Source organism: Dermacentor variabilis, chromosome 7 (genome assembly GCF_050947875.1).
Source record: "Dermacentor variabilis isolate Ectoservices chromosome 7, ASM5094787v1, whole genome shotgun sequence".
In the NCBI taxonomy this organism is placed as follows: domain Eukaryota; kingdom Metazoa; phylum Arthropoda; class Arachnida; order Ixodida; family Ixodidae; genus Dermacentor; species Dermacentor variabilis.
Genome location: NC_134574.1, coordinates 22,543,336 through 22,615,424, shown reverse-complemented (window position 1 = coordinate 22,615,424; position 72,089 = coordinate 22,543,336). Strand labels below are relative to the sequence as shown.

Here is a 72,089-nt window from a genome sequence, read left to right as displayed (position 1 = left end):
TGTTCCTGGGGCGCGAAACGAGCAGTGGGTGCATGCAACATAGCACAATAACATTGTTGACACGTTTGTTTTTCTCTTGGCGAATTGAGCAAAAGAAGGAGGGAGGCGGGTTGAACATCAGCCTACGTTGCAGTCAGAAATGCCAAAAAGAAACATCATAAAAAAAAGTAAACTCCGCGATTGTGTTGCGCAGCCACATGTCGTGAACTCAGTGCGTGGCCTAAGCAGGGCTCAGTGCTGCCACCCGCGACTCACTCGCGAAGAGAGGCCGCGCTGCCCGTGAGCCAATCGGCGCGCGTTTCACCTCCTCGCCCTTCGGCGCGGCTTCCTCGCTCAGTCGCGGCGCAAGGACGCGGCATTCGCTTTCCTGACTCGCTTCGAAGCAGCAGCAACAGCCGAGATGTCTGGACGTGGCAAGGGCGGCAAGGGGCTCGGCAAGGGTGGCGCGAAGCGTCATCGTAAGGTGTTGCGTGACAACATCCAAGGCATCACCAAGCCAGCCATCCGTCGCCTCGCTCGCCGTGGTGGTGTCAAGCGTATGTCTGGCCTGATCTACGAGGAAACACGCAGTGTGCTCAAGGTGTTCCTCGAGAACGTGATCCGGGACGCCGTCACCTACACTGAGCACGCCAAGCGCAAGACCGTGACCGCCTCAGCCTGGTTGCTGCTCGCTTCGCAGTTTCGGCCAAAGGTCGGTTTTCCCTCCTTCGCCGCCCTCTCTCTTGTTGGTGGACCTTTATAAGTGTCTCGTGCACCCGGCCGAGGTCGTTTGCTGTGCTGCAAGGCCTTACTTTTGACGGGATCGACGTGTGCTGGTGTGTCATCGGACGGCGGCTGGGCTGATGGCTCATACCCACTAGTGGGATATGGCTGCTGTTCAGCCTACCGCAGCTGGACTTTCCACCGGGGGCGACCCCACTTCAGCGGGTTCTTCTCCGCGATCGGGCGGCTCTGTCTTTTCGGTGGTCGGGGATAATGCGCTTCGTCAGCTGAGCCTGGAATCTCGCGAAGGAGACCCCCCTGCTGCTGACTCTGTTCATGGTGGCGAGGTCGACCTGCCTTCTACTGCCCAAAGCCGTGTGGATGGCGCGCTGACGGAGTCTTTTCATCGCGCCGTCTCGCTCCAGAAGGACATTATGGACATCCTATTTGATTCTCAGTGTAAAGTGACGAACGCCCAACGCTCCCTAATCCTTGGACATCTGCGGCAAATTCTCCAGGAGTGCGCCGATATGAGAGCGGTGGCGGCACGGCAGTGCGGGCGTGCTGACGAACTTCGTGAGCAGTTGGCCCAGACACGGTTGGGTGCTGCGGTGTGTCCCGCGGCGGACGTCCGGACCGGGGCTCTGGCGTCCTATGCTACCGTAGTCCGCGAGGGTGCCCCTACAGTCCTCAGTGCACCTGCTGGACTCGCTGCTGCTGCGCTGTCCTCGGCGTCCACCCTGACCGAGGGCGCCACCGACACCCACTTCAGGCGAGACCATGAACACATTATGTTCTTATCACCTCTCGTTCCCACATCCTCTGCCGCTCAGGACATTCATTCTGTACTTAAAGCAAACATTGACCCAGTCAAAGAACAAATAGGAGCCGTTACTATTTGAAAGACTTCACATGGGCTGGCAATCCTTTCAAATGACAAGACATCAATGGACCGGCTTAAGGCTGCCCTTGAACGAAATCATGTGACGAACACCACCATGTCAATTCGCTTACCGCTAAAACGTAAGCCCCACATTAAGTTAACGGGGGTTGATCCTGACATCCCTGCCGCTACTTTAGTTGCGCAACTCAACGCCCGCAATCCTGGCTTGGACTTAGATATCTCATTATGCTCGGTACGTGTATCCATTAAAGAACGCTCGGGTAACTTTTCCCACGTGTTAGAAGTTACTCCTTCGGCGTTCCGCTCCCTCCTGAGCCGCGGGCGAGTTATGGTGGGCTGGACTTCGGCAGCGGTGGTCGAAGACCTCCATGTCCCCACTTGTACGTTTTGTGCGACTTATGGTCACCCTCGCCGTGCCGGCCCCGTGCGACAGCAGGAGGATATGGCCGTCTGCACGCGCTGCGCGGGCCCATATCTTTACCCACAGTGTACTGTTCGCTTGGGTGACGCGGCCGTGTGGTGTAACGAGTGACGCAAGGCCGGTTTAGCAAGCACGCACCCTACTGGGGACCGTCTCTGCCCTCTCTTAGCCAGCCGGGTGGCCCGCTTAAGGGCTAGAACCGATTATGGCTGACGCCTCCCACGATGCTCCTGGGTCGCCGTGCGACGGCTTCAGTGTAGCGGATGGTTGGTCCCGCACTTGCACGCAGTGGTGGACATGTCCTCTGAGCTCGCGTGCGAGCCTGGGGCTGCCGTGTGGCGTCCTCTTTGTTATGCGACTTCATTTGTTCTTTATCTACGAATCTTTACTTCCGGCCTCCTGCGTTGCTCGTTGTCTCCCCACTAGCTTTTGCTCATTTCTGATCCCTTTTTCTCCCCTGCCTCTCACCCTGATCAGTGCCTCTCTATGCCTCCTGTCCGATCTTCTCCCTTTTGCAATCTCTCGACACTTGTCTATCCTCCTCTCCGGGGTGCGTGCGTGCGAGGACGCACGCGCATGGTTATTTAACGTGCTTCCCTCTTCGCCCCGGCATCAGTGGCTTTTAGTTGGTTTTAGCCAAGATGCATACCTATAAGTTCTTGCAGGCTAACATTGATCACACGAGGGACGCGATGAAGGTGTTGGTCGACCACATGGACCGGGGCGGGTTCACTTTTGCCATTGTCTCGGAGCCGCACATCCGAGATGGCAAAATTGCCAATGTGCCCCCTTCTTTAACAGCTTTTCATGCACTGGAGAACCCGCGTGTACTGCTCCTGGCACGAGCTCCCGGTTTTGACTTATTCCCGACGTATATCTCGCAGTACGTAGTTGCGGTCAGCTGTGCTTGCCCGGGGCAGGATTTTATCATCGTAGCGACGTACGCCCCACCGCATCGTCCTATAGACCCCATCCTCGATGAGCTCTGGCAATGCTTTTCACGGCATCCTTCTCAGAACTTTGTTTTGGCAGGCGATTTTAATGCCAAGCACGAGCTTTGGGGCCCTGTAGGTGGTGATATACGGGGCGTCCAGCTGGCCAGTTTTGCTAGTGGCAATGGTCAAGTCCTGAATGACCCCGCCTCTGCCCCTACCTTCGACACACCCTATGCCAGTTCGTGGATCGAAGTTACGATGCTGTCCATACCTTTAGCCAGCAAGGGGTACATCTGGACAGTATCGGACGCGGACACGCTTTCGGGCCACAGGTATATTGAATTTTCCCTTTGCGCGACTTCCGGTTTTCCCATCAAGCGTCTAACCACTTATGCGCAATGCGAGATGCTGCGCGTCTTGCAGTGCTCCGACTGGTTCGCACGCGTGGTTCGTTGTGCCTTTTCTACAACCCTCTCGTTGGAATGGGTGTTAACGAAATTCTATTGTATGTATGATGCGCTTTGTCGCGAGCACATGCGAGTAATTCGACAAAGGGGTGAGCGGGCCAATGCTTGGTGGACCCCACAATTAGGGGAGGAGCGGGCAAAAGTGCGCGCGATGCGCCGCCGGGCTCAGCGGACAAGGGACCCTGCGCTCCGTACAATTTTCTGGCAGCAATATGCCAACGCTTTCGCGGTGTACAAACACCACATCCGGATTGCGAAGGAGAGCTTCGAAAAAACTGTCTGTCGTGATCTCACGGCAAAAAATCTATTTGGCAAACCGTTTAAACTGGCATTTGGGAACCACGTCGCACAGTTGCCCCTTCCCCCACTCGCTCTATCTCCGAAACGTTCTACGGTCTCCATTCTCGACTCTGCCGCGTTGCTCTTGCGGGAGCATGTGGCGACTGACGATCCGGCCTCTGACGGCGAGTTCCACCAACGCCTTCGGCGGCTCACCACTTCCCCCTATCCATGGCACCACAAGGACTGCCCGTTCAGCATGGCAGAGGTTGAACATGCCATCTTGCTAGGCAACCCTCGTGCGGCGCCGGGGCTCGATGGCCTTACAAGCATGTTTGTCCGGCAACTTTTTCAGCAGCATCCCCACTTCTTTCTGGCTGTCTTTAACAGTGCTCTTAAACTGGGCCACTTCCCCTCTTGTTGGAAGGTCGGCAGAATCATTTTTACATTAAAGCCTGGTCGTCCTTCGCACCTTCCATCTGCATATAGGCCCCTTGTTATGAACTCGTTATTCTGTAAGATCCTCGAACGCTTACTAAATTCCCGCCTTTACCATTTCCTGCACTCGAACCATCTCCTTCACCCCCGCCAGTTCGGCTTTACTCATGCTCGTGGTGCCCTTCAGGCTCTCTATGCCTTGCGTCAGAGGCTGTGCGCCCTGAAATACTCCAAGACTCCAGCCGTCCTGATTTCCTTAGACTTTACTGGGGCCTTTGACAGCGTGTGGCACGACGCGGTTCTTTTCTTCTTCCGCAAACACCGCTGCCCGATCAACCTCTACAACCTGCTCCAGTCCTTCTTGACGGGGCGATCGGTTGTCTTTCGCTCGAACGCGGGAGAGGTGAAAGCGCGCTCGTCGATTGGCACCCCTCAGGGATCGCCGGTCAGCCCTCTCTTATGGAATATAATTAGCTATTCCCTTTTAGACCTTGACCTTCCTGCGGGAGTACATATACAGGCCTATGCGGACGACACCGTTCTCCTCGTTACTGGGACGTCGCGATTGCAACTGCAGGCCTTGGTGGAATCTGTCCTTACCTTGGTCTGTAATTGGTCTCGACAGAACAAGGTTCAAATTAGTCATCCCAAATCATTCTTTGTATTCTTTAACAATGGTCACATTGGCACATCAAAGCGCCGACCGTCTATCCGCTTGGATGGAGCTTTTCTGCAGTGCAAAGATCGCATCAAGCTCCTTGGTGTGGTCTTTGCCGACAAACTTAATTTCTTTGCCCACGTCGATTATATTAAATCTAAATCAGAGGTCTTGGCTTTCCGATTACTCAATTTTATCCGTTTACATCGCGCGCTTCCTCCGGCACTTATTTGTCGGCTCTACCGACAGGTCCGGCTGCCTGCAGTTGCATACGCGTCCCCAGTTTGGTGGCCTCCCTTTCCTTCCACCCACCTTACTACGCGGGTGCTGTCTGCCCAGCGGTCCCTTCTGGTGGCCATGACGGGCGCGTACCATACGACGCGCACGTCGGTCCTTCATGTTCTCGCTAACTGTCCCCCCCTTACTGTGGAGCTCGATCGATTGGCGGCGGAGTTTTCCCTGTTTACGCGTCGACAGGTGACTTATTATGGGGTTGAATCCTTTCATCCCTGCTTACTTGACTTCCCCTGCGACCCGTGGCGGGAACACCCTAGTGAGCGCGTTCGGTTCCCTTTCACGCGCCTCACTCCCGAGCAGGCGCATAAGCTTTCACAGGCCCCGGTCTACCATGTTTACACGGACGGTGCCTTCACCACTACGGCGGCAGGCGCCGCGTTTGTAGCTTTCGATTGCAGTGGTCATGTCGTCCGTGTGGGCAAGTACCGGGTAGTGGGCGCTTCTAGTGCATTCGGCACGGAGCTTTGTGCGTTTGAAGAGGCGCTGATTTATGTCGCAAACTTGCACCACACCGTGTACTTGTATTCTGACAGTCTCTCACTTTTAGTGGCCCTGTCACGATGGCGCTGTGAGGGGGAGCAGTTACGACGCGTTAGAGCTGTGCTGCATCTCCTGGCTCACACCAGACCTGGTGTCCGGTTATTTCACGTACCAGGACACCGGGGCGTACTGGGGAATGAACTTGCAGACACTGCCGCATCGTCTGCATGCACTACAGGTGCAGTGCGTACGAGCGCCCTCTCTATACTCTCGATCAGAAAGCGCTTCTTTCAGATCGCAGCGAACCAGTGGCACGACTACTGGCAACGGGAAGGACTGGGCACCAGCCTCTATGCTTGGGTGCCCAGTGTCCACTCGATTCCTCATTGGTTCCCTCCTCACCGCCTCCTCGTTCACCTATTCACGGGACATGGGCACTTTCCCTATTACCTACATCGATTTCACCTCAGTGCCACTAATTTCTGTACCTGTGGAGCGGAGTGCGCGGGAGTGGAACATTATTTCTCCGAGTGCGCGTGTACTGCGTCGATCGTGGCACAACTGTGCGCTCACTCGCGGTTGGAACAGGTGACGCCAGCAGTATACTCGGTGTTGCTTCATACTAAACGACACCGTGCATTATTACTACAGTTTACTCTTGCCATCGTGCGCTCTGTGCCGGCACATCCTGCCACAATACCTTTTCCGGATGCCACATGACTTCCCTTCCTCCCTCGCTCTGGCACGCCTTCATGTTACTTTTGCATGTCTGTTTGTGCCCTTAGCACTGTACATGCCTACCGTGGTGGGGTCTTTACCCCGTTGCCAATGGTACTAACTGCATGCTTCATCTCCATTTCCTCCCTTCCTTTCTTTCCTATCCTTCTCCTGCCGAGTACTATTCTATCTTCTCAACATACCCGCACGCCTTATGTATCTTTGCCTCCTTCTTGCCCAATCCGGGCATGTCTGATGTAGCTCCGCCAGGTCACCACCAGTTCTTGCTGCTCTGAGCCTACTCCGGACCCAGCCTTCTGTCACGGCGAGCGGCGATGTACCGGGCTCCGCTTTCTGTCCCTTGGCACAAGCGGCGGGAGACACACTACCACCGGAGCCGACTGACCTCTTTTCCCATTGACCTGCAATAAAGATGCAGCATCGCAATGATCGCGCATCACTGCCGGAGCCTTAGGCTCATTAGACCCTAAAGGAGCCTGCCCCTGGTAGATATGTGCTGCTAATTCTGGTGACCTACTTCGTCTTCCACTACTTCCTCAATGATATCATTGGCTTCAGCTCCGAATTTGTTTTTTTTAAATATTGGCTTTTTTATCCAAATTTCCTATGGATCATCTCTCGTGATGATCCCTCATTTTTATCTTTTAATTGGCGTTAAGCCCGTTATACCGCAAGGTGGTGCGGGCCTCCCCCTTTTTTTTCTGTTCTTTTAGCTCTGGGGGAAACACTTAAGCCATGGACGTGGTGTATGCCCTCAAGCGTCAGGGCCGCACCCTCTACGGTTTCGGAGGCTAAGCAGCACGCGTGCGCGGCGTCGTCTGCAAGCAGCATATCAGCTCCTCTGAAGAACCCAACAGCCCTCTTCAGGGCTACCCACTTGGTGCTTCGGTAGTGATGCGCAGGATTTGCGATCTCCTGCTCCGTTGACCCTCCTTTGCATGCCATTATCTCGCGTTCGGCCGTACGAGACACGCGAGGTAAACTTGGGTCAGGTGAGCGAGCGCAACCGCATGTATTCATGAGGCGTGGTAGCATTGTTTTTCGCCCTCGCAAGGCGAGCTTTGCTCGATTGCATTTGCGCTCGCCACTGTGTGTTGTGTTGCTCCCATTTCACCCGCCCTCAGTCTGTCCGAGTTGCGACGTAGCGGTCGTTCGTGCAGCTCAGTTGTCGCCTTTGGTTGGACCCTGATTGAGGCAACCAGAGTGGACTGATGATTAAAAGAAAGAGGTAATCATAAGCTCGTCTGTCCTTTTAGCATTGCCGAGTTGAGAGCTGCCTTGAGCGCATGCAAAAGCTCTGCACCGGGCTCTGATAGAATCATGTACGAAATCCTCAAAAACACGCACAATGACACGCAAGTAACACTACTTACACTTTTCAACACCATCTGGGACGCAGGGTACCTTCCAACGGCATGGAAAGAAGCCATTGTGGTCCCTGTTTTGAAACAAGGGAAAGACCCTTCTTCAGTGGCAAGTTACCGCCCGATAGCCCTCACAAGCTGCATGTGCAAGGTATTTGAAAAAATGATAAATAGGCGTCTCATCCATTTCCTTGAGCAAAACAAAATGCTTGATCCCTATCAGTGTGGCTTCCGAGAAGGGCGCTGCACAACCGACCATCTTGTACGTATTGAAGGAGATATTCGTGACGCGTTTGTACACAAACAGTTCTTCTTATCGATATTCCTCGATGTGGAGAAGGCGTACGATACGACCTGGCGCTACGTAATCTTGAGAGATTTGTCAGAAATGGGCATTCGTGGTAATATGCTAAACGTAATAAAAAGCCACTTGTCCAATCGCACCTTCCGGGTGAAAGTTGGCAATGTGCTGTCACGTCCTTTTACACAAGAAACTGGTGTACCCCAAGGAGGCGTGCTCAGTTGCACACTTTTTATTGTTAAAATGACAACGCTTCGAGCGTCCTTACCACCAGCCATTTTGTATTCCGTCTATGTGGACGACATTCAAATAGGTTTCAAGTCCTGTAACCTCGCAGTCTGTGAGAGACAGGTACAGCATAGTTTGAACAAGGTGTCAGGGTGGGCAGAGAAAAATGGATTTAAAATCAATCCTCACAAGAGTTCTTGTGTGTTGTTTACAAGAAAGAGAGGCCTGGTTCCGGACCCTTCCTTAGAACTGTGTGGACAACAGATACCTGTAAACAAAGAGCACAAATTTCTAGGTGTTATACTTGAAAATAGACTCACTTTCGTCCCACACATTAAACATCTGAAAGAAAAGTGTCTGAAAACAATGAACCTAATGAAACTTCTATCCCAGACTACGTGGGGTAGTGACAGGAAGTGCCTAATGAATCTCTATAAGAGCCTAATCCGGTCACGATTAATCCGGTGCCGTGATATATAACTCTGCCGCCCCAAGCACGCTAAAGATGCTAGACCCTGTTCACCATCTAGGTATCCGTTTAGCCACAGGCGCTTTCAGAACAAGCCCGATCGAAAGCCTATATGCCGAATCCAATGAATGGTCTCTCTACCTACAGAGGTCATACATCAGCTTTACATATCTCCTTAAAGTACGCTCTAATCCTGAACATCCATGTTTTGATACCGTTACCGATATGAGGTGCGCTACACTTTTCAGCAATCGCCCCTCCATAAGACAGCCTTTCTCGCTGCGTGTGAAGCAGCTTAGCGATGAAATCCATGTCCCACTCCTCGAGCATCGCTTAATGCACCTAACCAATCTCTTACCTCCTTGGGAGTGGCAGGTTATACAATGTGACATATCCTTTATAAAAATTACAAAGCACGCTCCTGAGGCTGAAATCAGAATGCATTTCCTAGAGCTGCAGTACAAACACTCCTGCACAGAGTACTACACAGACGCTTCGAAGACAAATGCCGGGGTATCCTATGCAGCCGTCGGCCCATCCTTCTCGGAATCCGATGTACTGCATCCAGAAACCAGCATTTTTACGGCCGAGGCCTACGCATTACTCTCTGCTTTGAAGCATATTAGAAGATCAAAACTTCCAAAAGCAGCGATCTATACAGACTCTCTAAGATTCGTGAAGGCCCTAATGTCACTCTACAAACATAAAAATCCCGTATTCAATGAACTGTATTCGGTATTGTGTAAAGCGTACACATCTAACCAGAACGTTATAATATGCTGGGTACCTGGCCACAGAGGTATCGAAGGCAATGTACTGGCTGATCAAATGGCCACATCACTCATATCACTAAACACTTCTTCTGCAGTTGCTGTCCCGGTCACAGATCTGAAGCCTTTCGTGCGTAAGAAACTGCGACAACACTGGCAACGCATGTGGAACGCATAAATAAACAATAAACTGCACGTTATAAAGCCACAGCTAGGTTTTTGGCCCTTCCCATCAAAATCACGGCGAACAGATGTCCTATTTTGCCGCCTCAGAATAGGGCACACATTTGGTACACACAATTTTCTTCTTACTGGAAACAAACCGCCAACCTGTGGTCGATGTGGTGAGAGGCTGACCGTCCTCCACGTCCTCTTGGAGTGTCGCGAAGCCGAACGTGAAAGAAAGAAGCATTTTCCTCTTGCATATCGTCATTGCATACCTCTTCACCCAGCTATGTTTCTTGGTAAGGAACCGCTTTTTAACACCAAGGCAGTCCTCGACTTCTTAAAGGATGTAGTTCTACACGTTATAAGCCCAATAAATTCGTAGAGCATCCTCGCTCCAGAGGATGCTGCTGCGATAATTGTTCTGAATAGCACATGCCTCCAGGCCCTTGTGTTTTCAAGGGCCATATGGAGGCAGTAGTGCTCTAGCATTTCTTATAATCTGCTATATTTTACCTATCGTACCATTCTTTTTAAATGCATCTAAATGTTCATAGTACAAGTCATACGTCATCGCCATAATATTATTATACAGATTTTCCGCACTTTATTGCGTATATTTTAAGGCCCCTTTACAGCCACGTCACACCAACCTCATAGTAATCATAAGTACATTGCAAACCCATTAGCACAGACATGGCGCTCTTTGGCCATACCTGGCCCTTGCGCCAAAAAACCCCATACATCATCATCATCATAAGCTCGTCAATGCGCATTTTGTCGCTTTGAAGTGGCTCGCTTCTTCTACTCCCTTAGAGAAGAGTATAAGCCGGGCAGTAGCACTCGGTTACATACATACGCCGAGCGTGACTGTCAGCGGGCGCATTTAAGTTAAGTAAGGTTTATATGTTAAGCCCCATATTTCACAACAATAGCTCATGTGGGTACGCAACGAAGCAAAGCGCGAGGAAAATATTGCCGGGCACGGGCCTGTGTGTAACAGCTGAAAGTGATTTTTCTACAGACGGCGGTTATTTCTTCTTTCCAGTGCAAGCGTTAAATGATTGAGCCTACGCGCGACGCTGTGTCTGAGCGGCATTCGCATGGCTTCGTTGGTTTGCGTGCGTCGGAGAAACAATAACGAGCCAGCCCTCTTGCCCTATGAGCTGGGCGGCCGTAAACTACCACCGTGCGATTCACAATTGTGTAACTCTTTTGAGCGACGCAAATGAATGCAAAGGTGAGATTAGCTAGGTAGCTGTCGCTAGAACCGGGCTCACTGCGTTGTATTCAAATGGACGAGGGTGCGCGATGTAGACACCGAGGCGCGTGCTGTTTTCATACTTGTGTACAGGGTCACAGTGGCATTTCTTGTCAGCGCGCTATAGGTGATAAGCAGTTGGTTCGAGGCCAACGTGGCTCTTCTTGCAAGACTATGCACCGCTGAGTTGCCCAAAACAAGAGGAAAATAAAATAAAGGAGCAGAGCGGTGAAGTGTGCTTACTGAGACAGAAATATGCTTGCACAGTGCAGCCTCACTTTCTCTCGTTATTTCTGTACGACTGGCCCTTTCGTCATGCGTTCGTGTAGGCGATTTGAACATTTTCTTTTACTCGCAATTAGGCGCACCAAATTCGGTGCATTAGTTGGCGAGCAAATAGATTTCTCCCGGCGGCTGCCGAGCTGGAGCTTCGCTATAACATGACATCGATGCCGTCGATCCTGTGGCGAAGTTGCGTGCGGGAATGCAATCGAAAAAGCTAGCTGACGAAATGTACGCACTGTATGGAGCAAAGTGTTGCGTTTGATGATTGTTTGTCAAAACATGGTGTCCCTTGCAAGTGCGAAAACTGCGCACCGAATACGTGGCACGGGGAAGCCGCGCTTGGGATCGCGCCTGCGAAGCATTGGTTGATGCTACCTTGACATATTGTTTAAGGACCCTTCATACATATGGAAGTACCGCTTGCCTATCCACAATTTTGAGGCCCCAATTAGTTGTCCAGGTCTCCTAACGCGCATTGAACACCTGTCAATATTGTATTCCAAATTCGCTCTTAGAGCGGAAGTGCATCGTTTTCTCTGTAACTCTGAAGTGGTGCTGGTAGTCCATACGTGAGTTTGTCGTTAATCTTGCGAGGCGCATGCGGGCCTCGCGTTCATCTGTGCGTGGACGGGAAAGTGCGGTACTGGCATGTGTGCACATGCGAGACGGTTTGCTGCCGAGTGCGGCCAAAACACGAGGTAGTTGCCCCTCGAGAAGGCACCGTGCCGCGCACTTGTAGTTCGTGAAACGAGCATCAGCATGATCAAAGCAAGGCAGTGGACAAGCAATAATGTAGCCTTAACATGCCACCCATCTGCGTCGCGCGGAGATCGCGATAACAGCTCCGATGGCGTTGGGCGTGGAGCGCTAACCACTGTCGAGATTAGTGGTGTGGTCTCACACTCGGCACTTGCAATTGGCGACGCGCGGCGGTATAAACGAGATTGTGGTGTTGGCTGAAACGAAAGAGAACAGCGCGGCATGCTGTCATGTTTAAACTCAATTAAACCGCCAACGAATGTGCTTTCCTTAGCCGCGAACAAGGCGCCCGCGCGAAAACGTGCCTCCTCCAGCATCCTGGCGAACGGCGGCGGCACACCGCCTGAGACGGCTGCGCCGGCGCTGGCCAATGGGCGAGTGAGTTGGAGAGGAGAAGAGTAGTGCGGCGAAGCACGACGCGCGCGGCGCAGGGGTCATTTTCACTCCGGCAGTCGACGACTTCGGACGCTCGCTCCGTTCGCCATGGCCAGGACCAAGCAAACCGCCCATAAGAGCACCGGTGGGAAGGCTACGCGTAAGCAGCTTGCTACCAAGGCTGCTCGCAAGAGTGCACCTGCCACAGGAGGGGTTAAGAAACCGCATTGCTACAGGCCTGTGACCGTGGCCCTTCGTGAAATTCGCCGCTACCAGAAGTCGACCGAACTTCTCATCCGCAAGCTGCCGTTCCAGCGCTTGGTGATGGAAATCGCTCAGGATTTCAAGACCGACCTCCGATTCCAGAGTTCGACTGTGATGGCCCTTCAGGAGGCCAGCGAGGCCTACTTGGTCGGTCTCTTCGAGGGCACCAACCTGTGCGCCATCCACGCCAAGCGCGTTAGCATCATGCCGAAGGACATCCAGCTGGCCCGGCGCATCCGTGGCGAGCGCGCCTAAGTTCGGCCGCTGTCTGCGCCGCAGCCTCGGTCAGGCAAGCAACACAAAACGGTCCTTCTCAGGACCACCTACATGTTTGCTTCGGCCACGGGAGCACGCGAGACCACGTACTCCAACCGTACCTTCTCGGTCTGTCTGTTTTGTTGTTATTTTTATTAATAATATTTTTTGTGTGTGCCTGTAGTGGGCTGCCGGTGCGAGGTGGTGCCTCGTTTGGTATGCATATGGTAAGTATTGCGCGCGTTCGAGCACGAACAAGGAGAGGGGAAAAAAATAAACAAAATGCGTGTTCGTTGCAAAACGGTGCGCGCATTCATGCGAAGAAACCGCGCCCGAAAACGACATTAATGCGACCGATGTTGCGTGCAAGCTTTTATGTATTGGTATGCCATGCATGCGTTTGTTCACGTGCCTCATGCATACCTGCCTGGCTCATAAGTGCATGCTGGTTGCGGATATCGCCCATTTTTTGTTTGTTTGTTTTTAAGGGCCCAATCGCCTATCACATTGCACTACGCGAATCGTACGCTAATTGCAGTGAGGCTCGTCCCTGTGCGCCCCCGGACACCCGGAAGCTCGCTTTCCATCTACATTCGTGCACTGAAATGCCAGCTAGCTAGCAGCAGCGTCAGTTCAAGAGGCACGGTTGCGCTAATTCAAACAGAGGGAAACGGGCGCAGAGAACGGGATTGCCAAGCAAAACCCTGCCGTCACACGCATTTCGGTGGTCCTGACGAGGACCGTTGGGTTGTGCGACGAGCGCGACTATAGTCCGGCGGCTGGGAGCTCGCTTACGCCTTCTTCTCGGTCTTCTTTGGGAGAAGCACTGCTTGGATGTTGGGCAAGACGCCGCCCTGCGCGATCGTCACGCCGGAGAGCAGCTTGTTCAGCTCCTCGTCGTTGCGGATGGCGAGCTGCAGGTGGCGGGGGATGATCCTGGTCTTCTTGTTGTCACGAGCCGCGTTGCCAGCGAGCTCGAGCACTTCGGCAGCCAGGTACTCGAGGACGGCCGCGAGGTAGACGGGAGCGCCCGCTCCGACGCGCTCGGCGTAGTTTCCCTTGCGCAGGAGACGGTGGATACGGCCCACGGGGAACTGGAGACCCGCGCGGCTGGAACGCGTCTTGCTCTTGCCCTTCGCCTTGCCGCCTTTGCCGCGTCCGGACATGCTGGTGCTGTTGATGCGTAGACTGAGTAGCAACGACTTGCACAGTGGCAATCTGTGAGCGATTTGAGCCGTGCTCGTAGCGCCTTCACCGCTCTCGCCGCCGCCGGTCCCAAAGGAAAGCGCGAGGGAAAGGGAGAGAAGCCGCGCGGACCAATGGCGAGCGCGGCTTTCCGAGGTCGCGTGAACACCACCCTGCCGCGATAAAAACGCGGCGCGCGCGACCGGTCGCGCCTATTCCGATCTCGTTTGCTCGGCTACTGACAACAACACTGCGATGCCTCCCCAGGTGCTGTGGATAGGTGCTGTGGTGGCGTGATTCGTACGTTCGAGCTTCGGTGCTACGGATCCCTTCCACGTGGGCCCCTCTCGGATGGTTGGATAGGATTACGGTGCGGATTCTTCTAGACTCCAACCCACTGTCTTCGATTCGGTGAGGTGTTCCGGTGGCTCTTTTTTGTCCTTGGTTTTTTCCAGTGTTTTGCTGAGGGTTTCTAGCTTCCTACCTTGTGTAGTGTTAGCTTAAACTTTGGCTAGGTGCGGGCGCCACGTGGTTTTTACCGCGATGGTGGCCCCTTCGCGGCTTCGGCCGCTTACGTTTTTCGGGCGAGTTCCGAAAGGCGCGTCCAATGTAGATGTTTGCAAGGCGCTCGTAAAGCGCTTTTCCTTGAACGACCTCAAGGCAGTGCAGGACTTTGGTGCAGGACGGTTTGAGATAACGTTTAAGAATAAGGCCGCGGTTGATCGCTTCTCAGCTGATCCCGCTTTCAAGGTTCGGGATGTGGAAGTTCGTTTTGAGTATAGAGGTATGCGTGTGAAGTTGGTTAGGGTGTTTGGCTACCCCGCGGATCTTCCGGACCAGGCTCTCGTCTCCGAGCTAGAGGTCTTCGGAAAGGTTCACGGGATCTCCGAAGAATGCGTGGCCGGTTTCCCTGCCGTTGGCACCGGAAACCGGCACATTCGGATAGAGATGGCGCGGCTCGTTCCTAACCTTCTTCGTGTAGGTGAGCGTGTCGTTCACTGTGAGTACGAGGGTGTAGTTAGATTGTGCCGTAGGTGTAACATGGCAGGACACCACGCCGCCGCGTGCGACATGCCTCAGTGCGCGCGCTGCGGGCAGTTTGGCCACGCGTCCTGCGACGCGGCGTCCGTACGTTGCGGTTTCGGCGTGTAGTGTCCGCACCTACTCGTCAGTGACCGCGAGGCCAGAACAGCAGAAACCTGCCGTCGTGGAAGCGGTTACTTCGCCGGTAGCTGATACGGTTGCTGCCTTAGAGGAAGGAGAAAGCCAGGGCTCCTTGAGCGTGGTCGATGCCGCCGAGCGCGGCAGCGATTCCGTGGACGCTACCGAGGTCGTTTCCCCTTCCGTCACGGCAACGTGCGAGGAAGGCTGAAGCGGCGGTCGCTGTCGCCTCCGTGGCGGGTACGCCTCTCGCTACGCCGGTCGCTGTCTCTGGCGCGTCCGAACCGCTGACTGGCGCGACTGACACTGCTCGTCGGTCGAACCATAAGCGTAAGAGCCGGCGTGCACACCGCGCTGGCTCCGCTGTCAGGGCGGCGGCCGCGGGGCGTGAGTCGAGCTCGGACGAAGGTGGCTCCCAGGGCTCGGAGACTGGCCCTCCAGAATTTAGGCGCAGTGCTGTTGAAACGTCCGATTCTGATACTCAGGTCCCATCGGACGCGGAGGGTTCTCCTCCTTGTCCCAATTGCGGATGGGGACGTTGCGAATGCTCGTTGCTCTCAGACAGAACCTATGAGTCTACTGATGAGGGGTCCCCAACTTTGGAGACCCTCTCATAAGTAGTCTTTGCTTATTTGTCACTAGCGGCTAGTATTACCTAATACTAGCCTGCTCTTTCTTTATTTTCCTAGCTCTTTTTGTCTTCCTTTGTTTCTACTAGCTCTTAGCTAATCTCTTTCTCCCTTAAAATGGCTTCTTTTCTCACCATAGCTACCTTTAACTGTCGTGGTTTGTCGCGTGCTTCTAAGCAGTTAGAGGTTATTAATTTGGCTAAATCCAAAAAGGTAGACATTCTTGTGCTTCAGGAAACTTATATTCATAGGCTAGGCCAGATCAGCCACTTCGACCGGATTTTTCGCACTCGGTCTTTCTGGAGTTATGGCGCCATGGGCAGTCGAGGTACGGCCATCGTTTTGATGCCGAATTTCGACGGCCTTGTCACTCGCCATGCCAGGGATTCCGAGGGCCGCGTCTTGTCGGTGGACCTTGATTGTGGCATTCGAATTGTTAATGTTTATGCTCCAACCCGGTCTAAAGATCAGAGAGAGTTTTTCGCTACATTAGAACCCTACTTGGTAGGTCCCTCTCGGCTAATCCTTGTAGGCGACTTCAACTGTGTGTTAGAACAGGTTGATCGCATCCCGCATAGAGGGACTCCAAACCATAAAGATAGGCGTGCAAATGTACTACGAGAGCTCGTCGACGGGCTGGGACTTGTCGATGCTTGGCGTGTGCTTCGCCCTGGTCAGTCAGGAATGACTTGGATAGGAAGAGGCATGCAGAGCCGCATCGATCGTTTTTACATCTCGTCGTCACTGGCTCCTAGTATGCATTCTTCTTGGTTAACTCCTTCTGCTCTTAGCGACCACAGCTTCCTAATTCTGCGGTTCGCCGATTCTAGCATAGTCCCGCAAGGGAAGAGACCGTGGCGTCTGAATCCACGTCTTCTAAAAGACAGGCAGGCAACCGCAGAGGTATCATCCATTCTTTTTCGATCGCTGCACAATAGAGCGAATCTAAGTGGTACAGAATGGGATGACGTGAAGGTCAGAGTGCGTGAGTGCTTCAGGTCTTGGGGCAAGCGTCGAGCGCGCGAGGAGCGTGAGGAGATTAAAATCGTGTCCAACGCGATCCTCCTGCTCTCGAGGCCACTGTCCGGTGGTCCTGGAGTTGCTTCGGCGCTGGCCTCACTCCGAAAGGAACTTCGGATTCTCCTGCAGCGACGCTGGGATGGCTTGAGGGCCACAACCCGAGCAGAGCTGTGGGAAATGGAAGCGTGGTGCAGCAGAAACGTCCTAGGTAAACATCCCTCAAGGAAGAGCACAACTCTCTCTTCCCTAATAGATCCAAGCGATGGTAGCATAGTCGATTCACCAGATTGAGTTCTTGCACTGGCGAGGCAGTTTTACATGACCTTGTATGCCGAACCAGCTGCCACTCCAACTGCGTTTCCTTTTGCTTCGCCAGCTGAGCCGCCGCAAGTGTGCGACTCAGCCATAGATGAGGACGAGCTTTTGTCGGCATTGAAGTCTGTGAAGCGTAATCGCAGTCTGGGATCCGATGGTCTGACAGTCGAATTTTATGTTCACTTTTGGACACTGTTAGGGAAGCCATTCACATCACTGGTGAACCGGCTACTCAGTGAAGGGACTTTGTCAGCGTCTCAACGAGAGGGGTTAATCACTCTCCTTTGTAAGGACGAGTCGAGGAGCTCCGATCTGAGAGCATGGCGTCCAATCGCACTTCTGAACTGCGATTATAAGCCCATAGCAAAGTGCCTGTGTATGCGACTCACGCCAGTGCTCAGCACTGTTTTGGGTCCATACCAGGCATGTTGTGTCCAGGGGCGCTCTACTCAGCTTCACGGTATAGCACTAAGGGACCTTCTCCTGTGGGCAAATACCAGGAAACTTCCAGGTATTCTTTGCTCCTTCGATCAGGAGAAGGCTTTCGATATCATTAGCCATAGGTACCTTTTCCGTGTTTTGTAAGAGGCTGTTTTTAGTGTGGGTTTTAGAGAGATGATCCAAGCTTTGTATTCTCGACCGACTTCTGCTGTTCTCATACGAGACCGCCTCTCGGAGGCGTTCATTGTGGGACGTGGTGTGCGACAGGGGGACCCGCTCTCACCTGCCCTCTACGTACTCGCTTTTGAACCGCTTCTGCAGAGGTTGTCTTGTGACAGCAGAATTGGCAGGTTCCTACTTCCACCAGGTTCCCCCCGGTGGCACTCTTTGCCTATGCAGACGACTTGTCCATTGTCGTCCCGGATGGAGCATCAGCTTGCGGTGTCCTGGAGGTCATGGACAGTTACTGCGGGGCGAGCGGTGCAAGGTTGAATAGGTCGAAAAGTGCAGCAATGTACTTGAACTCCACTCCTTCCAGTCCGCAGCCCGTTCATGGTCTCCCCGTGAAAACGCGGCTGCGGATTCTAGGCTTCCAGTTCGAACCAGATGGTTTCTCTCCCGAAAACTGGCAACAGGCTAAGGAGAAGCTTGAAGCCAGGGTTCAGGAATTCAGCGCGTTGTCATGCCCTTTGACTGCTCGAGCGACAATCCTTCGCTCACTTCTGTTTTCCTTTCTGACGTATGTGGCGTGTGTGTCTCCTATTCCAACCCAAACCAAGCTTATCTTAGAGAGGGTCCTGTTTCGCTTCCTCTGGAAGGGTACAACTGGTTGTGTAGCTAGGCGGGTGCTCAAGTTGCCCAGGGACAAGGGAGGACTCGGAATTCCCGACCTGGGCATCGTGGCTACTGCACTACACGTCAGGCGGACCCAGGTCGCTCTTAACTCGGTTATGCTCCTAACTCGAAGCTCAACTTCCTTCTTTCTTAGCACCCGACTCCGCTTGTTCTCGCAGAGCACATTTTCCCACTGTGTTCCTCGTTCAGGTACCCCGTCCACCATTTATGCGGCGGCTGCCAACTCTTTGGTAAGACTCCGCAAGGTTCACCCAGGCATCGACGTAGTTTCAGCTCCACTCCAAGAGTTAATGGATATCCCCACCCCAGGACTCCCCCCACATTGCCAAAGGTACGACCTGTCGATTCACAGGCCAAACTGGAAGCTCATTACGGCCGGTTTCCTCGACGCCAGGCGAGCCACCTTTATGTACCGCCTGGCGCGAGGGTGCCTGCCGTTGAGCTACAGGCCCTTCACAGCCATCCCAGCTCGTGGAGTGTGTCCTTTCTGTGGCGCTCGTGAGGACTCAGTTCATACCTTTACGCAGTGTTTGCTTCCTGCAGCTCTTCTCCAAAGAGTTGCTAGTCTATTTAGGCTCCCAGGCGTTCCTTATGAGACAGTTCGATTTTTGCACCCTTCGCCCAATCAGGCGATCAACCAGCTCGTGCTTCTCCTCGCCGAGTGCTCATACCAAGTTTGGCTGGCACGCTGCGATGCAATTTTCGGGGGTCGGGCACCGGGCCTTCACGAAGTGCTTGCGAAAGCACGGAAGGAAGTCTGGTTCCACCTCACCCGGGAGCGGCACCGCTTGGGCGAGAAGAAGTTTCTCGAAGTGTGGGCTCGTCCTACCGTGATTTTTGACGAGTCAGGTGGAAAGCTATCCACTCAGTTATGATGCATGCTCCAAAGGTCGCACGACTCGGCCGTGTGTGCCAGTCGATCTACGGGGTTTTGTTTGGCTCAGTGGAACCCAGAGCTGGAACTGGTGGTGGCGCACCCTCAAGTGGTCGCGCTGCTCCGCGGACGGCTTTGGTGGTCTCCATTGTTGTATGCCTTGACCTCTTTTGCATCAGGGCAGTCCGAGGGTCAGTCAGGCTTGTGCCCGGCAAGACCGACATGGCTGTTTGTGTGTTGAGTGCAGTCCCTCAGTTGGGCTGTACCACAACAGCCCCCTTGTCCGGGAAGGACCGTTGGCCCGAACCAAGTCCCCCACCCAGTCAGCCCGGGTTGTGGGGGAGTACCGGGGTCAATGTATCGAATGATGCTGGGTTGATGAGTACATGAAAGCTCTGGGACGCGGCGCCTCTGGTTGCCAAGTCCTCTTCCCATCTGACAACGGTACACTGCGATGCCTCCCCAGGTGCTGTGGATAGGTGCTGTGGTGGCGTGATTTGTGCGTTCGAGCTTCGGTGCTACGGATCCCCTCAACGTGGGCCCCTCTCGAATGGTTGGATAGGATGACGGTGCGGATTCTTCTAGACTCCAACCCGCTGTCTTCGATTCGTTGAGGTGTTCCGGTGGCTCTTTTATTGTCCTTGGTCTTTTCCAGTGTTTAGCTGAGGGTTTCTAGCTTCCTACCTTGTGTAGTGTTAGCTTAAACTTCGGCTAGGCGCGGGGCCACGTGGTTATTACCGCGATGGTGGCCCCTTCCCGGCTTCGGCCGCTTACGTTTTTCGGGCGAGTTCCGAAAGGCGCGTCCAATGTAGATGTTTGCAAGGCGCTCGTAAAGCGCTTTTCCTTGAATGACCTTACAGCAGTGCAGGACTTTGGTGCAGGACGGTTTGAGATAACGTTTAAGAATAAGGCCGCGGTTGATCGCTTCTCAGCTGATCCCGCTTTGAAGGTTCGGGATGTGGAAGTTCGGTTTGAGTATAGAGGTGTGCGTGTGAAGTTGGTTAGGGTGTTTGGCTACCCCGCGGATCTTCCGGACCAGGCTCTCGTCTCCGAGCTAGAGGTCTTCGTAAAGGTTCACGGGATCTCCGAAGAATGCGTGCCCAGTTTCCCTGCCGTTGGCACCGGAAACCGGCGCATTCGGATAGAGATGGTGCGGCTCGTTCCTAACCTTCTTCGTGTAGGTGAGCGTGTCGTTCAGTGTGAGTACGAGGGTGTAGTTAGGTTGTGCCGTAGGTGTAACATGGCAGGACACCACGCCGCCGCGTGCGACACGCCTCAGTGCGCGCGCTGCGGGCAGTTTGGCCACGCGTCCTGCGACGCGGCGTGCGTACGTTGCGGCGGCGACCATGCGGTTTCGGCGTGTAGTGTCCGGACCTACTCGTCAGTGACCGCGAGGCCAGAACAGCAGAAACCTGCCGTCGTGGAAGCAGTTACTTCGCCGGTCGCTGATACGGTTGCTGCCTTAGAGGAAGGAGAAAGCCAGGGCTCCTTGAGCGTGGTCGATGCCGCCGAGCGCGGCAGCGATTCCGTGGACGCTACCGAGGTCGTTTCCCCTTCCGTCACGGCAACGTGCGAGGGGGCAGCGAGCGAGGAGGCTGAAGCGGCGGTCGCTGTCGCCTCCGTGGCGGGTACGCTTCTCGCTACGCCGGTCGCTGTCTCTGGCGCGTCCGAACCGCTGACTGGCTCGACTGACACTGCTCGTCGGTCGAGCCATAAGCGTAAGAGCCGGCGCGCACACCGCGCTGGCTCTGCTGCCAGGGCGGCGGCCGCGGGGCGTGAGTCGAGCTCGGACGAAGGTGGCTCCCAGGGCTCGGAGACTGGCCCTCCAGAATTTAAGCGCAGTGCTGTTGAAACGTCCGATTCTGATACTGAGGTTCCATCGGACGCGGAGGGTTCTCGTCCTTGTCCCAATTGCGGATGGGGACGTTGCGAATGCTCGTTGCTCTCAGACAGAACCTATGAGTCTACTGATGAGGGGTCCCCAACTTTGGAGACCCTCTCATAAGTAGTCTTTGCTTATTTCTCACTAGCGGCTAGTATTACCTAATACTAGCCTGCTCTTTATTTATTTTCCTAGCTCTTTTTGTCTTCCTTTGTTTCTACTAGCTCTTAGCTAATCTCTTTCTCCCTTAAAATGGCTTCTTCTCTCACCATAGCTACCTTTAACTGTCGTGGTTTGTCGCGTGCTTCTAAGCAGTTAGAGGTTATTAATTTGACTAAATCCAAAAAGGTAGATATTCTTGTGCTTCAGGAAACTTATATTCATAGGCTAGGCAAGATCAGCCACTTCGACCGGATTTTTCGCACTCTGTCTTTCTGGAGTTATGGCGCGATGGGCAGTCGAGGTATGGTCATCGTTTTGATGCCGAATTTCGACGGCCTTGTTACTCGCCATGCCAGGGATTCCGAGGGCCGCGTCTTGTCGGTGGACCTTGATTGTGGCATTCGAATTGTTAATGTTTATGCTCCAACCCGGTCTAAAGATCAGAGAGAGTTTTTCGCTACATTAGAACCCTACTTGGTAGGTCCCTCTCGTCTAATCCTTGTAGGCGACTTCAACTGTGTGTTAGAACAGGTTGATCGCATCCCGCATAGAGGGACTCCAAACCGTAAAGATAGGCGTGCAAATGTTGTACTACGAGAGCTCGTCGACGGGCTGGGACTTGTCGATGCTTGGCGTGTGCTTCGCCCTGGTCAGTCAGGAATGACTTGGACAGGAAGAGGCATTCTTCACGGCCTTACCGCTGGGCTGCCTCCCCCGCCCAGCGGTAAGGCCGTGAAGAAGGCCGGCAAGGTGCAGAAGAACGTGCGCGCCACCGACAAGAAGAAGAAGCGCCGCAGGAAGGAGAGCTTCTCCATCTATATCTACAAGGTGCTGAAGCAGGTGCACCCGGACACTGGAGTCTCCAGCAAGGCCATGTCTATCATGAACAGCTTCGTGAACGACATCTTCGAGCGTATCGCCGCGGAGTCGTCCCGTCTGGCTCACTACAACAAGCGCTCGACCATCACGAGCCGGGAGATCCAGACTGCCGTGCGTCTGCTGTTGCCCGGCGAGCTGGCCAAACACGCCGCTCCTGAGTTTTCTCGCAAAAGGTAAGGTTTTTTCGACCTTACCAACCTAACCTTGCTTTGAGGATCCCTTTAAATCTCTCAGGACTCGCTTCGTCGTACGATTGGGGCTTTTGGGCGCCCCCTTTCCTTATTTTGGCCATCTAATACCGTGAGCCGGCCGGGCGGTGGCCATGGCCGCTTGTGTACGCGGCCATGCCTAAGCCTGCGGTTCCTCAGGACGAGCAGACGACCGGGCGAGACTCCCCTAGCGGTGTCAAACCGCCTCGCTCGGACGGCTCAAATGAGTCAGTTTTTTCTGATGAAGGGGACGAGGTCCTTCGCGAGGCCGAGTTGCCAGGGGGAGAACGCGATCCACCCGCAAGGGTTGGCCCCGCTACCGGGTATTTACCCTCTGTTGTTGCTGCTCCCAGTTCCCCAGCTTCCGTTTGCGGCACCTCGGTTCCCACTGTTCCCCTGGATCCCGAGCAACGCATTACCGCCTCCATTCACCGCATCGTAGAGAGGCAAAAACTAATCACAGACTTGATCTTCCACGCCTCCTCCAAAGTGCCAAATGCTCAACGCTCGCAAATCGTATCCTGGCTTGCCGAGATTTTACAGGAATGCTCTGACGTTCGAGCGATTGCTGCACATGAGGCGGGTCGCGTTGCAGAGTTACGGGACCAGCTGCAACAGGCGAGTCGCCTTGCTGGCGATGCGCTGGCGGCTCCACCGCGTCCTCCTTGTCAGCCCAGGACATACGCTGCTGCGGCGCACCTTGGTATGTAGGCTGCTTCACCCACGACCCGTCCGCGACCCCTGCAGATGTTCAACAAACGGTCACGGACTTGCCGATCCTTCCTCCACGGCCCGATGCAATCAGGCGAGAATACGAATTTATCCTGTTCCTCACCCCTGTCGCTCCTTCCGCCTCGCCGGCGCGCGATGTCGTAGCCCTTCTCAAGGCGAACATAGACCCAATAACGGAGGGAATTGGTGACGTCTCGCTGCGCCGTACACGACACGGCATCGCCATATTCACTAATGAGCGTCACTCTTTTGACCATCTCAAGAATGCAATTGAAAGGAACCCAATAACGCGTACCGCGATTTCCATAAAGGTTGCCCAAAAACGACAACCCCATATTCGGATATCAGGTGTTGATCCCGACGTACCAGCTCATGCCCTCCTTGCTGCTATCAATGCACGCAACCCATCAATCCAACTCGATCCTGATACCTGTAAAATACGAGTCTCTTTCCGCGAACGCTCCGGAAACTTTACCCATGTCCTTGCCGTCGATGCAGCGTCCTTCCGCTCCCTTACTGCCCTCGGGCGTTTGATCATAGGCTGGACTTCGGTGACGGTGCGAGAAGACCTACATGTCCCCACCTGCACCTACTGCTCAACGTACGGACACTCCAAACGCGCCTGTCCCCATAAGTCAGACCCTTCACGGATGGTGTGCACTAAGTGTGCTGAGGCGCATTTAGCAGACACGTGCTCGGTGCGTATGGGGGACGCTGCGGTATCGTGCGCCGAGTGCCGGCGGGTGGCTAGGCCGTCGTCGCATCCCACGGGAGATGCGACTTACCCAGTGATGCTTGAACGCATAGCGCCTATGCGCATGCGCACAGACTATGGATAACATAGCATGCACCACCTACCCCTGTCCCCTGGGGGCTGCACGGTTGCTCTGGCCATTTATACTCCCTGCCATCAGATACACTTGTATCCTTTCTATACCTCGGCTTCTGGACTTGACGCTTCTGTCAGTTTGCCGCTGTGCAGCCCCTTTCTCTAGAGGGCGGGTGCATGCGCCCCTCTATTCTCCTCAATCCTTGTTCCCGTCTGGTTGCTCCCCTTGTCCCTCGCTTCGTTCTAGTGGTGTGCTTCTCTCTCTTTCCTTCCTTCCTATCTTCTATCTCTCTTTCCTCCCGCTTCCCCTCTTCTCTGTTACCTTCTGCCTCCCCTTAACTTCGCACATTCTGCCTTTCTTTATTTCTGTCTCCCGCGATACTCTACTCATCTTCACGTTCTCTTCCCCTTTCTTTTCTATACTGAACCATGGCCCATTCCATACCCATTAAATTTTTACAGGCTAATCTGGCACATTCCCGACAACCCACATTGTTGTTGTCGGACTTTATCCAGCAGCACCACATTGATTTTATCATCATTTCCGAACCTTATACACGAGGCAACTCTCTTCCGCACCTACCTCACACGCACATCACTTTCGCTTCACCAATCAGTCCCCGTCTTGCTCTTTTAGCTCCTAAACATACCTATGATCTCTTCCTAGTCCATTCCGACCCTCTATATGTCATCGTTTCCTGTGTTGCCCCTTCAGTTTCTTTCGTCATCCTCGCCGTTTACGCTCCCCCTCACGAACCCTTGGAACCCCTTTTTGATGCCCTCCAAGCTCACCTGTCCTCTCTTACTCAACCTTTTCTGGTGATGGCGGGTGATTTTAATGCGAAGCACTTACTGTGGGGCCCTGTGGAAGGCGATATCAGGGGAGCGCAGCTCACACAATTTGCTGCCGCCAACAACTTAAAAGCATTAAATGACCCTCGCTCGCCGCCTACCTTTCAATCCCACCTTGCTGAGAGTTGGATCGATGTTTCCTTTGCATCAGTTCCTCTCGCCGTATGTGGCTACAGCTGGTTCGTCGCCGAATCCGAAACGTTATCTGACCACAAATATATCCTATTTTCCTTTTTCGGCCATACCAGACCCCGCCATAAACGATTAACCAAATCGACTACCTCTCATCTTTTACAGTCACTCGTCACCTCTTCTTGGTTTTCGTTGGTCCAACAGACAACTTTACTATCTCCGAACGCAGTCGATTTGGTTTTGACGAAGTTTTACATTCTCTTCGACAAGCTTCGTCATCTCCATTCTCGCTGGATAACGCCGCGACCCTCTCCGACTAATTCATGGTGGACTCCCGACCTCACTATTGAACGCAAACGGATCCGTGCCTTCTGTCGGCGCTTCCAGCGCACCACTGACCCGCTCCTTCGACAGGCGTTTAAGGCTCAGTACAATGATGCCCATGCCGAATACAAAATGCACATCGACCAAGCCAAATCTGCAGCCTCCAAATCTATCTGTTCCGACCTTTCCAAACGCAATCTCTTCGGCCTTCCTTTCCGCATCTGCTTCGACAAACTTTCCCGTACCAACCAACTCCCCTCCCTTCTTTTACCCGATGGTCGTCCCACATGCAGCGTGCTTGAGTCGGCTCGCTTTCTCCTTAATGCTCATGTGACCCACGACTCTCCCTCCACAGATAATGACGACCACGTGCGCCTGCGTCAAATAACTGCCACGCCTTATTCATCCAAAACTAGTGATCTCCCTTTCACTATTCCAGAAATTGAACATGCTATCAATTCAGGCAACACCAACGCCGCCCCAGGTCCAGACGGACTGACTCTTCCCATGCTCAAGACGATTTTTTACTATCACCCGTCCTTTTTCCTCTTCATTTTTAATCATTGTCTCAATCTCTCCTACTTCCCCACTCATTGGCGCAAAGGACGTGTTATCTTTATTGCTAAACCCAACCGCCCACTCGACTCTCCTTCATCCTACCGCCCTATTGTTATACATTCTTTGTTTAGTAAAATTCTCGAACGTCTCCTAAATTCCCGGCTCTACTTTTTTCTCCACTCCAATCATTTACTTCATCCGCGTCAATTCGGTTTTACACATGGGAAGAGTGCGACCACCGCTTTGTACCGTCTCAGACAAACTCTAAACACCTACAAAGACCGGCAACAACACGCACTTCTCATCTGCTTAGACTTTAAAGGCGCTTTCGATAGCGTTTGGCACCCTGTCGTCCTTCATTTTTTACGCTCGCACAACTGCCCTTCCAATCTGTACCACCTTCTACAATCTTTCTTAGAAAACCGACAGATCATTTTCCGTTCGCAGACTGGTCAGGTGTCTGCTACGCCTACTTTGGGCAGCCCTCAAGGGTCACCACTCAGTCCACTGCTGTGGAACATTGTCATCTACGGATTGCTTGACCTCCCCTTTCCACCGGACGTGGTTGCGCACGCCTATGCAGATGACACTGTCATAGTGCTCTCTGCAGACAATCGTCGCGTTTTAGAACCCAAGGTAGCTCTTACTCTTAATCTTATCTCGACCTGGGCACAGCGTACGAAACTCACCATTAGTGCCGACAAATCTTCCTGTTTATACTTCCCCAATAGCCACTCTGCTTCGTCTTCCCGCACCCGTCTTCCCATAGTTCGTTTTAATGGCTTTCCCCTCAAATTTCAGTCGAACATTAAAATTCTTGGGGTCATCTTTGACACCCACCTAAACTTTAACGCTCATTTAACGAATCTCCGTACAAAAGCAGACCTTCTCTCTTCCCGTCTTCTCCTGTTCGTTCGCATGCATTTTTCGATGGCCCCTTCCACTCTCCGTCTCCTCTATAATCAGGTTTTACTTCCGTCCATCACTTATGCTTCTCCCGTCTGGTGGCCAACGTTTCCTACTTCACAGTCTACAATCAAAATATCCTCTATCCAACGTACCCTTCTGCTCCCAATCACCGGTGCCTTCCGCACGACGCGTACCTCGTCGCTTCAGGTCCTGGCTAACACACCACCGCTCCATATTGAATTAGACCGTCTAAACGCCTACTTCTCTTTATTTGCACCCAAAGCGCTCACATTTTATGGCCCTGACTCCTACCATCCGGCGCTTGTTAACTACCCTATGAACCCTTGGGACTTTCATCCAAGCATGAAATCTCGCTTTACCCATTACCGCCTTCGACTTCAAGATGTACCCTCTGTAACCACTATGCCGGCCTATCATCTGTATACAGACGGCTCCTACACTTCCCAGTCTGCAGGAGCCGCTTTCGTACTTTATAGTCCAACAGGCCACATCACCAAAGTTGGAAAATTTAAACTTTTTCGTGCCACTTCATCTTATGCTACCGAAACAGCTGCTTTACTGGAGGCATTAGCCTATATACAGACTTTGCCCCATTTCATCCCTCTACACATCTACACCGATTGCTTGTCCATGCTCACTACATTGAATACTTTCACGACAACAAATCCCTCTGTCAGGCAAATCAAGCAGCTCCTTCAGTTCATCTCTAACCGGCGACGGGTATCTCTTTTCCATGTACCGGCACACCAGGGCATAGAGGGAAACGAGATGGCGGACTTTCTCGCCAACTCCGCCGCCTCCCATGGTGTTTCTCGTACCCTCCTTGTCGCTCCCTCCTCTATCAAATCAAGGATGCGTGCCTATTCCTTCGCCCAGTGGAATGCTCACTGGGCGCGAGAGAATAGCGACACTGCACTCTTTCAATGGATGAAAAACGTCAATCGCATTCCCTCTTTCTTTCCTCCGAAACGACCCATTGTCCACCTCACCTCCGCTCATGGCCGCTTCTCTTTCTATTATTTCCGCTTTCACCTTTTATCCCACAGTAACTGTGCCTGTGGTAATCCTTGCACAGACTTGCTTCACTACTTCAATGACTGTCCCCTTACATCTCACATTGCTAATCCCCTTAAAGAGAATCTCCCCTCTACCATTACACCTGATCGTTACCTCTCCTTTCTTACAGATCAAAGAAAGCGCACACTTCTTATTCGTCCATATCGCATTTTTTTCATCGTACACTTTCCCGGACTCCTCCTAATTCTTTCTACAATCATACCTTTTCCTTAATCGGTTTCCTTTCCCTCTCCTCTTTCCCTGTCTCCACTTTATATCCCTCCCACCTTGCCCTTCGCCTTTCGTCTTCTAGTGTCCTTGGTTATGCCAACAAAGGTGGAGCTTGTCTCTGGGGACACTATAGACGGAATGGCTGCTTTCTTCTTTTGGCAGTTTAGCTTCTCTTCCCATCCTTCTCTGTGCCCTCGATACACCTTCTCAACCTGCCTGACATCATTTTCAGCTTTCTTGCAGATCTTCCGTTGACCTGTAGTCCAGTGGATTCTGCAACCCCACTGCTGCCTGATGTCAAGTCACCCCTACCGGAACCATCCGGTTTTGCCAATCCTCCTCCAGGCCGGTGCAGTCTGGTCTACCGGAAACTCTGCACCGCTTTTCGGAACCCTGATGGACCTGCTGGCCTCCTTCTAAATAAAAAATTAGACGCACCGAGACCTCACCCGTCCCACGCCGATGCAGACAAGTCCTCCGCCGTCCTATCCCCTCCTGGTATGCATCAACATTCTCTGTTGGTTTACCTCGGTTTTTTTCTTAATAATTGGCTTTACTTCAAATTACCTTTTGGGTTTCTACTCCTCTTCATTTAATTTTGATTGGCTTAAAGCTGCTATACCTTGGTGGTGCGGCTTTCCCTCATTTTTATTTAGGTTATTTTTGTTTTACGAGGGGCTCAAAAATACGCCGTGTCCGAGGGCACCAAAGCCATCACCAAGTACACCAGCTCCAAGTAGGCGACCGAGCACTCGTCCGCGCAGCCAACACCCAACGGCTCTTCTCAGAGCCACCCAAAGTGTCTGCATTGGCATTGGGATGTAGTGAGAATCTCGACAATTCCGTCCGTTCCCTCTGTTCCACACTTCCTTGTTTACACACACCCGGCGCGCGCTGTCGCATTCTCATTGTGACAGCGCGTGTGCTGAAAGTTTTGTATCAGAACGCCGTGCGCGCAGCACAACAACACACACAAAAAGGGACTCTCAAGGGTCGTTAGGCCCGTGAGAGTCCCTTTTATATGATATGTGCACTTTTATATATCCCTTGTTTAGATATATGCACAGCATATATCTCTCAGCTCGTGAAATCCTAATCGACGCCTTGGACTCCCCATAGCCCGTCCTGAGGAGTTTCTGTCTCCTAGGGGTTTTGCGGTTTTACTCAAAGGAGCCTTCCCAGCTGTCATTGAGTTCTTTTGAGTCGTCGAACCTTACCACGCTGCCATAGGCCCCGTTTCATGCTTCTCTCTCTCTCTTATTATTATTATTATTTTCTCCTTCACGGCCTTCCGCTCGTCCTCTTTAATCTTTGTTTCTCTTGGCTCCTTTATTCTCCTTACCCTCCCCCGTGCAGTACTGTTGAGGTGACCTCCTAAGCGAGAGACAGCTACGGTACTGCACTCTTCTCTTCTTTTACCATTTCAACGGCACTTGCTACTGCTTCTTGTTTTCAAACACGCGGCGTGCGCGGTCGGACAGCGCGTGTGCTACACCTTTTGTAGCAGAACCGCACGGAACGCCATGGGGCTCAGCACAACAACACACACAGAGCAAGTATGGGGCGCGTGAGGCGACTCTGCGCGAGCGGCCACGTTCGCCTGCATACACTAATTACCACGGCGCGTGTTTCACACACAGAGGATGATGAGGCGGTCGTTGCTGCACATTTACTTCATTCTGATGGAGCGCAACTTTTAAAAGCAGGCAGCCGTTATCCCTCCTCTTTTTTCTTTTTAACGTTTTGTTTCTTCTTGTCGTTCGACGCGCTTTTGCGGGCCCTGAGGTGTGCCTCTGTGGCTGCTAGAACTAATGCCCTCTCGGCGGCCGCCCGCACGTATGCAGCAGTGTTCCGGACTGAAATTCAGAGCCGCATTACTGTAGCGGTGGCTGGCGAGCGGAAATGGTTGCGCACGTTCACGAAGCAGCACTGCCTAAGGGGAAATTTTACACTGTTATTACAAATGTAGTACCTTGAAGTGGGAAAAGAAGAGATGCGCGCGCTCTCCGCATGCTGCATAGCTAGCGGTTTCGCGCGCGCCCTGCGTAGCTGCCTTCGTACGGGCGATGGGAGAGGGAGGAGTGAGGAGCGGCGCCAACAGTTCCCTCGCTCCCTTCCGTCCCCTAGAATGCTGAATTGGGCTCGCGCGCGCGTCTTAGGCTGATTTCGCTGACGTTATTAACGAGGCTACATAAGCTATCACGACGAAATTTGACGGTCGTGTAGGCACCAGTCAGCGGTGCCGGCGTGCGAAATTTGAAACGCCTGAGGCGAACAGAGTATGAACGCGCCCTGTTTCGCGACTAGTGATCAAGTGAACGATGTTGGCGTGGCGGAGTTTGAAACTGTGCGCACGGTGTGCTTTGCGGCAATGACCAGGGTGCGCTTGAAAGCGTAGCCGAGCTACCGGTGAATAGAACGAGTAATCATAATTATGAGAACACAATAAACTTGTTCCTGGGGCGCGACACGAGCAGTGGGTGCGTGCAACATAGCACAGTAACATTGTTGACACGTTTGTTTTTCTCTTGGCGAGTTGAGCAAAAGAAGAAGGGAGGCGGGTTGAACATCAGCGGACGTTGCAGTCAGAAATGCCAAAAAGAAACAACATAAGAAAAAAAAGAGTAAACTCCACGATTGTGTTGCGAAACCACTTGTCTTTAACTCAGTGCGTGGCCTAAGCAGGGCTCAGTGCTGCCACCCGCGACTCACTCGTGAAGAGAGGCCGCGCTGCCCGTGAGCCAATCGGCGCGCGTTTCACCTCCTCGCCCTTCGGCGCGGCTTCCTCGCTCAGTCGCGGCGCAAGGACGCGGCATTCGCTTTCCTGACTCGCTTCGAAGCAGCAGCAACAGCCGAGATGTCTGGACGTGGCAAGGGCGGCAAGGACTAGGATTTGGATTACCCCAAGTACTAGGAGTTCCTAGGTTTGGTGAGTAAGCCGACGGCTTTCCATCCCTCTTCCCTTCCAGGCCGTGTCTGCGCTTCTCGAGGTTAGCTAGATTGTCTGTTTCTAGTGTGTCTAGCAAGCGCTGGCCACGCGGTACCCCAACCGCGATGGCAAGCCTAAAGCGGCTCAAGCCGTTTACCTTCGGGCGCGTCCCGCATGGCGTGACCACCGTTGAACTGACGAAATGTCTGACGTCGAAGTTCACAAAGAGTGAATTAGGAGGTGTGCAAGACTTCACAGCAGGAAAGTATGAAATTTTCCTGAAGACACGCGCGGCGGTCGAGAGGTTTTTAACCAATCCTGTCGTCGTGATTCGGGACACAGCAGTCCAGTTTGAGTACAGAGGAACGAGAGCAAAGCTTGTGCGAGTCTTTGGTTACTCTGCCGAGCATCAAGATGTGGAACTGTCGAAGGCGTTTGAGAAGTACGGGAAGGTCCTGAGTGTCACTCGCGAGAGTGTACCAGGCTTTCCATCAGTTACGACCGGCATACGCCGCGTCAAGATTGAAATGACGACCCCAGTACCAAACTTCCTGGAGGTTATCGACACCACTGTTCAATGTGAATTTGAAGGGGTCGTGCGAGTGTGCAGGCGCTGTGGCGGCGAAGGCCATTTTGGCGCCGCCTGCGACACTCCGCAATGCGAGAGGTGCGGAATGTAGGGCCACGTGGACTGCAATGACCCCTGTCCCAAATGCGGAGAAGACCATGCGGTCAGCGAATGCACCAAACGCACCTTTGCTGCCGTGACGAGCCAGGGGCTTGAAGCAGACAAAGAAAATGCAGTCGTGGCCGACTACTGGGAACCAACTGCACTTGTGTTGTCCCCCCTCTGGGCCCCTCAAGCTGCTGACAAAGAAACCCAGCCGAACAACACCCCACCTGCCCCAAGGGAGCCTAAGGGCCTCACCTGCAACAAAGGGGAGGAGGTCAAGGACCATGTTGACGAACCGGCTATTTCGCCCCCAGACAATGCGACACCCATGTTAGAAGTGGCAAAGGTCGCGGGGGAGCCAAAAAAGACAGCAAGCCAAAGAAAGCGAAAGAGCAAAAAGAATACCCCAACTGCCACCCCTACCAAGGAAGGAGCAGGGTCGGGAAATGAAAGCCCGAGCTCTAAAAGTTCGAGCGATAAGCCGCACTACAAACGGCAAATCCTCGCAAGTAGCATTGACGAATGCAACTCAGAATGCGGCACAGAAAGCGTTGTAGAGATGCCAAAAGCAAAATCCCTATGCGAATTCTGCCACCTCAGCAGCTGTGATTGTTCTATAATGTCTGACAACGCCGAGGGCTTGCCCTCGGCCGTTGCCTCCCCTTAGGGGTAGACTGCCTTCTAAGCTTTAATTTAGGCGCACCTTCCCCCGTCCTTCCAAGATGGCTCTTTCGCTCAAGATAGCTTCTCTCAACTGCCGTGGTTTGACGAGAGCAGCTAAACAAGCGGAAGTAATACAATTGGCACGCCAGTTGAAAATCGATATACTGGCACTTCAAGAAACGCACATCCACCACATCGATCAGATGAGGCAATTCGACTTAAAATTCGACACAAAATCGTACTGGAATTTTGGAAGGAAGGGCTCGGCTGGTGTCGCAATTGTTTTTCTTAGAGAATTAAATTTAAAAGTACTTCGTTATGAAAGAAATAACGCGGCTCGCACGCTGAGCATTGACTTAGGTAATGGTATTAGAATAATTAATGTTTATGCCCCCTGTAAACGCGGTCAAAGAGAATATTTTCAGTCATTAGAACATTATTTAGTTGGACCGACTAAAGTGATTCTTTTAGGTGATTTCAACTGTGTCTTAGAAGCAAGCGATAGGCGCTCTCACCGCGGCGCACCTACGCGTACTGGGCGCGACTACAATAGCGCGCAAACACTGTGCTCCTTGGTAGATGAAATAGGGCTCATAGACACGTGGAAAATCTTACAGCTTGGCCGCTCAGGAATGACATGGACGGGTCGCGGCTACGAAAGCCGCATCGACCGCTTGTATACTTCCAACGCATTGGCGCCTTCGCTACAATCTGCGTGGGTCCTTCCCACCGCATTGAGTGACCACAAATTTTTAATCTTTCGCTTCACCGATTATGATTTAGCTCCGCGAGCCAAAGGATGCTGGCGCCTTAACATAAAACTTCTCGAAGATGCACGCGTAGTTGAGGACATTATCAACTTGATAAAGAGCTCCCTTAAATCTCCGCCGACCGCCGCAGCATGGGAATGCTTTAAAGTAAACGTTAAGGAATGTTTCCAAACATGGGGCACTAAATTAGCTAGAGAAGAACGTGAGGAAATAAGGAAAGTTTCAGATGCCATTTTAATTCTCAGCGCACCACTATCGCAAGGGCCAAGCATAGCAGGCGCTCTTGTAGAACTCAGAAAAGAGCTCCACAGCTTGCTCAACAAAAGATGGGACCGACTTCGAGCTACAGCGCGTGCGGAAAGGTGGGAAAGAGAAACATGGTGCTCTAGGCATCTCCTACGCCGCCGCCTAGCTACAAGAAGTAGCATACTGTGCGAAGTGACAGACCCAGTCACGGGCGTCACAACAACAAAGCCAGAAGAGGTAACAGAGGCTGCTAGGTCATTCTATGAGCATCTGTATAAGAAAACTAATTGCACTCCCACGTCTTTCTCTTTGAAAAGCCCAGAAATCAGCCCCATAGTTATAAATACGCCATTTCAATCAGAAGAGCTTTTTGAAGCCCTAGAGGCAATGAAACAAAACAAAAGTCCGGGAACAGACGGCCTCCCGCCCGCTTTTTATACAAAATTTTGGCCCCTCCTGGCAAAATATTTTACAGCCCTTGTAAATGCCTCCTAAGAAGAAGGGTCGCTACCAGTTTCGCAACGTCAGGGTTTAATTACGCTTTTATGTAAGGACGTAGGAAAATCATCAGACCTCCGAGCGTGGCGCCCTATTACACTCCTCAACAGTGACTATAAGATTATCGCGAAAAGCCTTTCGCTCCGTTTGACGCCCGCCCTAACAAACATAGTCGGGACCTACCAAGCATGCTGTATTCCGGGTAGATCAGCTGAATTACACGACTTAGGATTAAGGGACCTATTAGCGTGGGCTACATCTAGAAATCTGCCCGGTTACATATGCTCACTAGACCAAGAAAAAGCGTTCGATAAAATAAGCCACGAATTTCTCTTTCAGGTATTGCAACAAGCAGGCATTAGGAAAGAATTTTGTAAACAAATCCAGTGTTTGCACAGCGGCCTTACGTCAGCGGTTATAACACAGGGAAGCATGTCAGAAAATTTTCATATAGAAAGAGGTGTGCGGCAAGGCTGCCCACTCAGCCCACTACTGTATATACTCGCCATAGAACCGCTACTACAACAAATCGCCGCTGATGACAGCATCAGCAAATTCCCCCTTCCTGTTGGTCCTAACTGCACCCCGATTTTCGCATACGCAGATGATGTCACAGTAGTCGTACCAGACAGCAACTCTGTCGCTAGTTTACTAAAAGTAGTTGATCGGTACTGTCTAGCAAGCGGAGCAAACCTCAACCGCACTAAAAGCACAATTATGAGCCTGCACACTGAGCCTGGACTATCAGGACTTTTGCACGGCTTGCCTCTGAAAAACGAAATTAAGATGCTCGGCTACATATTCGATAGGAAGGGACCCTCCCAATCTAACTGGTTTAATGCAGAAGAAAAACTCCGAGAGAAAGTTAATAATTATAGTGCATTAAAATGCCCTATTACGGCACAAGCAAATATAATAAGAAGTTTGTTGATATCTTTCCTGATGTATACCGCGAGTGTGCTTGATGTTCCTAACGGAGTAAAAACGAAGCTAGAAAAGATAATTTTTCGCTTCCTCTGGCAAGGAGGCCCTGATCAAGTAAAACGAATAATAGTAAAACTGCCACGATTCCAAGGTGGCCTAGGCGTTCCGGACTTGAATGTAATGGCACTAGCCTTACATACCAAGTGGACCCAAATCGCCCTAGACTCGGACATTCGCTTAACTAAGATGCTAACTTCGTTTTTTCTCAGTACGAAAATTGTTGTGTTCACTGGTCCCCCACTGTCGCATTCCGCTCCCCGCTCCGAATTCCCCCTACCCTTTTATAAAGAAGCCGCAAATGCGCTATGCACATTGAAGAGCATACCAAACTTTGATTTGACGAGTACGGCGCTCAAAGTGCTCATAGAGCACCTGTCACCGAAGTTACCACGACAACTGGTGCCTTTTAACAAACCGGCCGAAAAGCCGAACTGGCACTTGATTTTAGCGGACTTCCTCGATGCTCGCAGAGCATCATTCATGTGGCGCTTTGCACGTGGATGTCTGCCCATAAGGAAAAGAGCCTTTGTATCCGCCACGGGCGGTCTCAACAAAAACTGCCCATTTTGTAATGCCAGAGAGACGCCAGAGCACATCTTCTACGAGTGCTTGATCCCGGCAGCACTGATTGAAAGAGTGAAAGATATTTTCAAGCTGCCGGGAGTGCCATACCTGACTGTCCGGTACATGAACCCACTCCCTAAAGAAGGGATAAACCAGTTTACTCTGTTGATGATTGAGTGTAGCTATCAGGTGTGGCTGGCGAGATGCAAAGCACCGTTCACAGACAAGCAACCGGGACTACACGAAGTACTGGCCAAAATCAGGAAGGAACTATGGTTCCACCTGGAGAGGGAGAGACGTCGATTGGGTACACTCCAATTCTCCCGAACATGGTGCCGACCTATGATAATTTTTTCCCAACGACAAGGAAAGATAGTTGTGGAGTTCTGAAGAACTCGATCGCCACTTACGAAGGCGCCGGCAGCGCGCTCCAATACGGTGCTATGGCGCCGAGAGCCGCTCCCGATAGAGTACAGTGGCTTGATCCTGTTCTGAACATGACCTCCGCCTCGAACCCCAAATCTCCTTCACCCCTGCCGTGTTGGGGACCTAGCTTGAGGCGGTTGTATGGATGATGATGGTTGGCTGAGATCTGAACTCTCATTAGGGGACAGCACTTTATACAGCTGCCCTCTCTTCCATCTGACAAAGCAAGGGCGGCAAGGGGCTCGGCAAGGGTGGCGCGAAGCGTCATCGTAAGGTGTTGCGTGACAACATCCAAGGCATCACCAAGCCAGCCATCCGTCGCCTCGCTCGCCGTGGTGGTGTCAAGCGTATCTCTGGCCTGATCTACGAGGAGACACGCGGTGTGCTCAAGGTGTTCCTCGAGAACGTGATCCGGGACGCCGTCACCTACACTGAGCACGCCAAGTGCAAGACCGTGACAGCCATGGACCGTTGCCAATGGTACTAACTACATGCTTCATCTCCATTACCTCCTTCCTTTCTCTCCTATCCTTCTCCTGCCGCGTACTATTCTATCTTCTCAACATACCAGCACGCCTCCAGGTCACCACCAGTTCCTCCAGGTCACCACCAGTTCTTGCTGCTCTGAGCCTACTCCGGACCCAGCCTCTGTCACGGCGAGCGGCAATGTACCGGGCTCCGCATTCCGTCCCTTGGCACAACCGGCGGGAGACACTACCACCGGAGCCGACTGAACTCTATTCGCACTGACTTGCAATAAAGATGCAGCCTCGCAATGATCGCGCATCACTGCCGGAGCCTTCGGCTCATTACACCCTAAAGGAGCCTGCCCCGGGTCGCTATGTGCTGCTAATCCTGGCGACATACTTCGTCTTCTACTACTTCCTAAATGATTTCATTGGCTTCAGCTCCGAATTTGTTTTTTTTAATATTGGCTTTTGTATCCAAATTTCCTATGGATCATCTCTCGTGATGATCCCTCATTTTTTATCTTTTAATTGGCGTTAAGCCCGTTATACTGCAAGGTGGTGCGGGCCTCCCCCTTTTTCTTTTACTGTTCTTTTTGCTCTGGGGGAAACACTTAAGCCATGGACGTGGTGTATGCCCTCAAGCATCAGGGCCGCACCCTCTACGGTTTCGGAGGCTAAGCAGCACGCGTGCGCGGCGTCGTCTGCAAGCAGCATATGAGCTCCTCTGAAGAACCCAACAGCCCTCTTCAGGGCTACCCACTTGGTGCTTCGGCAGTGATGCGCAGGATTTGCGATCTCCTGCTCCGTTGACCCTCTTTTGCATGCCATTATCGCGCGTTCGGCCGTACGAGACACGCGCGGTAAACTTTGGTCAGGTGAGCGAGCGCAACCGCATGTATTCATAAGGCGTGGTAGCATTGCTTTTCGCCCTCGGAAGGCGAGCTTTGCTCGATTGCATTTGCGCTCGCCACTGTGTGTTGTGTTGCTCCCATTTCACCCGCCCTCAGTCTGTCCGAGTTGCGACGTGGCGGTCGTTCGTGCAGCTCAGTTGTCGCCTTTGGTTGGACCCTGATTGAGGCAACCAGAGTGGACTGATGATTAAAAGAAAGAGGTAATCGTAAGCTCGTCGATGCGCATTTTTGTCGCTTTGAAGTGGCTGGCTTCTTCTACTCCCTTAGAGAAGAGTATGAGCCGGGCAGTAGCACTCGGTTACATACATACGCCGAGCGTGACGGTCAGCGGGCGCATTTAAGTTAAGTAAGTTTTATATGTTAAGCCCCATATTTCACAACAATAGCTCATGTGGGTACGCAGCGAAGCAAAGCGCGAGGAAAATATTGCCGGTCACGGGCCAGTGTGTAACAGCTGAAAGTGAGTTTTCTACAGACGGCGGTTATTTGTTCTTTCCAATGCAAGCGTTAAATGATTGAGCCAACGCGCGACGCTGTGTCTGAGTGGCATTCGCATGGCTTCGTTGGTTTGCGTGCGTCGGAGAAACAATAACGAGCCAGACCTCTTGCCCTACGAGCTGGGCGGCCGTAAACTACCACCGTGCGATTCACAATTGTGTAACTCTTTTGAGCGACGCAAATGAATGCAAAGGTGAGATTAGCTAGGTAGCTGTCGCTAGAACCGGGCTCACTGTGTTGTATTCAAATGGACGAGGGTGCGCGCGGTAGACACCGAGGCGCGTGCTGCCTTGATGTATATAGCAAAGTGAGGTGATGGCTAAACAGGTAAACAAATGGGGAAGGAACAGTCAGAGAAAATGTACGGGCCTCTTGCTTTGAAGAAACGCGGAACTTTTGGTTATTTCTTTTCTCTTGTCTATGTAATGATTACTGCTACGAAGTCACTGGCATGCGCGTGCAAAGGGAATAGCCGAGGATGAAGCAAGGCGTACACAGTGCGCAATGAGGTCATACCGGTCGTGCGTGTAGCTCGGAGGTGAACTCTAAGTAAGGCATCGGAACACACCCAAGAGAAAACAACGGGTTGTCACGAGAGAACTACTGCAGCCATGCAAACAAGCTTCTTGTTCCATCTGAGAAAAATGTGTGGTGGTGCGGTGACATCTCTCTTTCTCTCTTTTTTTCCCTTCCATAATGCACGAGTACTGGCAGGTTAAGAAGTACAAAGTTTCATATCTCAACAATACAAAGCGGTACCGCGATCGTGTGAATTGTACGCAACTACTCACGGAAGTTCTGTCTAAAAAATTTTATCCCATCGAAAACGCCTGTGATGTCTGTGAAGGTATTGTAAAAGTCATACTCACACATGACTGGTATATCTTATCGAGGCGTATAAATTGTGTTCCCTTTATACATATCGCCTTGTGCAATTAACAGAATTTCCAAATCCGGTGCCATTGCTGTGTGACGGAGCTTTAAAGCGCACAGTTGAACTGTTTGTTCTCTCTTCCATTTCACAGTTTGCCACAATCACTGAGAAAAAAAATAGTAAAGAAAAAAGAGGCAGCGCTCGGCATCAGTTGAAAATCGCGCTGTTGCAGGCGCGGCATTTGAACATTTTCTTTTACTCGCAATTAGGCGCACCAAATTCGGTGAATTAGTTGGCGAGGAAATAGATTTCTCCCGGCGGCTGCCGAGCTGGAGCTTCGCTATAACATGACATCGATGCCGTCGATCCTGTGGCGAAGTTGCGTGCGGGAATGCAATCGAAAAAGCTAGCTGACGAAATGTACGCACTGTATGGAGCAAAGTGTTGCGTTTGATGATTGTTTGTCAAAACATGGTGTCCCTTGCAAGTGCGAAAACTGCGCACCGAATACGTGGCACGGGGAAGCCGCGCTTGGGATCGCACCTGCGAAGCATTGGTTGATGCTACCTTGACATATTGTTTAAGGACCCTTCATACATATGGAAGTACCGCTTGCCTATCCACAGTTTTGAGGCCCCAATTAGTTGTCCAGGTCTCCTAACGCGCATTGAACACCTGTCAATATTGTATTCCAAATTCGCTCTTAGAGCGGAAGTGCATCGTTTTCTCTGTAACTCTGAAGTGGTGCTGGTAGTCCATACGTGAGTTTGTCGTTAATCTTGTGAGGCGCATGCGGGCCTCGCGTTCTTCTGTGCGTGGACGGGAAAGTGCGGTACTGGCATGTGTGCACATGCGAGACGGTTTGCTGCCGAGTGCGGCCAAAACACGATGCATTTGCCCCTCGAGAAGGCACCGTGGCGCGCACTTGTAGTTCGTGAAACGAGCACCAGCATGATCAAAGCAAGGCAGTGGACAAGCAATAATGTAGCCTAAACATGCCACCCATCTCCGTCGCGCGGAGATCGCGATAACAGCTCTGATGGCGTTGGGCGTGGAGCGCTAACCACTGTCGAGATTAGTGGTGTGGTCTCACACTCAGCACTGGCAATTGGCAACGCGCGGCGGTATAAACGAGATTGTGGTGTTGGCTGAAACGAAAGAGAACAGCGCGGCATGCTGTCGTGTTTAAACTCAATTAAAACGCCTGCGAATGTGCTTTCCTTAGCCGCGAACAAGGCGCCCGCGCGAAAACGTGCCTCCTCCAGCATCCTGGCGAACAGTGGCGGCGCGCGCACCGCCCGAGACGGCTGTGCCGGCGCTGGCCAATCGGCGGGTGAGTTGGAGAGGAGAAGAGTAATGCGGCGAAGCACGACGCGCGCGGCGCAGGGGTCATTTTCACTCCGGCAGTCGACGACTTCGGACGCTCGCTCCGTTCGCTATGGCCAGGACCAAGCAAACCGCCCGTAAGAGCACCGGTGGGAAGGCTCCGCGTAATCAGCTTGCTACCAAGGCTGCTCGCAAGAGTGCACCTGCCACAGGAGGGGTTAAGAAACCGCATCGCTACAGGCCTGGAACCGTGGCCCTTCGTGAAATTCGCCGCTGCCAGAAGTCGACCGAACTTCTCATCCGGAAGCTGCCGTTCCAGCGCTTGGTAAGGGAAATCGCTCAGGATTTCAAGACCGACCTCCGATTCCAGAGTTCGGCTGTGATGGCCCTTCAGGAGGCCAGCGAGGCATACCTGGTCGGTCTGTTCGAAGACACCAACCTGTGCGCCATCCACGCCAAGCGTGTTACCATCATGCCAAAGGACATCCAGCTGGCCCGGCGCATCCGTGGCGAGCGCGCCTAAGTTCGGCAGCTGTCTGCGCCGCAGCCTCGGTCAGGCAAGCAACACAAAACGGTCCTTCTCAGGACCACCTACATGTTTGCTTCGGCCACGGGAGCACGCGAGACCACGTACTCCAACCGTACCCTCTCGGTCTGTCTGTTTTGTTGTTATTTTTTATTATTAATATTTTTTTTGTGTGTGCCTGTGGTGGGCTGCCGGTACAAGGTGGTGCCTCGTTGGGTATGCATATGGTAAGTATTGCGCGCGTTCGAGCACGAACAAGAAGAGAGAGGGGAAAAAAATAAACAAAATGCGTGTTCGTTGCAAAACGGTGCGCTCATTCATGCGAAGAAACCGCGCCCGAAAACGACATTAATGCGACCGATGTTGCGTGCAAGCTTTTATGTATTGGTATGCCATGCATGCGTTTGTTCACGTGCCTCATGCATACCTGCCTGGCTCATAAGTGCATGCTGGTTGCGGATATCGCCCATTTTTTGTTTGTTTGTTTTTAAGGGCCCAATCGCCTATCACATTGCACTACGCGAATCGTACGCTAATTGCAGTGAGGCTCGTTCCTGTGCGCCCCCGGACACCCGGAAGCTCGCTTTCCATCTACATTCGTGCACTGAAATGCCAGCTAGCTAGCAGCAGCGTCAGTTCAAGAGGCACGGTTGCGCTAATTCAAACAGAGGGAAACGGGCGCAGAGAACGGGATTGCCAAGCAAAACCCTGCCGTCACACGCATTTCGGTGGTCCTGACGAGGACCGTTGGGTTGTGCGACGAGCGCCACTGTAGTCCGGCGGTTGGGAGCTCGCTTACGCCTTCTTCTCGGTCTTCTTTGGGAGAAGCACAGCTTGGATGTTGGGCAAGACGCCGCCCTGCGCGATCGTCACGCCGGAGAGCAGCTTGTTCAGCTCCTCGTCGTTGCGGATGGCGAGCTGCAGGTGGCGGGGGATGATCCTGGTCTTCTTGTTGTCACGAGCCGCGTTGCCAGCGAGCTCGAGCACTTCGGCAGCCAGTTACTCGAGGACGGCCGCGAGGTAGACGGGAGCGCCCGCTCCGACGCGCTCGGCGTAGTTTCCCTTGCGCAGGAGACGGTGGATACGGCCCACGGGGAACTGGAGACCCGCGCGGCTGGAACGCGTCTTGCTCTTGCCCTTCGCCTTGCCGCCTTTGCCACGTCCGGACATGCTGGTGCTGTTGACGCATAGACTGAGTACCGTTGTCAGATGGGAAGAGGACTTGGCAACCAGGGATGCCGCGTCCCAGAGCTTTCATGTACTCATCAACCCAGTATCATTCGATACATTGACCCCGGTACTCCCCCACAACCCGGGCTGGCTGGGTGGGGGGACTTGGTTCGGGCCAACGGTCCTTCCCGGACAAGGGGGCTGTTGTGGTGCAGCCCAACTGAGGGACTGCACTCAACACACAAACAGCCATGTCTGTCTTGCAGGGCACAAGCCTGACTGACCCTCGGACTGCCCTGATGCAAAAGAGGTCAAGGCATACAACCATGGAGACCACCAAAGCCGTCCGCGGAGCAGCGCGACCACTTGAGGGTGCACCACCACCGGTTCCAGCTCTGGGTTCCACTGAGCCAAACAAAACCCCGTAGATCGACTGGCGCACACGGCCGAGTCGTGCGACCTTTGGAGCATGCATCATAACTTAATGGATAGCTTTCCACCTGACTCGTCAAAAATCACGGCAGGACGAGCCCACACTTCGAGAAACTTCTCGCCCAAGCGGTGCCGCTCCCGGGCGAGGTGGAACCAGACCTCCTTCCGTGCTTTCGCAAGCACTTCGTGAAGGGCCGGTGCCCGACCCCCCGAAAATTGCATCGCAGCGTGCCAGCCAAACTTGGTATGAGCACTCGGCGAGGAGAAGCACGAACTGGTTGATCGTCTGATTGGGCAAAGGGTGCAAAAATCGGACTGTCTCATAAGGAACGCCTGGGAGCCTAAATAGACTAGCAACTCTTTGGAGAAGAACTGCTGGAAGCAAACACTGCGTAAAGATACCCAGGCGGCACACCAGCATTGGACCAAGCATGGCCCAATGCTGGCAAACATTGGTGCCAATGTTGGCCCAATCTTGGCAGTTTGGCAAAGTGCAACCCGATCCAAGGTCCAGCCAATGTTCAAGCCAACATTGGCCCTACATTTTGCCATTGTAGTATCCGATGTATTTCCAGCATAGAGCCAGTGCCCAGCCATTTTGTATCCAATGTTTTTCCAGCATAGCCTGTGCTCAGCCATTTTGTATCCAATGTTATTCCAGCATAGCCAGTGCTCAGCCATTTTGTATCCAACGTTTTACCAGCATAGCCAGTGCTCAGCCATTTTGTACCCAATGTTTTTCCAGCATAGCCGGTGTTCAGCCATTTTGTACCCAATGTTTTTCCAGCATAGCCGGTGCTCAGCCGTTTTGTATCCAATGTTTTTCCAGCATAGCCGGTGCTCAGCAGTTTTGTATCCAATGTTTTTCCAGCATAGCCGGTGCTCAGCCATCTTGTATCCAATGTTTTACCAGCGTAGCCAGTGTTTAGCCATTTTGTACCCAATGTTTTTCCAGCATAGCCAGTGCTCAGCCATTTTGTACCCAATGTTTTTCCAGCATAGCCGGTGCTCAGCCATTTTGTATCCAATGTTTTTCCAGCATAGCCGGTGCTCAGTCATTTTGTATCCAATGTTTTTCCAGCATAGCCAGTGCTCAGCCATTTTGTATGCAATGTTTTTCCAGCATAGCCAGTGCTCAGCCATTTTGTTACTTGTGTGCGGGCTTACCGCCTATACTATTAGCTAAAACGTGATGGAAATAAGTGCAGGAAGGAAGTCCTGCAGACGCAAGCAAATCATAAATGAAAATAACTTATTTATTTGTAATTTACATGGCTTCAGGCCTTGTGCAGAACTGCACGTTTGCAGGGGAGGCAGCTGGACGGCTGGGGTCGGACGGGCCAGGGCTCCGAGGGCAAGGGTGGGGTAGGGAGAGGGCAGCAGTGGTCAAGCAATGATCGCTGTCCTGAGGGCAGGGATCACTGTGCTCCTCTGCTGCAAACGTTTCGACGAAACGCCTCTTCCTGCCGCCACCCCTGTCCACAGACCCCGGCAACCACTTCTTTAAAAAGCTGTGAGCTTCCATGACGTCAACATGGCCCTTCTCACAGACAACATCTGCACACAAACATAAAGACCACAAATAGTACATACAACATACAGTGTGCTTGAGACGTTCAAAATCCTTCACCCTAAGTAACTTCATTGCAAATATCATGCACCATAAAGATCACCCAGAATAGAGCAGTGCAGACGTATTAACGAACGAAAACCTTCATTATGAACTCAAGAGACCTAGTGATAAGTTAAGTCTTTAGCGCACACTTCATGCGAGAGAATGAGCAACTGCAGCGAACCTTATTGAATAGAGGTTCACAGCATGTTCTGCGGCAAAATGCAGGAGCTATGCAAAGTAAAGCTGCAGACCATCAAATGCTGCTAGCACCTTCCTCGCCGTCAAAATTCTTGATCCATTTACAGGATATTCATCCCTGTTGCCTTCGTTGGCATTCCTGCTTTTTCACCCTAACATAGCATTGATGTCATCAGTGATCATTATACCATGTTTTTACCAACCGAGACATATTCATCAACCATCTCGCCCGCTGATGTATTACAACAGAGCATACTAGTTTAGCAATCGATCGGCATGCTTGTCAAGCAATTCACCTACGCTGCCATTGGTACTAGCACCAGAGCACATCTTGGTTACATCTGCGATGGCCGTGGTGGGTGCGCTATGTGGACTTCATAGTAAATAATGAAACCAGCTGACAGGGACGCCTAAGTTCGTTCAATGTAGAGGTTGGCCAGGATTTTGGCCAGGATATAATCTTTTGCTATGCAAGTCATTCAATGGAAAGTTCGGCTGTATGCACAAGACTTCAACAATGCAAGAAGATGGCCAAGGAAACCTTACCTGTGACTATACGGCAAAGCTTCAAATTGATGAACGCTCGTTTGCCTTTTCTGCCATGAAGGCTGTAAAGAACTTGCACCGGATGTGCCATTACAGCCTTCATGGCATTCGATGCCACCTCACGCAGAGACATCCCTCCTATCTGTAGGAGGTGCTTGCGCTGGAAGAAAAAAAAATGTCAGAAATGTGGAAATGAGCACTTATGCGGCCGTGTCTTCATGTTGAAAAAAGCCCAATACTGCTAGAATGTAATTTTTAGCCGAGTGCAAAGCCAGACATTTTTGCTACAAGAGGGTTTGAGGCAGTGCTCTTTAATTGTAAATGTGCTCCACAACACCTGTGTTACTAGAAGACAAACACGAAGTGTATCAGATCTGTCTGCTCAGTACATTTCATGTTTGCGTTTGATCATCCTTAGTACTGTAACCATGTTTAGTAACTACCTTGCCAAGCTTTCACCATCATTAAAATTACTGTAAGCGCACCAATTCTATTCACATGCAAATTTGCAGTGCATAATTAGGAGATGCAATATCAGTGTGCAGGAAAGAAATACACACACATTTGTGGCACAAAACAGCTACTGACATACCAACATGATATTTCCAGATTTTCATATTTTTGTTAAATGGACTGACAATCTATTTTTAGGGACTTACTTTCTTTAAACTGTAACGAAACACTCACTCTCAGCAATGTTACTGTGGATATCTTGTAAAGAATACTTTTTTTAGAGGCTGCTCAAATAAAAATAGAGTCCCTCCTCTAGCAACACAACACCGAGAAGTGAGAGCAATGCAGATAGCCCACTTTGCAAATTATGAAAGCAACTCATCATTCTACTTTCACAGGAGTGAGCGCAACTGTGATCAACCATCTACATTTTGACCTTGTCAACCACTTTGGAAAATAAAAAGCTGGTACAGTAAGTTAGCATTGCCAGACCTTACACCTGTGTCATGGCTGGCTGGCCCCAGTTGTCGTTATTTTGTTGATAGACTTGCCGAGCCAACTACCGCATTTACTCGCATAATGACTGCACTTTCTTATAAAAAAAAGTGCAGCAAATTCAGGGGTGCAATCATTACGCGGGTTAAATTTCTCGCGAAAATAATTTTGCTGCGGGATTACAACAGGTCAACAAGCAGGCGGCTGCCGCTGTAACAGTGTGGGACACCAAAACAAATATGGTGGCCGGCGGAGCAAGCCGAACGCACCGAATGAGATTTATGTTCTTCTTGCGAGTCTATTACGTGCATTGAAACAGTTTCTTCTCTATCAGTAATGAATAACATCGTTAATATCTGCAAGTTTGTGACAATAACATAGCCGTGTCCACTTTGAGGGCACAGAAACAGATGGGTGCGCGTAGCCGTCAGTGATATAGAAACACATGGCAGGCATGCTGCGGAAACTTCTACATTTGTCTTCACTATCCTAATACGGCATGTTTCCATTAAGGGTAGGCGAATATCTTACCTATAGTACAAGCGTCGGCGTGTGAATAGGGTACACTTCTAATGTATTAGTGTAAACATGGCCACTATAGTTGCCGCTCGAGACTAGTTGCGGTTGCCTGCCCACAAGTGTAAACGAGAAGAATCGAAAGGCGCCTTTTTTGTTGTTGGTAAACCATAATGAAGCCTACAAATAATAAAGCCAAGGCAAGTTTGGTTGTAGCTTTTCTTTTTCATGGAAGTGTGGAAAGTGATGAAAGGAATGATATGGGGCACCTGCTTAAGGATGTTTGGTGTGTGCAGACCGCTTGGTATGTCTTCAAGAGTCGTTTGCATAGCATTTGACAGCATTCGACAGATGGTAAGCACGATCATCATTAGCTAGACAAAACAATCTAATTTTGACGACAAAATTCAGATGTGCGATCATTACGCGAGCGCGATCATTATGCAAGTAAATACGGTAACTCATCGAAAATAAAGGCAGCGCCACTTTTATACTCACGACTAACAAAGGCTTGTCTGCACATTCTAAATGAAAGAAATAACAGAAAAAGTGGACTGCACTTCAGTACTAATAAACATATTATGAACCATGTATACTAATGGAAAGTCACGCGATAGTTCTCCGATTCATGGTAAATAAGGAACAGCGCACTGAAAACGAAGGCAGACATAAACACATCACAAACTGGAAAATTAATTGAACAAATAGGTTAATACACACTTGAATTGGACATGTGCCTGCAAGGCAGTGAACAATTCGTGACGTGCATTCGTGGTTAGCTTACATGATACCAAACAATAATGAATTAACAAAAATCAAAACCAGCGTGCTGCTCTGCTATCAACGATTTGCTTGGTCTAAAAAGAAACTTTTGTTTCTTTTCACCAAAGGAAAAGGAAGAAGGTAGCCATTATGCCACACTTCCACCAGCTTTTGCAAAGGTTGAAAAAGGTGGGATCTTGGCATGGCCTAGATGTGGTCTTTTTTAGCAAAAAAAGAAAGTGGGTAGTGTCTGCGCAGTGGTAAGAAAACATGTGGAAATAGGTGCAACTGCAAAAGACGTCTGCCCTGTTAGGCGAACTGATATGTTTATGCCTTGCACCATTGCAATCATGTACAGCATCCCCCTCAGGTGTGGCCAAGTGTATGTGGGACAATTAGTGCAGTGCGTAAACGTGCCCATGAGGGAGCACCAAAATGGACTGAAAGGCACTGTTTGCTCCTCGCACTTGGCAATGCATTGCCGTGACTATGGGTGCACTGCAGAATTCACCATGACCTAGATTATTTTTCGCCACCCAGACCAATTGACATGTCAGATTTGTGAGGCTTATAGAATACAGAAAGCAGGACCAGAATGCATTAGCCAGCCTTCAATAGCACTCCAACAAAAAGCAAGTTCCGCTGTAGACCACGCAAATTGTTGATAGCCAAGCAGCAAACTGGCTTTTTGATAATTAATTATTGTTTAGCGTCACCTAATCTAACCACAAATGCATGTCATGAATTGTTCAGTGCCTTGCAGGTGAATATGCAGTTCAAGTGTATATTAACTCGTTCATTCAATAAATATTCCAGTTGAAAGTGAAGTTGTGGTGTGTCTACGTTTCCTTTCGTCTTCCGTTTTCAGTGCGCTGTTCCTCATTTATCATAGATGAATACTAACACGACCCGAGTTTTCCATCCTCTTCAGGGCTGTTATGAATATGTTCTTGCTGCATGAGGAGTCAAAGGTCATTTTCCACGACTTTTTGCAAAGGATGAATATAAATACATGTTTAATGAGAAAAAGATGGCTCGTTTTACCCAGTAGGATAGTAAATATTTTCATAAGTGTGGTTTTCTCAATTCATGTTCTGAGCAGTTGTCTATCCTTTTAAGTAAAAGTGCGAGACTCTAAAACCCCAGAATTATACTGGCAAACCCCAGAGCGCGCTAAATAATTTATTACAATAGATTTTCTACAGCCAGGTTTGGCTCAGCTTTCTCCCCCATCACATCATGGCACAGATGGTAGCCACTTACGACATTGGAAGGTTTGACACTTGCTTTGACTTGCTTGTCGAAAGGATTAGACGTTTTGGCTTCTACACAGAAGCCAGAACATCTAACCCCTTCAACAACATTATTTTGGTCAACGTTACATTTATTGCAGGTCTAACATTATCAGCAAGAAGCATGGTGAAAAACAACAGGTGGCAACCAAGGTGAAAAAATATTTAGAACAATGTTGTGACCCCTTTGTGGGAGCCTCGTTCACTATGGTTGGCATTTGTTTTCCCCATGAATGTTCATATGCAATGGTTCGAGCTGTTTGCAAGTTGACTGACTTTCCCACCTAACCTTTGGCATTCAGGCATAGAAAATAAGCCCATAATAAATACTCATATATTATGTAGCATAAAAGCAGATAAAACAAGGTGCTGAAAAATGCAAGTAGCGGAATAAAAACTAACAGTGGCTGCAGTGTATGTGTGTTTACATCCCTAAAGTAATTGCTAGTGTTCTGGAAAATGCTTTGAATCACTGCATGAAACTACATAGTTGAGTTTGTTTCATGGACTTGTAGCAGAAGAAAAAAATGTGATGGTGCTGGTTAGTATGCAAGCAATGGGGCAATTCAACAGCCTGTACAGTAGACTCTGCAAATGCTGTTTTGATTACATATCCAATTGTAATGCAATTTTCAAACAATTTTTTTTTCAGAAAACGGCACATTAAAATGACTTCAATAGAGTTACCGCCCCTCTTTTTCTGTACCGTGTCCCACTTGTTTGTACTGATATTTATCATCACAATGGATCAACTAGTCCAACAAAAATAGCTTATTCGCAAGTGTTCTGCAGCATTGCGTCCTTTTACAGAAAGCTGGCACAGTTTGCCCTTTGTGTCAGCAATGCTTTTTATCATCTCAACAACCTATTCTTGAGTCATAAATGTATCTCTACAGAGAGAGCAAGCCACTAAGGTAGCTTAGTGGCTAAGGAGTTGCTGAACTTAAGCTCACACATTTGACCCTGGCAGCCACTGGCACACTGCTATACTAGTATACGCTTACATTTAGATGGATGCTAAAGAATGTAGGCGCAGTCCAGATATGCCATTAGAAGCTATACAGCAGGGAAAAAGAATGATTTCTATAAAATCTTCAGTGTGTGCGACGCTCAATAGGTAGTTAACATAGAACCCACAGCATGGTTCATGAAACAGCACAGAACATCTACATGTTACATAGCCTTACAATTAAAAATAAATGGGCAGTACAAACCAAGGTGGCAGCCACAGCCTCGTCGCCTACCGCTGCCTCGGCTGCCTCCAGTTCCTCCAAGCTGTTGGCCGGCAGCCGAGGGAGACTTGCAGGCACCGTACGCTGGGCAGGCTGAGGCATGGTACGGGTCCTGTCGAGAGACTCAATTTCATGGAGCCTCTCGGACATGTCCCGTACCTCGCGCCTCAGCTGCTGCAGCTCATGATGCAGCTCTCTGTTTTGCTGCCGCACCTCTAGCTGCACCCGCAGCACCCGCAGCATCACCGCTGAAACACAAGAAGATTTATTTCATAGCAGAAGGAATGCATTTGTCGCGCATTTGATTGGTTGTTCCAGAGCACTCTGGTAAATGTAAAAGTACCAGGATTCGTACAGGTCTCAGCGACAAAAGTTCCCGGGTAATCAAAGACTTTCAAGGCCAAGCCAAAGCCTTTTAAGGTTGCAGAACAGCATCACATGTGCCACTTTTTACTATAACACTTCCAAAACGCTTTAGGTAGCTTTATTGCACCATAAATACAAAAAGTTATATTCAAAATGTCCAGCCTTGATCACTCGCAAGTTCCTTACTTCTAGCTTCTAACGAGGAGTGATAAAAGCACCATAAACATGGGATGGGAGCCAACACCAAGTGCCGGTGTCTTGCTCTTGCCCAGTGTGGGGTTTTTCCAGTTCTATGCAAGTCATACGAAACGAAATGCCCGAGCACTCGCGGCGGTTTCAGCTTTTCATGCTATTGTTTTTAACGTGGGAAGTTTGCCGGGTCCACATTGATTCACCATAAAAAGAGTCGCATAATCGATTTTAGATTGTATCACTCATGAAATTCAAAGGCTTGTCAAGGGCCTTGAAAACACATTTCAATTTCAAAGATTTCAAGCACCTGTGCAAATGCTAAACTGTAGGTGCGAATCTGTTTAAAGATGTCATGAAAATAAGTAGGACCAGTAAGGATAAGGCTTTGTTCTTGCTTTTCATGAGAACAGTGAAGTAGTTACTATTTTCCACAAGTTACATTATCAAAGTTCTGTGTGCTTGATCTACATTCAAAAATTCCATTGTTATAAACTGAAGGTATGAAAGAAGAAAATTTAGATATGAAGTAGTAAAGCAACAGAGCAAAGTACTGAGACAGCTGGTGAACTAAAGCACAAGTAAACATACTGACAAGATGCATACACAAGACTAAGCGTGCAGGCGAAATGCGAAAACACCCGTGTGCTTAGATTTAGGTGCACGTTAAAGAACCACAGGTGGTCGAAATTTCCGGAGTCCTCCACTACGGCGTGCCTCATAATCAGAAAGTGGTTTTGGCACGTAAAACCCCAAATATTATTATTAAGACTAAGCGTGCAGCTGTATGCATCATAGTATGCAGAGTTAAACTGGCACGTGTTTAGATGTGCCAGGTTCTTGTTGCTTTTTTTTATGCTAAAATTTCTTGCCTGTTGCATAAAGTAACGACATCTCAAAGGCCCTGAACCACCTTTTATTGTATTAAAAAAATGCGTTTGAAGTTAAAACAAACTATTTCAGAAATACTTTCCCGTAAGAAGTACAATGCATTCAGCAGAAGCAATCAAAGATCGCCCTGATCCCCTCCCCGGGGCTCCTGGTCCTTCAATGCCTTTGCAATGCGAAAGCTATGGCAGAGCGGGGCATACCTACAACCCTCCACGTATTAAATGTCACCATGGTAGGCAGTTTAAATTTGAATTTGTGTGCTCGCGAAGATACCACTACTTCCGATTTTGGCACCTACAATGCACCAAAACTCTGAGGCTGTTCCTAAACTTACAGTGGAGTACAGTGTCGCATACCTTTGCTCTCCTAGTCTACCAGATAGCTACATGCAGCTGTGACACACAAAGCAACAAGCCACATTTTTTTTCACACTTATTATGGCAATGGTACAATTTCTGACAAGTGAACGAAACATTGTATTTATGTTCACTCATAAAGAGCTCCGGCCATGATCGTGGCACACCTCAAAGATATGCAACTTTGGAAGCAGACGACCTGTTCCAGTAGGATATTTGCGTTTAGGCAGGAATTTGTGAAATGTGCGGGCATTTGCGCCTTGTATATCTCGCTGCCTAGGCACTAAGGAGAAGTTTCTTTGCTTGTGTTGTATGCATCTGTCGCTGGGCGTGCCTGCATTGTCGAGTAGGGTCAAGTTTACGCCCGGATGCTGGCGCAGTGAAACAGGTGACGCAGTGGGTACCGATGCCCAATTTGAAGATCACTGTGACGGACAAACTCTCTTGTACTTGCAGTGCTCATGCTGAGTCAGTCGTGCTAGATGATATCTCCCTCGCGCCAGCCTTCAATATAACATCACCGATTTTCCCAGGGGAGAAGTAGGGACCATGTAGTAGAGGCCGGGCCGCATATAATGCGGCCCGGCCTCATAAGATTTAGAAGGCACAGTGCCTAATCCTCACAGCATGACATCAAAGCGTCGCCTGTGGTGTTTCAGGCAATAGCGTTCATCCGCAGTTGCAAAGGTGCCATGTGCTTATTTCACTCAAAGAGGATCAGTCAAAAATGCTGCTGAAATGTTACGGAGAGCAGCATATGAAAAGCCTGCAAGAGCAAAGATAGTGCTCCAGGAGAGCATGCCTAGCCTCTACTGCTCCCCAAGAAAAATCAGTGGTTTTTTGTTTTTGTTTTTTAGCATAGAGCACCGCAAGGCGCCAAAAAGGTATAATCCAGCATGACTGACTTGGCGCCAACGCTGCATCCGCGAGAAAAGTCTCTCTGATGTACCTGTAGACACAGTGATCACCAAATAGGGCGCCCGTTCCCACTGCATACCTGCTTTACAATGCTGGCAGCCAGTGTCTGAGCTTAACCTCAACCCCACTCCACAATGCCGGCACACCTAGGGACAAATGCATACAAGGCGAGCATAGAAACTTCTCTGTAGTACCTAAGCAAAGTCACATATTCAAGGAGCAAAAGTCCCGAGATTTTCTCTCTTGCTCCTGCTCTTACTCGCAACTGCACACAAACGTCAGGTGCCTCAGGAAATGCCACACCCTGCTGTGGTTACCAGCGATTGTAAAGACACTGCCCGGAAACCACTCGGAGCACCTCAGCGAGCCACAATGAGCTCAGTGAGCAGGCTTATCGCAGTGACTGCGGTATCAATGTTCCATAGCAGATACAGCTACATGCAACTGTATTGCTTTTGCTCTGGCGCACGACAGGACTGGAGTGTGCGCTTATGCTCAATTCTGGCCGTGCTAAGTGGTCTGGATCGGCTTTGAATTGCACCAACTTGTCCTACGGATATAGTAGCCACATCCAAATGCTGCATTTAGAGGCACTGTCAACAGTTTACCAAGTCTATCAATTCATCTATACAGGAGCAGCCAGGAGTGAGAGTGAGCTAGCAAGTGAACATGTGGTCTCACCTTAAGTCGAGTGTGGTTCAAGGCTAGTCAAATGTTCTCGAAATGAATCGAAATTAGCGAGACCTGACGGATACAATACCAATAAGCAGTGTGGCTAGACAATACTTGGGCTTCTTCTAGAAGTAATTACATTTTATAAAAATTCTAAATGCAGATTTTCCTTAACCACACCACAGGCTTAGTGAAAAAAAGTCTTCTGCAGATAGCACACGTTACTGTACCTCAGCCAAATTTTGCACTTGTGTGCAGCACGTACAGCTCAGAAGTGGAGTGCGGAGTCATCTTTTTCTCAAACCTTCTTTTCAATAGAGGCCTTCTCCTCAACCTCCTGGGGCGGCTGGCAACTGCCCCTTGACGTGAGTGTGCACATTCCCAGACAGCGCTGCCATTGGCCCATAGCCAACACCAATTAAAAAAATTGTGCACTTCTTCCTGGCTGTTACTGGGTATATTTATAGACAGAGTTTACTAAACAGGCTCAAATAAGTGAAAATCTGCACTTCCAAGAGAAGCCAACTATCGTCGGCTGATGCTCAGCTGCACCCACCCACATAGAAATGAAATTTTGGCCACACTGCTTATCAGTGTTGTAGCAGTAGGGCCTAGCTAATTTCTATCAGTTTTGAACACTAAACTAGCCTCGAACCACACATACACAGGCCACACTTCACATGGAATGGCAGTTAGCATCTACAGTGGACACACACCACTGCACACCTAGGCTGGGCTAACATTGCTTTCAGCCAGTCCTGGCTAGACACCTTGACAGATATCGCTTCGTAATGAACTTTTGCTAAAGCTTTGAAATGCACAGTTTGGATTTGTGTACTATCACTGCAGTGCAAGAGTGAATGTGCAATCCAATCCTGCCATGCATATAGCAAGTGAACTACACTTGCATGTGGTTGTGTCTGTTGCCTAGTGTACAAACTGAGAAAACTCTCCCTGCTAGCTACATGTAGCACCATGCAACTTTTTCTGTTCCCCATATGCAAACTGGTGCCCAGGGGTTTCGGGGACGGGACTACAATTCAAAAGGAAAGGACACTGCTGCTGGAGGGCTTAACTGAAGGACTTCCAAGAGGGCTTTCAGCAATAGGAAGAGAGGTGGAACCAAGCTATTGTGTCTAATGGGGAGTACTTTGAAGGTTAGCGAAATTATTTCTTTAAAACATACGTCATCATTTTTGCTTAAGCATCGAAGGGTTGGAAAACATCTGCCTGTAGAAACTTTGCACCATACCTATGGCACTTATTTAAGATAGCCATTGAACACATTGTGCTCTTCTTAAGATATGATGCAGGAGAGACATTTCTAATAACATCGCCATTTCAATGCCTAAAGCTTTCTGCTGCAGAAAGATACAGATAACATTTGCTCAATAATATCTGAATTGACCCCCTCCTTCACCCCTCCTTCACCCCTCCCTCTCCCCTGATGGATCCACTTTCTGGGGGCAGCAACTTTTTATGGTTATTTTAATAAATGTTTTAACAACAACATTTGTGTCATACCTTTAGGTGCGAACAATGCATTGTCGGATAACAGCAACCTCGAAATTAATCAACTTTTATAGGCCATGTAAAGATGTAAGGAGACTCACACATCATCTCCTCAGGGCCTCCATTCCCAACTGGCTCCAGGGATGTGTCTGCGATGCTCTCATGAGCTGGTACAGCTAGGGCTGAGGAGCAAAAATCCACAATTAGTGCCAGAATAACAGAGCAACAAACTGCCATTTTTTATAGACCATTAAATAAACAAGAAGACCCCAGCCCATGATTCGCTGCAAGAAACCTTGTGGGCACACATTTCCTTCATTTCTATATTGCCTAAATATTGTACAATTACAGACATTCTGCTTAGTTCTGGCATAATGTGTGCATAGCGTAGCAGCCCTTGCATCCCTAGTGTAGTAATGATTGTAACCAGCTTGAAATTACCAATAGAAGTGCTATTTCCATCCTTGTCTTGCATAAGCATCGCAGTGACCGAGTGCAGACAGGAAACACCATGTACACATAGAAAAGAGGGCACACGCAGTGGTGTATTCGTGAAGTTCTTGATTTTATGTGTCCAAATTTTCTACGAAATGGAACATTGAGAACGCCAACTGCTCTTGAAATAGCATTGCACACAATATGGTGCGATATCAAAATAAAGTTGCTTGATAACTTCCGAGTTTCGTATAGCGATCTGGTGGAGTTACAAAAACGGGACTCAAGGTAGGCCATCATCAGCACAATGTACAATAAAGCCGAAAAGGCATACAAAGAAGTTTGTTTTTGGGGACGCTGTTTTTTAAATGCACTATCAAAATCACTTTTCAAACTTGCCTATGACAAAGTATGAGGGCTTAGCATACAATGGGCCATTTTATAGATTGTAGGAACTTCTTAAAATCTCTCTAAACTTCTTGCGAACATTTAAAGGTTGCCTTCCGGGAAGAGCTCTAGGCATTTGTAAGCACATAGCCCGTTTGATAGCTACATTTAAAGGGGCCCTGGAGAACATTTTTCGAGATCTGAGAAACAAATTCTGCCGATGAGTGCAGCATCTTTCAAGGAATACAGCTCAAGAATTTTTTTTAAAAGGCCTCGTATAAGCAAAGGAATTAGGAGCATGATATATACGTTCCTTATTACCCCTCAATTCAATGGTTCTTTCCAGCAGGGGCAGTGCCAGTAATAATGACAGGTCTATCCCACCTCACCTTTACTTTTCCAAAGCAAACTTATGGATGGGCCTCAGAAAAAACATTCGAGTGATAAAAGAGTGGCGATACATTAACAATTGTCGGTTTTGACTTCCTAATAATCTGTAATGAATCTGGCAGGGTGTGAACACAAGTAATTCATCAAAAAGAATTTCCCAATGACCATTCTCTATGGGCTGGTACCATATAATGTCAACTGGAAGCTGGCCACCACTTAAAAAAATGGAGAAGCCTTCTGGAAAGTTAACGGTACGGACTGCTTGTTAGCTCCATCTGCTACATGCAGAATGTTTGCTTGGTAAGATCAACAGATAGTTCAGTGCTGCTTTAGAGCATTAAAATAGCAAGAGAGTTTCAGTGTCATCTGCTTTTATATTTGTCGCTCAGATAAGCCAAAACAAAGCCCGACTTGTGCATATTGGTCTGCACAGCAACACAGTGACAAGCTTTGCAGCCACAGGCAAAATGAAGGTGCTACTACAGCAGACATCCATTAAGTCAACTCCAGTGTATTAGATCCCAACCAAAGGTTGTGGCTGAAGCCCATACATTTCCATGGGACGAAATTTTTTTTTATTCAGATCCTAAAATTCAACTTTTTCGGAGAATTCATACTTGGCTGGTCATCGCACATGTGTTAGACCCTAATGGTGACTGCATTGGTTTTAAGAACTCTAATAGAAAGACCAGAGTTGTTCAATGAAAGACATTGCATAGTTATTGTATAAAAAGCTTACAGGGAGGTGCAGGCAGCTCCAGTCGAGGCGATTCAGCTGCATCCTCGTCGTCATCCCCATGGCAAGCATCATTGCCTGAAGATTTATGCATGTACAATTATTTTTGAGGCGCTATACAGGGTGTTTCACATAACTTCAGCCAAACTTTGAAAATATGCGGAACGAATCAAGGTAATGTTGCTTGCCATCGCTAGGAGCTGCTCAGATTATTTTTACATTCTGCTTAAACACATAATTAGTCTTAATTAACTTTCCAGTATTATGACTAAATGAAAAGTGTCAAGGAGGAAATTGTAGAGCAACGTGAGAAACTCCCGATACAGCTTTCTGTTGCTCAATACACGCTACATAAAAGTGTTTTCCCGAGAGTGAAACAAGCCCGCTAATACACGCAAAATTGCCACACGACTGGCTGCTCAAGGCACTTTGCGTGTATTCGCAGGCTTCTTTCATACTTGGAAAAACAATTTTATGTAGCATGTATTGAGCAACAGGAAGCCGTATCGGGAATTTTTCATTTTCTACAATGTTGTCATTGGCACTTTTCATCTATTTTGAGAAGATGATTAGTGAAGTTAGAATTTTAAAAAATATCTCAGTATCACCAAGCGACAGCAAAAAACTGCTTGGTTTGGTCCAGCTACATGGCATTTGCATATCTTTAGTTTGACTCAAGTTACGTGGAACACTCTGTATACTAAATTAACACTTCAGAACTTTTCAAGGCAAAGGTAGTCGTGAAAGAAAAAGTGGGCTGCTGAAATAGGATGAAGCTCAAAAAAAGGGGGGGGGAGAGAAAATCCCCCATACAGCTTCCTTGAAGAAAAAAAAAGTACTGCAGTAAAAGAAAGATCATTTTGGTTCATGTACTCAACAATATACCACCATTTTTTGGGACAGTTATAGAGCTACCCAGGAGGCAAGCACATGGCAACACAAGGTTAAATTAATCTGGAAGTTGCTGTTCTGTATCCTGCTAACGTTTATTGCATGCACTTCGACTTGCCAGTTCTGCCTGATGCCTACATCTGCTAGCTTCCTGGTCAGCCGTCAGCAAAGCGACTGCTCTGTAAATGTAGCCCTGATCTAAATTTGCCTTCCCTTCTCCCATAAGCACAAACATTAAGAAAACAAAAAAAAAACAGAAGCACTTACCCGACTGCTCTGTTGTGTCAACACCAGACAGAGCTTCTGCTCTTTTCACTCGTGTTGTAGCCTTGTCATAAGTGCCTTTGAACAAAGAACAAATATTTCAATACAGATTATAACAGACACTAGAACAAGCAAGCTGCTAAGCTGTGCAGGCAACATTCTGCAACAGACAAATGTCACGAACAAGAAATTTGTGACCACTGAAAATACCCACAGCAAACTGCAGACATTGTGCACAAGGTTGCACAGCTATGATGACGTCAAAGTATCAGTGGTACAAATTAACATAACACAGGAACTGAAGAATGACACTAAAGGATTAGTTTGCCATTTTTTTTTATTCTTTGCAAGTTTTCAGTTCCACAGTGCCCACAGCCAATGTTATGACACATCAGACTGTCATGCCCCTGAGAATACCTTAATAAAGAAAGAGCCAGTTATTACAAGTCCCTTTCACAATGCAAAAATGCCGATTGCATTTGCTATAACTTAGAATGGAAACATCCAAATGGCAAAGAGGTGCAAGCCTCTAGGTGCACTGTTTATAAATTTAGATGTTAAACAAGCTATTGAAATTTCTAAGCTAGTTTTACACCTGAAAGCTATTGGTCAAAAATGACAAGAGTGAATGGACTGCACAAAAATGCGCTGTTAATATTCAAGCCATTGCTCATTATAAGGCTACAGGCACTGCAAGCTAGACAGGAGAAAATTGTTCATAAGAAGACACCACAAACGCTTGTTTAATTTTCTGGACATGCAACAACGGCGCTTGCTAACAATAATTACAACTTTATTTTATTTATTATATATTTATTATTTACACGACTTCATCATACATAAACCTTAAAACAAATTTTAAGGGGGGCACGACAGAACTGTGTTCGTCCCAACCACCGTGGTCTTAAAGGGACACTAAAGAGAAAAATTATTTCTTCTGCATCAGTAAATTACTCATCAGCATACACAAAGAAAAGTAAGTGCATGTTCTTCAGAGTCCAGTTGAACTAAACTAGTATTCATAACGCCCAACATCCAAGTAGCAAAGCTAAGTAATGACATAATGTTTTATTTGTTCTAATTGTCAAGATGTCAATTAGGTAAATGCCATCAAAACAGGCTGTTTCCAGCAAGGAACGCATTATGTGCTTATTCTTTCTAGCAATGAGTGCCCCCCCTCCCCCATAATATATGAAAAAGATAATGTTCATGTATTTGCACGGCCATGAAACTGTCTTGAGTAAGCAAGCTGTCAATTTCCTCCCTTCTGTTGCTTCCAAGCTCAGATATTTATTTATAACACAAATATTCTTTCCACAATGCACCAACAGCTCCCGAATATTATTAAATACCAATACAAAAGAAATCCACAACTCTGAGTGGTGAGCCTGCGACGAACAGTTTACTGTTCTGCTGAGACTGTTGGATGGCACTGCAACCTTCTGAACCTGGGTGCGCAGACACATGGTATGAACTGGGGAGGAAGAGTTAACTTGTGACACAGGTGTGGATGGTAATGTAAATGATAAAAAAAGCACTGTGTGATATATTTTGCAACGACCAGCAAGAGACTGTAGAGTACAAACAGTATTGTTCGATGTCATTTTAATAGTATGCGATGAACTTTCCTGAAATGAATCCCGTATTGATGCAGAACATTCAAGCTTTGATATAATTAATTAGTTATATAAGAGATGCTTCACTGAAGAACGATATGGAAAAACTGCGACGAACATATCCAAGCAAATGGTTTGTCATTTACAATGTATGCTATGTGCACATCCCAAGTTAGGTTAGCGGTGATATGTGCGCCAAGATGTTTATACGAAGATGTATGTTCCTGTAATGTTATTTAGAAGATAAACAGGCATTGTGTTAGTAGATCTCGACACGCACAAATTTGACTTAGTAATGTCTAATTCCAGTGTGTCAAAAATTGAGAACTGTGTCACCTATTACAAGATCATTTCAGTCTTATATTTAATCTCGCGTGTCCAAAGCAATACCAAAAAATACTAAAGCAAGCAAAAGGCAGATTATGTTATGAATGTAGTCACTTACTGCACCTCGCCATCACAACGACGGGATAAGTCCCCCAATCTTGCTGTGGCGCAACTTGGTTCTTCACCATGCTCTTTACTTCTGACCCCTTGACACATTGGGGCCAGAAGCAAAGGTCTTCATTTTGTGCTAGCCATGATGTTGGCACAACTGCCAAGCAGCCATTCTCTTCAGGGAATTTCACCACCCTGTATGGTTTTGGCATCCTGCATAGACAAAGCAGTTGAGGAGGTGGCCAGAAGGTTGTACCGATTTCATTCACTCATAAAGCACTGCGCGAGTCAAAATTCAGGCCAAGAATGCTGCTGCAACAACACTCAGGCTAGAACTTTTCAGTAAGAATGCAATATCTAATGAGATGAGGAACTGAGGGGACCAATCTTTTGTTACAACTATATGAAACCAGCAGACAATAAAGCAAAGAAATGGAAAGGAAGAAAGCATAAAAGTAATTGTGAATTTTAATTTAAATGGAGAAATTATAAGGCAAAGGGAAATGAGCGTGGACAAGAAGGCAACTGGACAATGTTGGAAACAAACCCACCAGCTCCCACATACACTGCTGTAACATTTGTGCTGTGGCAATTATCCTCCCATCCACTTATTTTGGCACTTGCTCTTGTGTACAAAATCTGGCAATGGAGTTTTAGCCAGCACCGTTTCAGGTCATGGCAGCAGACGAAGCATATGCTGTTTTAACCACAGGAACCATTCAGTAAAAGAAACTTAGGAGCAGGCACCTGGTAATGCAGATGTGGTTTCGGCTGCCTTCAGCAGCAAGTTGCCTTTTCATCAACATTAATTTCTCATAATACTTATTCATCTAAATTAAAACAAGAGCCATTTGTCTGTTGGATTCATTATGTTCTGCGAGGAAACAGACCATGTAGGTATCAGTCATGGGAGCAATATTTGTAAAGGAGGTGCTTCGTAATCCCTCGCTGGTGAAATAGTGAATAGGCATATCCATATATCAACCCACGAGTCCCTAGAGAAATCCCCTGTACTGCAGACTCCTTACCCCGAGCGAGTCCTCAAAGCAGACATAACACACTCCCAACTTCATATACATTGAAGTTGATAATAAGTACCATCACAGCAGCAGAAAATTACTGGGCAACTATAGAATGCAAACCAGGCTTGCCTTAGGCTAGAAGATGGTGCAACACCTTATTCTGAACACAATAGGCAATTTGAATCGGAAGGCAGCTACACTAAAATGTTGTTCTCAAAACAAAATAAACTTGTTAACTGACCCATCTTTGCATTTCTTTTATGAAAAAAAGACAGAATGCACCATTGTCTGCCTAAGCAGATCCCTCTATTGAAGTGAGACTTTTTCAAGATCTGAAATGCTTTGTTATGCATGTTAACAAGCCATAGTATGACAGATAATCCTTGTCACTCTGACAGACAAGTGCAGCCAAGCTAGGTCTGGAACAGAATCCAATTTCTGAATTAGACTTTGGGAAAAAGTAAATTAAATTCAGAAGTCAGGCTCTAATTGCAGAACAATGGCCAGCACCTCATTTGAACACCCCACACACTTGATGCAGAAATCTATTGTGCTAATGACCTTTTGGTGGCGAGTTTTTGTTGTGCAGGAAAGCGAAGTAGCCAGTTTTGCAAAGTTTTCATGGTGTATTATCCACATTCCGCGAACTGGTCTTTCAAATGGATTTCCACTGTATGTTCCTTACTTGTAATGAAATGTAACAGTGAATGCAATGAAAAGACATGTCTGGTTTGTAAAGGACGAAAATCGCCTGTGTGGAAGCGCGACTGTCCCGAAGAAGAAATTGGTGTGCAAGTTGGGTACAGAGCCACTTCTACTGATGCAAGCCACTTTATAAACTTGCTGCGAAGCGGGTTGACACTACTGGAAATTATCTCGCAATTTCTGCCTAAGGATGCTGGCAAGACATCAGCACCTTGTCTAGCGTGCCAATGTTCGCATACATTTGCCACCAGTATAAGGAGCCATTCTACACCTAGTCTCCGTGTCGAGTACGGGGCACGCTGCAATTTTGATTTTTTTTCTTCTATGCAGTGAATCTGTTTTTTAGACGTTTTGCTAAAGGGTCCATTGGATTCCACAAGCCGTCCGCTATTTTCAAGCGCCGTTTGATTAACATAATCGATCCACGGCGTAAGGCTGGAGGTTTCTGAGCACGCATGCGAAATCGGCCGTTTTATTAGGCACGTATCCTTTTGCACGACGTACATTCTCGTCTCCCATGAAGAATACAGCTAGCGGAAGCTGGTGAACATGTTTGCTCTAAGTTGTGAACAACACGTGGCTGAAACGAAATGATACACTCCGACCTCATTTTGTGGCACTAAACCATACCACTCGTACGGGACGAACAAGGATCACTAAAGAAGACTTTTAGATAATTTTTCAGCTGCATTACTGTTCGCATAGAATTCACGTGGCTTTTTTTTTTCTTAGCACCACCGCAGGAGCAGCGTCGGAATTCCTCGTGATACGACTCAATTTCCTGGCCGGCACGGTTGCGTGTGGACTCTGCTGCCCTAAAAGATGCCAGAGATGACATGTGGCCGGGTGACATTCGCAGATCCCTGACAGACCTCATGCAAGATCTGCTGTAGCTATTTTGCGCAAGTTGTGCATGAATTATACGCTTAGTGTCTTTCTGCGCTTCAAAAGAGCGCTCTACTCAATGCCATTCCGGAGTATAGCACATGTGCGCATGATCATAGCTCATCTCGATATCACATAGTACGCGACCGATCACCTGGCCACACGTGCGCTCGCTGCATTGGGCACGTGCCGTTAACTACGCACATACTCGCACACGACGTTGACCCGTAGATGAGAATGCATATAAGGTACAATCCCGACAAGAAAAACCTCGTACGAAAAAAAAAAGAAAAAGAAATGCGTACTCACGTGCACGTTGGGAACAAGGAAGACTGTCGATGGCGATGGCGCGACGATGTATCCCGCAGCTCTGGACGATAGACGATAGGAGAGAGAAAACCGAGGAACCGACGTTCTTTTATAGCCCCGAAATTTCTTGGCTTCACTATGCGCCACCTCTCGAATTGCCAGTGCAAAAGTACATTATTACTTCATGAATTACGGCTCGTCATACGCAATGAAAACAAGCGCACCGGGAAGTGTGTTCGAGTCGCGCGGGTCGCACCAGAATCAGAGAACGACAAAAACAAAAAGAAGTGTAATAATCATTGTTTTAATCCGATCCACAATCCAGCTTTCCGTGGCGGCTTCGCTACGGTTCGTATGTGATGTAGGTGAATCGAACGCACCTAAGGTACGTTCGATTCACCTGCACCAGTTCGCAAAGTGCTGCACCTCACCATTCGTTACAAAAGGTGCAGGAAAAGCGCAGAGCTGATTCACGATTATATTGCGCCCTCTCTACGCTCTCTTGTCGGCGCCGGCTTCGTGCAGACCACAGCCTATTCTTACACCGTGGTGCGGACGTACAGGTGGTGGTATACAAACTTTATTTAGCAGACGTACAGGTGCGAAGCAGCGGCGCAGCAGACGACATAGCCCATATGCGCAAGCGCCGTTAAAAGCCCGCATACGTGCATCTGCCGTGTCTACACAAGCGCGGGTGTATGAGCGCCTCAGAAGCTGATCATACCAGAAGTTCAGGATCTTTCAAACTTACGCACTCTGTACACATTAGTCGGACAGAACGCCTGCACCGCATCTGCACCGCGTCTGCACCTTGTCATTCGTTGCGAGTGTCGCGCTGTGCCTGCACCGCAGAAATGGAGCTCCGAACTTCTCGCGAATCGATGTGAACTGGTTTTTAGTGGTGCGGGCGAATCAAACGAACCTTTAACACGAACAGACGAAGGTCCGTTCGATTCTATTTGGCTCATGTGCTAGCTGCTCGGCTGTTCCTTGCTGTGACTGACTGACTGCCCCACTGCGCTGCTGCCGTGCACGCCTTCGCCTCGCTGTCGTTTTGCGTTTTTTGGCACAGGTTGCAGCGTTGCGGCTTGGGCTTCTGACTCGTCTCTTTCGCACACCATGTCTTCCAAGTGGAGAAAATGTAGAGTCGTAAGAAAGGAATACGACAATATACTGAATGAACTAGGACTCGCGCGGCTTGTTGCTGGGCCTTCATCGGTTTCCCTGTCCAACGACAGAGCTGCAAGCACCACCTTTACGGACAGTGCTCGCGTAGCGCCACTTTCGCCTCCGAAGCTGGAAAGCAGCAGGCAATCGGGAAATTCAATTTCGACGGACGACGGGGGTGAGCCTCCACTCAAACTGTTGAAAGAGCAGTCGGGAAGCGAAGCCTTAGTCAACAGCGTCTGCGGACAAGGTGCACATTTTGTTGAAGAATTCCAATCAGAAATTGTGGATATGTCTTCACGTGAGCACAGCGACTCTGATAGTAGCTCAAGTGACAATCAAATCTCAAGCAAATCTTGGGATGAGTCTGATGACTTTGTTGCTTCAGACAGCTGCACGGGGCCAGATGAGGGAACAGCGCTCACTTGTAGCGCAGCGCTGTCTCGTGTATCTCCTGAACAAATGACAGCAAGTGAAGAGTTTGCTGTCATTGCTTCCAAACATAATATGACTCATGCATGCAATAACGATGTCCTCGATTTCTGCCGTCGAAGAGGCTTCTCTGACCTTCCAAAGGATGCTAGGACAGTTTTGAGAACTGAGCGCAAAGCTCAGGTGGAGCAAAATGGGTCTTTTGTGCACTTTGGCCTTGCAGCCGGAATTCGTCAAGTGTTGCCGCCGGGGCAAGTAGTTCCAAGTGAACTGAAGCTACAGGGCAACATCGATGGAGTCCCTCTTTACAGAAGTAGCCAGCTTGCCTTTTGGCCCATTTTGTGCCGCATTACAAACGTGGAGGCATCACCACCATTTGTTGTAAGTGTGTATTGTGGTGCAGGGAAGCCACCATCTCTGCAGGATTATCTAGAGCCATTTGTGCGAGAGGTCTCGGAGCTTGCGTCTGAAGGGTTAAGCATAGGAGATGCCCGAGTACATGTGAGCATTGAAGCCATGGTGTGCGATGCTCCAGCAAGGAGCTACGTGAAATGTATTGTTGGCCACACTGGCTATTATGCGTGTGAGCGATGCAACCAAAAAGGGCGGCACATTGAAAACAGGGTCACATTTCCCAAACTGCACGCACCAACACGAACGAATGCATCATTTCGATCTCAAGAGAACAAGCGCCACCATTCTGGTTTTTCACCATTCATATCGCTTGATGTTGACATGATTGCATTTTTCCCATCTGAATACATGCACCTCGTTTGCCTGGGAGTCATGCGACGACTCTTAAAGAATTGGGTATGCCAAGGCCACAGTAATAGATTGAGCAGACTGCATCGTTGCCAACTAAATGAAAGCCTGCGAGAGGCATCCAAAGCATTTCCAACATATTTCCAGCGAAAGCCAAGGGGTACAGAAGAACTTGATCGTTGGAAGGCAACAGAGTTTCGAACATTCCTCCTTTATGTGGGGCCTGTTGTCCTAAAGCCTCTTCTGCCTCCATCACACTAAAAACATTTTCTAATGTTTCATGTAGCTATCAGAATTTTAGCATCACCTCAGTACTACTGTGAATACAATGATTTTGCCAAAGATGTGCTGAGGTACTTTGTTCAAGAGTTTAGTGAGCTATACGGAAGAAACCAGCTTGTGTACAATGTGCACTCACTAATTCATCTTGCTGACCAGTGCCGGGACCATGGCCCATTGGATCAGTTTAGTGCATTCCCTTTTGAAAGCTACCTTGGACGAATGAAGAAGTTGCTGCGATCCTCCAACAAGCCACTTTCACAGCTAAGTAGGAGAATCTCTGAACTGAGGCACTCGACCAAGAACCAAGTCGAGCAGAAACTGCAACATGTGAAGCCTGGAGACTGCTTCCTGATTGACAGTGCTCCTGTGGTTGTTCTGGAAATAATGGGAGACTACTTCAAGGGAGGGATTTTACCAAATGCCAGGGACTTTTTCAAACTTCCACTCAAGTCATCTCAGTTGAATATTTGGCGCTGCAACACCTTAAGTAATAGAACTAAGGTCTGGCCTCTTGATGACCTCCGGAATACTGCTCAGTGCCTGAGGCTTAACTACAAGCAAGGACATGTTGTTGTTCCTCTTTTGCACTTTCACTGAAGCTGTCAGTGGTTGGTGGACTTATATTAACCCAAACTGCCATAGTCAGTCACCTGACTGCCATATTGCTATGTCTCCAATGGCCACAATGTCTGTTCTATATGAGGCCGACAGTTGGGCTAGTTGGAATTCAAAGACAAAGACATTTTCAAAGAAAAGTTATCCTTTTGTCTCTGCACCTCTTTTCATTTTTCTTATGTGCTGGAACATGTCCTTGTTTGTTCTATTGTCATTGTCGCGAATCACCTATTCAAGCCATGTTCAAGCTTTCTGCATCAAGCATCATGTCATTAATACAGTCATTAGCACTATTGTCCAGAGTGCTTGAATGGCACCCTTTGACCTGCCCAGGTGACATTTGGTGGAAACACTGGATTCGAGGTAGCATACAGCTGTGTATGGATTGCTGCACTTATGTTACTTCCCTAATCTTTCTCCTCACAGGCCTTCGTGTCTTCCGCAGCTGCAATTTCCTGAAGGCACTGCATTGCCACTGAGCAAAAGTAGAGATAACACACGGCAAAACTCATCAGCACACGCCAGGATGTGTTATCTTGACTTTTATTCCATGGCACCTTCAGACACTACAGTTACCAAAGCCACAGTGGCCAGTAAAGTGAAAAAGATAAAGCCAGCAGTGATCAGTGTAGCAGTGCAAGACCCGGTCCAATGACAGAGCTGCAAGCTCCGCATTTGAGGACTGCACTTGCATAGCACCACTTTTGCCTCAGAAGCCGGGAAGCAGCATACGATCAGAAAGTCCATCATATCAGTGCAGCAGCGCGTTCTCAGATGTAAGGTATCTAGAGCCAGGTGTTATCGATAAATGTTGCCCAAGCAGGCTTAAGCGTGGCGTTCAAGCACTTAAGCATGCTGATAACTGTAAAACCCGGACAAATTGCATTTCAAGCCTTCAAGGTTCAGCCCCAGCTTTCATTTTTGCTGCTGATGTGTTTTCACCACATCAGGCTCATACTGCCATGTCTCTTGAGAAGTCACCGCTCTCACTTGGGCACATCACCACCTCCATGACTTGGATTTTGATTGACACAGCAGAGCATCTGAGCCATCCAGTTCTGCAACACAGAATCCAGCTGAGCCTGCACCTAACTTGCTGAAACTGTACTTGTGCTTAGATACCTCCAGTTTCTACGTGTTAAGTGCACTTCACCTGTGACAAGCTGCAGCATGGAACACTAAACGGCCCTTTTCAGGGCCACCCAAGCTATATGACTGGTGGGGATGTGGCAGCTCCTACTCTGCTCTCCCTGACCCTCTAGAAAATTAGCATGTAGTTATGTGTGTCTGTGTGCGAATAGAATATCATTTGGAATCTTGGGAAGTGCTTCTGGTAAAAATATATATACAGAACAGTCTTTCTTTTCTAGAATAAACAGAAGGAAAGAGCGAGAGAATCAACAAACCATTTCTTTAGTAATCACAGAAAATACTGCTATGGAATGAAAGAAAATAAAAAAAACAAACATAACTAGGCATCGTGAAGTGAACACGAAACCAAAGGTTTCCAGATTTGTGTGATCATGGCAGTAACAGAGCAAAATGACAATGCAATGCCATTTGAGACTTCATCTGCGCAAGTGTTGAGCATCTCTTAAATGCTGTTGCAGTCAGGTTAAGCTTTCTAGTGCTAGGCACCCTGTTCTTGCAATCTGATACTCTCAAAACTCTGGGATGAACTTCTGCAACCAGCATGTTTTAAATACAGCTGCCTTCTTTTAGAAAACAAACCACCATAAAATTCAGGAAGGTGCAAGCAAAGTAAGTGACAGAACAGAAGCTGGACTTACAAATGTTAGTTTATCTTCACAATGCCCAGCATATAATTTTTGATATGCCGAGTTTGATACCTCAAAATGCCAATTTAAGTGTGGGAAAGTTTATGTGAAATTCACTCTAGTGTCTTTGACACACCGAACCTAAGGTTTCATTGTGGGTAGCTCAGGTAACCAATAATAATTAGTAAGTTGTAAATAGGGTGTGTCTGCACTCACCTACACAAGATTCAAACATTATTCTAAATGTCTGCATTCTTTCTCAGTGAGTATAACTGATGGAATGCTTGCACATCTAGAGCGGTGTTTCTTAAGTATGTTTCCAAAAGCTCAATTTCAAGAGTTGTGCATGCTTTTCCTATTTGATACACACAATTAAAACTGGAGGTAGAGCCATATTCACAACAAATAAAGAATACAGGTAAGTGGTCACCTGTGTGCCCATGGGCAGCATAGAGTAACGTTCACGCATTCTATCATTGATGTGCTTACCAATCTGGAGGATGCGAACCATGCCACATGTCAAAAGGTCCTGCAAATTATTTTTGTGGCATGTGAATTCTGTGGCATATTTTGACATGCAGACACCCTTGAATTGGTTACCACATGGCTACAGAAGCCATCAAGCATGCTGTGTGCAGAAAACAGCAGATTCACATTATGCCCCTTCTCTACTTATGCGAAAATGCACAAACATGAGATAATTTGCTGTTTAGTCTCCGCTCTATCATGATCACCTTGTTACGTATATATTGCTGCCTATCTCACTTCTTTTACATTCACTGTGACACCACAGCAGTTGCACTACTGATGCTCATCAGCTTCCAGGCAACAAATTTCTTACTGACCGCTTAATTCATTTGAGTGAATGCAGCACTCTTTCCAAGCGTTAATAACAACATGCCAACACTATAAAAATGAACTGCAACAAGGCACAGCTACTGAGTTTACTAAAGCCTGCCTAGATTGCAACATGTGCAGTCCCCATCAGGCTTAGCCCAAGCAATCGAGCAGGTTATTGATTTTCAGCACCTCATCTATCTAATCCTCACACCTTAACTGCAGCAATTCTAGCTGCTTCCACACATGCAAAAAGATGGCACCAACACAGTATATACATCTGCATCTATGCATGCAGCATGCACATCATCACTGGAGCAGCCTTTTGGTGTGCTGCTAGCATAATGGAAGCAAGACTTTATTCCACACTCAATTTTACGTTATCTTCAGCTGTGCCGTGGAAGCTGAGACACTGCACCATTACTGTATCTGTGATTCCTTGTGACGTGTTCTTATATTTGTCATGCACGTGTTGTTTTCAACATGACGCCAATTACGAATAAAGCTTATAAGTTTAACCACTGCCTCCCACCACATCAAAGGTACACTAAAAAGCAAAAATAAATCATCTTACACTCGTAAAGTATTCTTTCATACTTCTTTCATTCACTTGGCAGGAACAGATTGACTTTCACTTCAGAATATAATGCCAAATGTTTTTTTCTTCTTTCTTTTAATGTCGTACTGGCATATCAATATGTATGAAAGATGTCAGTGTTCTCTCATATTCGGGATCTGCTAAGAGAGGGGAAGTACGAAAAGGTTTCTAAGGTTATTCTTTGGCTCCTTTAGAATGAAGTAATTTTTACCAGGTAAACCAGCATACCCATTTAGATCTTGTCAAAATTCAAAACGTCGCATTGAGCTGGTGCCGGAACTTTGCTGCAGCACCACCACTCATCGTTCACTTGTGTCTGACTTCTAAGCTGCCTCCTAACAGTGGCCGTTTTGCTATTGCAGTGCATAATTTACTAATACAGCATAAATTGGTAACCCTGTCTAGCACATCTTTAACGTAAAATGTAACATTGCTGTTACAGTTGTGCCTAACTTGAGGTGACCACGTGGTTATGAAAACAGACACAAGAACCATGAGAATTTTTTTTGCAGAATACCATGGGATATAATGACGATTTGGTTTGAGTGAAAGCACTAGCCACTCAGGCTTGCACTATGTAAACATACTCTGCTTCTCAGGTCGCGTTATATAACCTATGGTATACTATATTAGCAGCAGTGCATAAAGACAGGCTTCCTTGTAGGAGCACGTAGAAACAATAAACAACATACAAATTTTGTGCACATGTGACTTCTTGAAGCTTAGCACCATTTTATTTGCCCTATATAGAGGGACAGATTAGAGACATGCAAGAGTTTGTTTAGTATTAAGGAAACAGCATGCAAACAAAGAAGACTGATACAGAAGCAAGAGGAAGTGCTGATTTGCAACTGAGGTTTTGTAGATGCTTTGTGCAGTGAGATATACAACAAAAATGGAAACATAGCAGACTACTAACTTGAAAATAAAAAGTGCAGCTATCTATGCACTAAAGAACATCTTTATAATTCAGGGAAACGGAAGGATAACTGCTGTGTCTTCCATCGATTCGGGTGTTGTACATTTGTGTTATATTCTGCATGGTCAAGCTGCGTAGTGCTGTGATAGATGATTCTTTAAGCAAGTATGTGGCTGCACTGTTGATAACCGACCACAATGTGGTTGTTTGTTGGCTTTTATGCTCCTGCAATGTTACATCAATGCAACTTCATGTTTCTCTTATATAGCCGAGGCCATACAAGAAATTTCACCTCCAGCTCTTCAAATGGCTGGAGCTGTTTCTAGCACCACTGCCCCTTTTTTTAATGAAACATTACTTGTTTATAGCAGCGTAAAATTTGTAAGCTCATATTTGATTGCGTGACAGGATTATGACTTGGAACTTGCACTGGGCAACCACTTCATCCTGTAATATGGCATGTGCCTATGGGGCTGTAGTAACTCTCCATGTTCATTTCTTCCCCATACATATGCTCCCTGCCAGTTCGAGCTTTCCTGGAAAATCACCTTCTGGAACATGCATTTGCTAAAAGGAAGTTTCTCATCATCAGTGTGTTACCTGGAGAAAGCCTCATTGCATCAATAACTCAAACACGGAAAGAAGGGCCTAAGGACAGCTGGAAATGCTCATTTTTTAAACAATATGAACGTCACATGCCACCCATATGAAATAATTTAAAACAGCATGTTGGTGTAGTTCTCAAAGATGTTCCAAAAATGAAATCTCCTTGCGACAGTGCCAGCAGCACGCAGTTTCTAGAGAACACCTGCAAACTGGAGCATGTAAACAAGTTTTTTAAAAGCAAGAACATTCACTCCGGCATTACACTTTTATGAGGCTATACATAGGCAGGCTAAACTTAAATGCACATCACTGAAAGGCTCAGGGAAGAACATTGTACATGGAAACAAACTGACAACACACCCAACGAAAGCTGACCATACATTGTGGGATGTGTACCTACACATCAAAGCTCAGTGACGCAACAAGAATGCATTGAAATGATAAATGTAAAAGCGTGCTATTGGCCGCTCTACTGAAGAAATAAGTATTGCATGTGCCAAAGAGAGAGACTGCACATGTGTATGAATAAAAATGACATCTTCATTGTTTTGACAGAAAAGGAAATGGTATACAAAAATGAACAGATGGTGAGTTTGGAACTCATTTCATCTGTCCCTGTATCTTCTAATTATATGTCTGCATTAATAAGTGCCACTAGCAGCGTGCATTGCCATGAAGTGTTGTCAACTAACCAGGGTTGTGCATTCCTACTCTCGACCTGGTTCCAAAATACTGCAATCAGTTCAAAACTATACATTTAAATGTTTTTGCTTGCTACCACAAAGTGTATGTTACTTGCAAGCACCTAGTGCACTTCTTTCAAGCATGTGCATCGTAGCAGTATTCTCACACATGATAAGTTGTATGCTGTAAACAGCTTAGAATGTATATATATATAGTAAGGACAGCTGAGGAATTGGTGTGGGAATGCAATGAAGTAGCACTGAAAAAGAACACAAAAGGAGAAACAGATAGTGCACGTGACTATCAACTAAAGTTTATTAGAAAAGTTAGTGCTATTTCATCATGTTGCCACGCCAACTTTCCAGCTGTAATTAGTTATGCAGACTTTAATCCATTTGCAACGCTAAAGACGAACACAAAAAGCAGAAACAACAAACCTTTCCAATAAACTTAAATTCATATAAATGGACTATTAGAGTGCCTAGGTGCCTATATGGCATGATTTCAGAGTGAGAAAAAAACACAGCACGCAAGTAAGGGTAGACATGAGACAAGTGCTTTAAGGGTTTAGATATTTGGCTATGTATGTGTCAGATAGTGCAACATTTAACAAAAAGGCCTTCTAAGAGTTGCCATGGAACTGTATACATTGCCTTCCAGTGTGGACAACCCTGAAAGCACTTCTATTCTCTATTCACCAGATGTGGTATTCGCTGGTGAGGCTGAGGGTTTAACTCGATCCTACCAGTTGTGGTCGCAGTACTATGAATGTGGGCAAAATGCAAAATAATGCTTGTGTATAATGTGCTTTGGCTGCATGTTGTGGACTCCCAGGTGGCCAAAATGAACCCGAGTTCATTGCATCATCTCCGACAGCTGTATACTTGTCGCTTAGGGACATCAAACCCCATGAATCAAGTTTTTCTACGCACAGTATTTGTTGGTCACTTGTAGGAGCTGTTATTGTGCACAATGTAATGAACGACTGTGGAACTTTTAATGATGAACTCAAGAGTTTGTGATGACACACAATGCTTCGTATTATACTCTGTGACTATAGCAGCTTCTAACATGTTTTAAGTCAGGCATACTAGCCTCAACCACAAATAACGAATGCTGTCTGTAGCTTTGACTGCAGTTAATTTTTGGTGAATGCATGGAGAAAAAAAATGAACACAATTAATGTAACGCAAATTGGGAACATATATGGTACACAGCCGCCTTTAATGAAATAATGTTATTGCACTTGTGTGGATCATGCACAACATCAAAAACCTCACTTTCTTA

At 48.7% G+C, this 72,089-nt stretch overlaps 1 protein-coding gene and 1 pseudogene across 1 annotated transcript; one reads left to right on the top strand and one right to left on the bottom strand.

Annotated features, from left to right (window-relative positions):
* Positions 1 to 43,298: 43,298 nt before the first annotated feature.
* LOC142588568 (uncharacterized) lies at positions 43,299 to 62,349 on the bottom strand. Its single transcript, XM_075700407.1, has 8 exons — positions 62,123 to 62,349; positions 59,209 to 59,414; positions 57,151 to 57,225; positions 55,996 to 56,070; positions 54,146 to 54,226; positions 49,123 to 49,388; positions 44,391 to 44,550; positions 43,299 to 43,588 (listed from the first exon to the last, which is right to left on the bottom strand). Exons 2-8 carry the CDS (start codon positions 59,411 to 59,413, stop codon positions 43,299 to 43,301), a joined length of 1,152 nt encoding a protein of 383 aa, XP_075556522.1. The 5' UTR covers position 59,414; positions 62,123 to 62,349.
* Positions 62,350 to 63,249: 900 nt separating this feature from the next.
* LOC142588963 (uncharacterized) lies at positions 63,250 to 65,700 on the top strand (annotated as a pseudogene).
* The last annotated feature ends 6,389 nt before the right edge of the window (positions 65,701 to 72,089 follow it).

Excerpts from the sequence above, each read along its gene's own strand:
- LOC142588568 (XM_075700407.1), bottom strand. The coding sequence starts at position 59,413 with ATGCCAAAACCATACAGGGTGGTGAAATTCCCTGAAGAGAATGGCTGC. Across the intron at positions 56,071-57,150 it reads TGACACAACAGAGCAGTCGG|GCAATGATGCTTGCCATGGG; the intron begins GTAAGTGCTTCT and ends ATAAATCTTCAG. Across the intron at positions 54,227-55,995 it reads GGAGCTGCCTGCACCTCCCT|CCCTAGCTGTACCAGCTCAT; the intron begins GTAAGCTTTTTA and ends TTTGCTCCTCAG.